Raw genomic sequence first — 72,089 nt, forward strand, 5'->3', positions numbered from 1 at the left:
AGAGCCCCCCCACCCCTAATCATATCCCTGCAGAGCACCCCCTCCCCTAATCATATACCCACAGAGCTCCCCCTCCCCTAATCATATACCCACAGAGCTCCCCCTCCCCTAATCATATCCCAGCAGTGCTCCCCCTCCCCTAATCATATCCCAGCACAGCCCCCCTCCCCTAATCATATCCCTGCAGAGCCCCCCCACCCCTAATCATATCCCTGCAGAGCACCCCCTCCCCTAATCATATCCCAGCAGTGCTCCCCCTCCCCTAATCATATCCCTGCAGAGCACCCCCTCCCCTAATCATATCCCTGCAGAACACCCCCTCCCCTAATCATATCCCAGCAGAGCACCCCCTCCCCTAATCATATCCCTGCAGAGCACCCCTCCCCTAATCATATCCCCGCAGAGCACCCCCTCCCCTAATCATATCCCTGCAGAGCACCCCCTCCCCTAATCATATCCTAGCAGAGCACCCCCTCCCCTAATCATATCCCAGCAGAGCACCCCCTCCCCTAATCATATCCCTGCAGAGCACCCCTCCCCTAATCATATCCCTGCAGAGCACCCCCTCCCCTAATCATATCCCTGCAGAGCACCCCTCCCCTAATCATATCCCCGCAGAGCACCCCCTCCCCTAATCATATCCCAGCAGTGCTCCCCCTCCCCTAATCATATCCCTGCAGAGCACCCCCTCCCCTAATCATATCCCAGCAGAGCACCCCCTCCCCTAATCATATCCCTTCAGAGCACCCCCTCCCCTAATCATATCCCAGCAGTGCTCCCCCACCCCTAATCATATCCCTGCAGAGCCCCCCACCCCTAATCATATCCCTGCAGAGCACCCCTCCCCTAATCATATCCCTGCAGAGCACCCCCTCCCCTAATCATATCCCAGCAGAGCACCCCCTCCCCTAATCATATCCCTGCAGAGCTCCCCCCTCCCCTAATCATATCCCTGCAGAGCTCCCCCCTCCCCTAATCATATCCCAGCAGAGCACCCCCTCCCCTAATCATATCCCCGCAGAGCCCCCCTCCCCTAATCATATACCCACAGAGCTCCCCCTCCCCTAATCATATCCCTGCAGAGCCCCCTCCCCTAATCATATCCCTGCAGAGCACCCCCTCCCCTAATCATATCCCAGCATCGCCCCCCTCCCCTAATCATATCCCAGCAGAGCACCCCCTCCCCTAATCATATCCCTGCAGAGCCCCCCTCCCCTAATCATATCCCTGCAGAGCCCCCCTCCCGTAATCATATCCCTGCAGAGCTCCCCCTCCCCTAATCAAATCCCAGCATAGCCCCCCTCCCCTAATCATATCCCTGCAGAGCTCCCCCTCCCCTAATCATATCCCAGCAGAGCACCCCTCCCCTAATCATATCCCTGCAGAGCACCCCCTCCCCTAATCATATCCCAGCAGAGCCCCCCTCCCCTAATCATATCCCAGCAGAGCCCCCCCCCTCCCCTAATCATATCCCAGCAGAGCCCCCCTCCCCTAATCATATCCCTGCAGAGCACCCCCTCCCCTAATCATATCCCTGCAGAGCCCCCTCCCCTAATCATATCCCTGCAGAGCACCCCCTCCCCTAATCATATCCCTGCAGAGCCCCCCTCCCCTAATCATATCCCAGAAGAGCCCCCCCTCCCCTAATCATATCTGTCCAGAGCACCCCCTCCCCTAATCATATCCCTGCAGAGCACCCCCTCCCCTAATCATATCCCAGCAGAGCCCCCCTCCCCTAATCATATCCCTGCAGAGCCCCCCTCCCCTAATCATATCCCAGCAGAGCCCCCCTCCCCTAATCATATCCCTGCAGAGCCCCCCTCCCCTAATCATATCCCAGCAGAGCCCCCCCTCCCCTAATCATATCTGTCCAGAGCACCCCCTCCCCTAATCATATCCCTGCAGAGCACCCCCTCCCCTAATCATATCCCCGCAGAGCCCCCCCTCCCCTAATCATATCCCCACAGAGCCCCCCTCCCCTAATCATATCCCCGCAGAGCCCCCCTCCCCTAATCATATCCCTGCAGAGCACCCCTCCCCTAATCATATCCCTGTAGAGCCCCCCCTCCCCTAATCATATCCCAGCAGAGCACCCCCTCCCCTAATCATATCTGTGCAGAGCACCCCCTCCCCAAATCATATCCCAGCAGAGCCCCCCTCCCCTAATCATATCCCAGCAGAGCCCCCCTCCCCTAATCATATCCCAGCAGAGCTCCCCCTCCCCTAATCATATCCCAGCAGAGCCCCCCTCCCCTAATCATATCCCTGCAGAGCACCCCCTCCCCCAATCATATCCCTGCAGAGCCCCCTCCCCTAATCATATCCCTGCAGAGCACCCCTCCCCTAATCATATCCCAGCAGAGCCCCCCTCCCCTAATCATATCCCTGCAGAGCCCCCCTCCCCTAATCATATCCCAGCAGAGCCCCCCCCTCCCCTAATCATATCCACGCAGAGCACCCCCTCCCCTAATCGTATCCCGCAGAGCCCCCCTCCCCTAATCATATCCCTGCATAGCCCCCCCTCCCCTAATCATATCCCTGCAGAGCACCCCCTCCCCTAATCATATCCCTGCAGAGCACCCCCTCCCCTAATCATATCCCCGCAGAGCCCCCCCTCCCCTAATCATATCCCAGCAGAGCACCCCCTCCCCTAATCATATCCCCGCAGAGCCCCCCTCCCCTAATCATATCCCTGCAGAGCACCCCTCCCCTAATCATATCCATGTAGAGCCCCCCTCCCCTAATCATATCCCCACAGAGCACCCCCTCCCCTAATCATATCCCTGTAGAGCCCCCCCTCCCCTAATCATATCCCAGCAGAGCACCCCCTCCCCTAATCATATCTGTGCAGAGCACCCCCTCCCCTAATCATATCCCTGCAGAGCCCCCTCCCCTAATCATATCCCTGCAGAGCACCCCCTCCCTTAATCATATCCCAGCAGAGCCCCCCTCCCCTAATCATATCCCCGCAGAGCACCCCCTCCCCTAATCATTTCCCAGCAGAGCACCCCCTCCCCTAATCATATCCCTGCAGAGCACCCCTCCCCTATTCATATCCCAGCAGAGCACCCCCTCCCCTAATCATATCCCAGCAGAGCCCCCCTCCCCTAATCATATCCCCGCAGAGCACCCCCTCCCCTAATCATTTCCCAGCAGAGCACCCCCTCCCCTAATCATATCCCTGCAGAGCACCCCTCCCCTATTCATATCCCAGCAGAGCACCCCCTCCCCTAATCATATCCCAGCAGAGCACCCCCTCCCCTAATCATATCCCTGTAGAGCCCCCCCTCCCCTAATCATATCCCTGCAGAGCACCCCCTCCCCTAATCATATCCCTGCAGAGCACCCCTCCCCTATTCATATCCCAGCAGAGCACCCCCTCCCCTAATCATATTCCAGCAGAGCACCCCTCCCCTATTAATATCCCAGCAGAGCACCCCCTCCCCTAATCATATCCCAGCAGAGCCCCCCTCCCCTAATCATATCCCCGCAGAGCACCCCCTCCCCTAATCATTTCCCAGCAGAGCACCCCCTCCCCTAATCATATCCCTGCAGAGCACCCCTCCCCTATTCATATCCCAGCAGAGCACCCCCTCCCCTAATCATATCCCAGCAGAGCACCCCCTCCCCTAATCATATCCCTGTAGAGCCCCCCCTCCCCTAATCATATCCCTGCAGAGCACCCCCTCCCCTAATCATATCTGTGCAGAGCACCCCCTCCCCTAATCATATCCCTGCAGAGCCCCCCCCTCCCCTAATCATATCCCCGCAGAGCCCCCCTCCCCTAATCATATCCCGCAGAGCACCCCTCCCCTAATCATATCCCTGCAGAGCCCCCCTCCCCTAATCATATCCCAGCAGAGCACCCCCTCCCCTAATCATATCCCCGCAGAGCCCCCCTCCCCTAATCATATCCCTGCAGAGCACCCCCTCCCCTAATCATATCCCAGCAGAGCACCCCCTCCCCTAATCATATCCCTGCAGAGCACCCCCTCCCCTAATCATATCCCTGCAGAGCACCCCTCCCCTAATCATATCCCTGCTGAGCACCCCCTCCCCTAATCATATCCCCGCAGAGCCCCCCTCCCCTAATCATATCCCTGCAGAGCACCCCCTCCCCTAATCATATCCCAGCAGAGCACCCCCTCCCCTAATCATATCCCTGCAGAGCACCCCCTCCCCTAATCATATCCCTGCAGAGCACCCCTCCCCTAATCATATCCCTGCAGAGCACCCCCTCCCCTAATCATATCCCTGCAGAGCACCCCTCCCCTAATCATATCCCTGCAGAGCACCCCCTCCCCTAATCATATCCCTGCAGAGCTCCCCCTCCCCTAATGATATCCCTGCAGAGCCCCCCTCCCCTAATCATATCCCCGCAGAGCACCCCCTCCCCTAATCATATCCCTGCAGAGCCCCCCTCCCCTAATCATATCCCTGCATAGCACCCCCTCCCCTAATCATATCCCTGCAGAGCCCCCCTCCCTTAATCATATCCCAGCAGAGCACCCCCTCCCTTAATCATATCCCTGCAGAGCACCCCCTCCCCTAATCATATCCCTGCAGAGCCCCCCTCCCCTAATCATATCCCTGCAGAGCCCCCCTCCCTTAATCATATCCCCGCAGAGCTCCCCCTCCCCTAATCATATCCCAGCATAGCACCCCCCCCAATCTTATCCGAGCATAGCCCCCCTCCCCTAATCATATCCCAGCAGAGCACCCCCTCCCTTAATCATATCCCTGCAGAGCACCCCCTCCCCTAATCATATCCCAGCAGTGCTCCCCCACCCCTAATCATATCCCTGCAGAGCCCCCCCACCCCTAATCATATCCCAGCAGAGCACCCCCTCCCCTAATCATATCCCTGCAGAGCCCCCCCACCCCTAATCATATCCCTGCAGAGCACCCCCTCCCCTAATCATATACCCACAGAGCTCCCCCTCCCCTAATCATATACCCACAGAGCTCCCCCTCCCCTAATCATATCCCAGCAGTGCTCCCCCTCCCCTAATCATATCCCAGCACAGCCCCCCTCCCCTAATCATATCCCTGCAGAGCCCCCCCACCCCTAATCATATCCCTGCAGAGCACCCCCTCCCCTAATCATATCCCAGCAGTGCTCCCCCTCCCCTAATCATATCCCTGCAGAGCACCCCCTCCCCTAATCATATCCCTGCAGAACACCCCCTCCCCTAATCATATCCCAGCAGAGCACCCCCTCCCCTAATCATATCCCTGCAGAGCACCCCTCCCCTAATCATATCCCCGCAGAGCACCCCCTCCCCTAATCATATCCCTGCAGAGCACCCCCTCCCCTAATCATATCCTAGCAGAGCACCCCCTCCCCTAATCATATCCCAGCAGAGCACCCCCTCCCCTAATCATATCCCTGCAGAGCACCCCTCCCCTAATCATATCCCTGCAGAGCACCCCCTCCCCTAATCATATCCCTGCAGAGCACCCCTCCCCTAATCATATCCCCGCAGAGCACCCCCTCCCCTAATCATATCCCAGCAGTGCTCCCCCTCCCCTAATCATATCCCTGCAGAGCACCCCCTCCCCTAATCATATCCCAGCAGAGCACCCCCTCCCCTAATCATATCCCTTCAGAGCACCCCCTCCCCTAATCATATCCCAGCAGTGCTCCCCCACCCCTAATCATATCCCTGCAGAGCCCCCCACCCCTAATCATATCCCTGCAGAGCACCCCTCCCCTAATCATATCCCTGCAGAGCACCCCCTCCCCTAATCATATCCCAGCAGAGCACCCCCTCCCCTAATCATATCCCTGCAGAGCTCCCCCCTCCCCTAATCATATCCCTGCAGAGCTCCCCCCTCCCCTAATCATATCCCAGCAGAGCACCCCCTCCCCTAATCATATCCCCGCAGAGCCCCCCTCCCCTAATCATATACCCACAGAGCTCCCCCTCCCCTAATCATATCCCTGCAGAGCCCCCTCCCCTAATCATATCCCTGCAGAGCACCCCCTCCCCTAATCATATCCCAGCATCGCCCCCCTCCCCTAATCATATCCCAGCAGAGCACCCCCTCCCCTAATCATATCCCTGCAGAGCCCCCCTCCCCTAATCATATCCCTGCAGAGCCCCCCTCCCGTAATCATATCCCTGCAGAGCTCCCCCTCCCCTAATCAAATCCCAGCATAGCCCCCCTCCCCTAATCATATCCCTGCAGAGCTCCCCCTCCCCTAATCATATCCCAGCAGAGCACCCCTCCCCTAATCATATCCCTGCAGAGCACCCCCTCCCCTAATCATATCCCAGCAGAGCCCCCCTCCCCTAATCATATCCCAGCAGAGCCCCCCCCCTCCCCTAATCATATCCCAGCAGAGCCCCCCTCCCCTAATCATATCCCTGCAGAGCACCCCCTCCCCTAATCATATCCCTGCAGAGCCCCCTCCCCTAATCATATCCCTGCAGAGCACCCCCTCCCCTAATCATATCCCTGCAGAGCCCCCCTCCCCTAATCATATCCCAGAAGAGCCCCCCCTCCCCTAATCATATCTGTCCAGAGCACCCCCTCCCCTAATCATATCCCTGCAGAGCACCCCCTCCCCTAATCATATCCCAGCAGAGCCCCCCTCCCCTAATCATATCCCTGCAGAGCCCCCCTCCCCTAATCATATCCCAGCAGAGCCCCCCTCCCCTAATCATATCCCTGCAGAGCCCCCCTCCCCTAATCATATCCCAGCAGAGCCCCCCCTCCCCTAATCATATCTGTCCAGAGCACCCCCTCCCCTAATCATATCCCTGCAGAGCACCCCCTCCCCTAATCATATCCCCGCAGAGCCCCCCCTCCCCTAATCATATCCCCACAGAGCCCCCCTCCCCTAATCATATCCCCGCAGAGCCCCCCTCCCCTAATCATATCCCTGCAGAGCACCCCTCCCCTAATCATATCCCTGTAGAGCCCCCCCTCCCCTAATCATATCCCAGCAGAGCACCCCCTCCCCTAATCATATCTGTGCAGAGCACCCCCTCCCCAAATCATATCCCAGCAGAGCCCCCCTCCCCTAATCATATCCCAGCAGAGCCCCCCTCCCCTAATCATATCCCAGCAGAGCTCCCCCTCCCCTAATCATATCCCAGCAGAGCCCCCCTCCCCTAATCATATCCCTGCAGAGCACCCCCTCCCCCAATCATATCCCTGCAGAGCCCCCTCCCCTAATCATATCCCTGCAGAGCACCCCTCCCCTAATCATATCCCAGCAGAGCCCCCCTCCCCTAATCATATCCCTGCAGAGCCCCCCTCCCCTAATCATATCCCAGCAGAGCCCCCCCCTCCCCTAATCATATCCACGCAGAGCACCCCCTCCCCTAATCGTATCCCGCAGAGCCCCCCTCCCCTAATCATATCCCTGCATAGCCCCCCCTCCCCTAATCATATCCCTGCAGAGCACCCCCTCCCCTAATCATATCCCTGCAGAGCACCCCCTCCCCTAATCATATCCCCGCAGAGCCCCCCCTCCCCTAATCATATCCCAGCAGAGCACCCCCTCCCCTAATCATATCCCCGCAGAGCCCCCCTCCCCTAATCATATCCCTGCAGAGCACCCCTCCCCTAATCATATCCATGTAGAGCCCCCCTCCCCTAATCATATCCCCACAGAGCACCCCCTCCCCTAATCATATCCCTGTAGAGCCCCCCCTCCCCTAATCATATCCCAGCAGAGCACCCCCTCCCCTAATCATATCTGTGCAGAGCACCCCCTCCCCTAATCATATCCCTGCAGAGCCCCCTCCCCTAATCATATCCCTGCAGAGCACCCCCTCCCTTAATCATATCCCAGCAGAGCCCCCCTCCCCTAATCATATCCCCGCAGAGCACCCCCTCCCCTAATCATTTCCCAGCAGAGCACCCCCTCCCCTAATCATATCCCTGCAGAGCACCCCTCCCCTATTCATATCCCAGCAGAGCACCCCCTCCCCTAATCATATCCCAGCAGAGCCCCCCTCCCCTAATCATATCCCCGCAGAGCACCCCCTCCCCTAATCATTTCCCAGCAGAGCACCCCCTCCCCTAATCATATCCCTGCAGAGCACCCCTCCCCTATTCATATCCCAGCAGAGCACCCCCTCCCCTAATCATATCCCAGCAGAGCACCCCCTCCCCTAATCATATCCCTGTAGAGCCCCCCCTCCCCTAATCATATCCCTGCAGAGCACCCCCTCCCCTAATCATATCCCTGCAGAGCACCCCTCCCCTATTCATATCCCAGCAGAGCACCCCCTCCCCTAATCATATTCCAGCAGAGCACCCCTCCCCTATTAATATCCCAGCAGAGCACCCCCTCCCCTAATCATATCCCAGCAGAGCCCCCCTCCCCTAATCATATCCCCGCAGAGCACCCCCTCCCCTAATCATTTCCCAGCAGAGCACCCCCTCCCCTAATCATATCCCTGCAGAGCACCCCTCCCCTATTCATATCCCAGCAGAGCACCCCCTCCCCTAATCATATCCCAGCAGAGCACCCCCTCCCCTAATCATATCCCTGTAGAGCCCCCCCTCCCCTAATCATATCCCTGCAGAGCACCCCCTCCCCTAATCATATCTGTGCAGAGCACCCCCTCCCCTAATCATATCCCTGCAGAGCCCCCCCCTCCCCTAATCATATCCCCGCAGAGCCCCCCTCCCCTAATCATATCCCGCAGAGCACCCCTCCCCTAATCATATCCCTGCAGAGCCCCCCTCCCCTAATCATATCCCAGCAGAGCACCCCCTCCCCTAATCATATCCCCGCAGAGCCCCCCTCCCCTAATCATATCCCTGCAGAGCACCCCCTCCCCTAATCATATCCCAGCAGAGCACCCCCTCCCCTAATCATATCCCTGCAGAGCACCCCCTCCCCTAATCATATCCCTGCAGAGCACCCCTCCCCTAATCATATCCCTGCTGAGCACCCCCTCCCCTAATCATATCCCCGCAGAGCCCCCCTCCCCTAATCATATCCCTGCAGAGCACCCCCTCCCCTAATCATATCCCAGCAGAGCACCCCCTCCCCTAATCATATCCCTGCAGAGCACCCCCTCCCCTAATCATATCCCTGCAGAGCACCCCTCCCCTAATCATATCCCTGCAGAGCACCCCCTCCCCTAATCATATCCCTGCAGAGCACCCCTCCCCTAATCATATCCCTGCAGAGCACCCCCTCCCCTAATCATATCCCTGCAGAGCTCCCCCTCCCCTAATGATATCCCTGCAGAGCCCCCCTCCCCTAATCATATCCCCGCAGAGCACCCCCTCCCCTAATCATATCCCTGCAGAGCCCCCCTCCCCTAATCATATCCCTGCATAGCACCCCCTCCCCTAATCATATCCCTGCAGAGCCCCCCTCCCTTAATCATATCCCAGCAGAGCACCCCCTCCCTTAATCATATCCCTGCAGAGCACCCCCTCCCCTAATCATATCCCTGCAGAGCCCCCCTCCCCTAATCATATCCCTGCAGAGCCCCCCTCCCTTAATCATATCCCCGCAGAGCTCCCCCTCCCCTAATCATATCCCAGCATAGCACCCCCCCCAATCTTATCCGAGCATAGCCCCCCTCCCCTAATCATATCCCAGCAGAGCACCCCCTCCCTTAATCATATCCCTGCAGAGCACCCCCTCCCCTAATCATATCCCTGCAGAGCCCCCCTCCCCTAATCATATCCCTGCAGAGCCCCCCTCCCTTAATCATATCCCCGCAGAGCTCCCCCTCCCCTAATCATATCCCAGCATAGCACCCCCCCCAATCATATCCCTGCAGAGCACCCCTCCCCTAATCATATCCCTGCAGAGCACCCCCTCCCCTAATCATATCCCAGCAGAGCCCCCCTCCCTTAATCATATCCCCGCAGAGCTCCCCCTCCCCTAATCATATCCCAGCATAGCACCCCCCCCAATCATATCCCAGCATAGCCCCCCTCCCCTAATCATATCCCTGCAGAGCCCCCCGTCCCTTAATCATATCCCCGCAGAGCACCCCCTCCCTTAATCATATCCCCGCAGAGCACCCCCTCCCTTAATCATATCCCTGCAGAGCACCCCCTCCCCTAATTATATCCCAGCAGAGCCCCCCCTCCCCTAATCATATCCCAGCAGAGCACCCCCTCCTCTAATCATATCCCTGCAGAGCAGGGATGGCCAACTACTGTCCTCAAGGTGAGGTTTTCAGGATATCCCTGCTTCAGCACAGGTGGTGCAATCTTCAATTGAGCCACCTGTGCTGAAGCAGGGATATCCTGAAATACCTGACCTGTTGGTAGCTCTCGAGGCCTGGCGTTGGCCAGCCCTGGCATAGATGAAAGAAACGCACAGCTTTTCTAGTTTTTATGAAGTTGCTGCATTTGGACTTCGGTTTGATCCTGGGCATAGATTCAACGCTGTGGAGCTTCTACTGGTTGCAAACTGGGCACAATACGGTTATGGTTGGTTAAAATAAAAGGGCCAAAGCGCCATAACCATACAGAAGCAAAGACAATGCACTCATGAGTGTATCTGCATGTTTTACCCACGTCCCTCGCTGTCGCACAGTGGTTAAGCTGCAGATGACGTTTCTGGGTAATGACATTCAGCTCATATTTACCAATCAATGCTATTCGATAAGGCACCTTGTGCCGCATTCACCGGAATATGCTGTAAGACGTCTTCCGGCAGCCGGTGTCACAGGATAGCACACTTTAGTGAATGTAGGCCGGAGCGGGTTCATTTTAAGCTGCCTAACCTTTATAAACATGGATGCTTCCCATGCGTTTTCACTTGCAGCAGTGTACCACCGCCTGTAGGAACATCGGACCTGCAGTGGGTTTTCGGGTTTGGTGGATTCCTTTAACCCGTTCCTCCTTGTGTAGCGCGGCAGGTCCGAACTCCGGGAAACATCTGTTTCACACTGATAGGAATGCAAAACATGACACACTCATTTGCATATTAATTCCCAGAAGCCTTGTGTGCAGTCTCATCACGGTACGACATTCGCAGAGCTGTCAACCTCAAAACAATGAAATCTGTAAGATTTAGGAATTCTGGACCAAAAAGTGTCATTTGTTTGAAAAGAACGTTCTTTTATCAGTGATCCTCCCGACGTGCATGAGATGTTTACATCAATGAGACGCAGAAAATCAGTGGGAGCCGAGATGACTACATTGGTGGTTGGGTTAAACTCCGTCACATACATAGCATGTGCTCCTGCTATATATAGCTAGTTGTAAATCGTTATTTTACAGTGAACCTACATTTCCCAGAACCTGATAATAAGACCGGGAAGCCGTGTTAGGCAGGCGGAGTCCTAACAAACCTTGTGGAGATGGTGTTGGGCACTGGTTTCTCATGGATATGGCCTACGCCGAGTTAACTGGGACACTTCCAGAGTTTGCCTCCCGGTGGGCGTCAGGCGGGGGGCTCTGTCTCCCACCATAGATTCTTTGACCTTCACTTCCCTTATTTAGTGCACTTTATTTTGTTTTACAGCACAATACAGGGAAAAGGGAGACCAAAAAGCGCACCAGCACAAACGGAGCAGGAAGAACCCAGGACAAAAAATGATTAAAAGGGCACTTTAATGTGACAAAAGACCCATCCAACGCGTTTCGAACGTCACAGCCCTACCAGGATGTGAGTACTTGTATATTTTTCAGGGGAACCTGCCAATGGGACTGATGGTGAGTGGGTTGCACCACACACCACCTGTCTTCAGGAGGATAGTACCCATTATATGACACTATAGGTACTATATCAATTGTTAGTACCCTGGTACAGTGGTCTGGCTTATTATCATTTTGAGATATACCTGCATTTGAGCGCTTCAGCTATTTTCCATATTACAGCACAATACAACCTGGTTTATGTTCAATTTTGTTTATACCAGTAGCTATTCTTTTTATTGGATGACGTTGTGTTAGCCGGCGGTCATCTACCAGTCAGGGTACAATACACTATATAGTACACGGATGCTCTCGGGGCCTGTGTGTGGGACTGTCAGTGTAGCAGTGTTTGTGGAAGGCGTGTGAACACACTCATGAGTTTTGTACCTGTACTATAACCTGTACAGAGGGGTTTTGTCACAGTTTATTTCCACATCATGACTTTAATATCTGCGGAACCGGAGAGATAAATGAATTAGTCAACCTGTCGGAGAGGATATATCACTCATTAACATATCCCCATCAAAAAGGAGGGACACCAGTCTTCAAGGTTTGGATGGTCCGACATCTTTATTGCCCTCCAATCAAATAAATATAATTATTTCCCTCCTCCCCCCAATAAAAGATAGATATCACGCAGCCCCCCCCAAATGAAATAAAACAAAGGCCAATGTAGAAAAAAACACACACACACATTGTAGGCAAACGGGAAAATGTAAAAAATTGGCATTTTACAGCAAAGATTATCACAGAGGGTGACAGCGAATGAAAACAAACAGACGGACGTGTTTAACTCCTTCATTACCAGTGTGAAACCTGCACAAGCGCCGCCTGGTTCAGAAAGCGTTAATAAAGCAGGCACAAGATAAGACATTAAAAGCTTGCATTGCAAGGCTCAGCCATATTGGTACATTGTATCCCAGCATGCATCATACTTTATTTCGGCTACGCAGTAGCCCTACTAAATAATATGCTACGGAGGAGGTTTCGCAGGCCCGGCACTTCTCTATGGGGCGCTCACTTCTGGGATAAACCGCTATCAGACAAAGCGTCCAAACAGGACAAGATTCCTCTCGGACGTTAACGGAGAATTTTAGCTGAAATGGCCGGACCGACCGCCTCGGCCAAGCAAGATTTAACCCCTTAATCTGATCTACCCTAAGCCTGAACCCAGACATACACACCTGATCTTACCCACGCCTCCCTGCCATCTCTTCCCCTGTAAATGGTGTTAAATGAAATGGTTAACACTGACTAACCTTAAAACATGCCCCACAAATCAAGCATCCCAAAATCCTGCACTCATGGCTACTGTCCCACAGTCACTTATACCACCCATTGTGGCCAAGCACACCCATCTACAGCACTTATTCCCTCACCTGCTCTCTCTGTATGTTTCCCCACAATCCTCTTAGATTGTAAGCTCTTTGGGGCAGGGATTTCCTTTCCTATTGTCTGATTTTGCTGCACTTATTGTATTATAATTCCCTGTACTGTATTCTTTGTGAAGCGCTGAGTATACTTTTGGCGCTATATAAATAAAGACATACAATACAATACAATGGGCAACAAGGACGTGTCAGGAGAAAGGGGACAGGTTAGCGCGTTCACGAGCTGTGCAGTCTCATCCCGCACGCTGATGTAGGGATCTATGACTCAGATACCAGACTCTCTCCTGTGCAGTTAGTGTAGTGACAGAAAGAGATTGACGTCCATTCAGTGAGATCTGCAGAGCATCTCCTCCCTTAATCATATCCCAGCAGAGCACCCCCTCCCTTTACCCTATCCCTGCAGAGCATCTCCTCCCTTAATCATATCCCTGCAGAGCACCCGCATTGTATTTTTCTCCATGCCAGAAACCTGCAGATCATTACTCCCTTAAGTCTTATTCCTGCCAGAGAGATCTGCAGATCATTGCTCCATTAATCCCTCCCCCTCCCTGGATCTCAGGAGACCACTCATGGTGATCCCACACGGACCTGGTAATAAAGGAACCAACAAGAGATCTGCAGCACGTTACGCCACCATGAATCCCTTCCCTGTTATAGTGACCTGCAGAGCATTGCTCCGTTTACGCCCTGCAGAGCATTACCACTCTCCTTGGCCGATAAATGTATCCCGTCTGCAAACGAGCCACAGAGCAGGGGAGCCTTGGAGCTGCAGCAAATGATGCTGCGGGGTCACGAGAGCCGTCAGGTTACGTGACCCGAGGCGTGACTTGACGCGTGTGACGTCACATGACCCCGCAGCGTCATTTGACACCGCGTTGCCATGGCAATGCGTGTGAATCTGGGTAAGTATAAAGTTGCAGGGGCCTCATGCAATTTCCACACCCCCCCCCCCGGCATTAATTTAAATGCCTTGGGGAAGAGCGCGGGGCCTCTGCAAACCGCCCGCGCCCCCCGGAAAAATCTCCCGCCCCCCAGTTTGCGCACCCCTGCCATAGAGAGAGAGACGGCCAATTGAAACCTTCCTCTTCCGATCATACATAATATAATCTAATTTATCTGTTTTATTCCGTATTACAAAATAAATAACATGCTTTGTTAAAAAGTTCTCTAACCTTTTCGCCCCCCCCCCCCCCCCGAGCTTTACAGACTAGGTGCACTGCGGGAGTAGGGTTATCACCAGAGAGTCACCTCCTAAAGGTGATGATAACCCTCCTCCTGCAATGCCTTATTGCCTTTATAGATACACGTGACATTATTAAAGCTTCAAATGTGCAGCGGAAGGGTTTGGTGACAGGTCCTATTGCAGGGGGGCTCATCTCCAGTCCTCTAGTCCCCCCCAACTGGTCAGCTTTTCAGGATATCCCTGCTTCAGCACAGGTGGCTCAATCAGAGGCTCAGATTGAGCCACTTGTGCTGAAGCTGGGATATCATGAAAATCTGTCCCGTGGGGAGGGGTGGGTTGAGGAATGGAGTTGAGTACCCCTGTCCTATTGAATGGATGCTGCAGAAAAGAGGTTAAAAAAATAACGTTTCTTTTTTTTGGGGGGGGGGGGGGGGGGAGAAACTCCAGGATGTCAAAATCCCTGGCGCCGTTTTCATTGCTGAGTTCCACCTTAGCAATGACTTAATCTGCGCTCAATCATTGGGAAGCAGCCGCGGGACTCCATTTTTATTTCCCCCACCCCCTTAAAAAAGCGAAACAAATAAAAGCGGGTAAGAAAATGCTGAGAGGACACAAGTCTCGCTTAAAAAAAAAAGCAGCAAACACCTGTTTGTTAATTGAGCATCGTGGATTGCACCTTTAACCCCTGCGCAGCTAGAGGAGCCCGGCGAAACGCGTCGTGTGTTACTGGCAGAGAAGGGGTTAAGGAAGACTCGGGCAGTACATTTTCGACGCAGTTGAATCGACGCCAGACCCTTTCACCTTGAGGCGAGGCAGGGGCGTCGACGTGAAAAGCAACTCAAACAGGGTCATTCCGGTGTCTGCAGCACTCGCGGAGGTGGAAGGGTTAAGGTGAGAGGATTCGGCTCGTCTGCGTCATTTTGACCCGTTAAAAGATTCCGCTCCCACTCCCCGGCAGCACCGACGTCGCCAGCCTCCTTCCTCTCCGCTCTCTCCCCCGCTGGAAAAGGAGAGGAGAAAGGACAGCGTTACCAGGACACCGGGCGATCTGCTTTATGGGCTCAGCAATGACTCGGGGACACGGGACTTTGGGACATTTGAACCTCAGTGAAATCTGAGTGTGACCTCTTGTCACGTGGGAAAAGTCACTTGATCTCTATGTTCTTTGGGGCAGGGATGTATTGAACGTATATGTACTAGTGCAGTGCACATTGTCAGTAACATGTATGGATGAAATTATTGTCACTTAACCGTTGGACTCTGTTCTGAGAATGGCACAAGAGTGATCAGGCTCATGGCCTGTGACGTTGTCTGCCACTGCTGTGGCTAAGGCAGTGACCTGTACTAAAAGGATTGACTTTATCTCCCTTCAGGGTTCTAGGTTTGGGATAATGAGATTATAACTGTGACCACATGGTCTTGGTCACAGTATGAAGCCGTATTATCAGCCTAACTCCACGTCATCACAACAATGTCATCCAGCCCTTAATCTGGACCCGGACCTGCACAATGGTATCCTGATGCAGAATCTCATTATAATATGTACTGGTGCCTGGCACTACCAGCCGTAAATAGAGAATCAAGAGGTGAACCCCAATAATAAAAAAAAAAATTATATTCAAAATCATGGAGAAAAAAAAAGAACAAAAGTTAAGTGAGAACCACCTATGCATTTCGTGCAAGCCCTTGATAAAGCGCTGATGTGCGGAATGCGTAGGTGGTTTTCACTTAACGTTGTTCTTTTTTTTTTTACTGTGATGAAAATAAATTCGTTTTTTTCAATTGGAGTTCACCTCTCGATCCTCAATTTTCGGCTGCTAGTGGCACGCACAAGTACATTTTCTTCCGTGTTCCAGTAACACGCGGATCCTGCACGCCAAGAAACTTCCAACGACACAGAACAGACAGCAGTGACTCGTGAGTATGTGAGTGTATTGTTTGTGGACATTCCACTTCGGACTGTTCTGCACTTACAGTATGTATGCATTCATTGAAGACATGTATGGCGCTGTCCCTGGTCCCCGTGTAAGATACCTTTCAATCGGAAGGTTCCAGGTTGGCGTTATCTTCCATTAGCAAGCCTGACCTTATACCCTTGATTACTGAAGCTACGAAGAACCTCCGGATTTAATCATCGGTATATTAAGTGCTATTTTGAGTGATGCTTTTCCCATTCTCGCAATACCTCTGAGCTCGACACATATATACATATATTATATTATGTGTCTGGTAACTCTTCCTATCCATATCCATCCCCAGTGTTCCAGGTCCACTTACCTGGGCTGCCCTGAGTCCCTGCCCAAAGCTCTGGCTATTCCTGCACTTGCACCCCAAGGCAGTTGTCTTTGCTTTCCGATGTTATTGCTAAATAGTCCGAGCTGAAAGAAAAACAAACGGTTATATAGGGCAGGGGAGTGCAAATTTTCCCCGCTACGCCCCCCCTGCCTGCGCTACCACCCTGCTCGCGCCCCCCCCCCTACCTTGTCTTCGACGTCAAATGACGCCGTGTGGTCACGTGACGTCACCTTTCCATGGTGACATCACGCGACCCCGTGGTGTCATTTGACGCCACGTTGCCAAGGCTACGCATCGCCGGAGACAAGGTAAGGGACGTTGCAGAGGCCTCTCGCGCTACCCCGTCATTTAATTTAAATGCCTTGGGAAAGAGCGCGGGGCCTGTGCAACCGCCCGCGTCACCCCTGAAAAATCTTGCATCCCCCCCAGTTTGCGTCCCCCTGATATAGAGTCCTTTTGTATCAGTGTATCCATGTTGCATCCCTCCAGCTTTGTGACCATGTTGAATATTTGCTGATGCAGACACAAGAAGAAGACAGTTTTGCTGCCGTGGGACTGGACGGTGCATATGGCTTTGTGTCTGTCGTATAATTTGCGGACATTACAATGTGCAACAGTAACCTGTGTTTCATTTAACCCATTTTCATTGTTGTCTGTACTCAATTTCCATCGATAGCCTAAAAACTTGTATACATGACTCTTCTGGGTTGTTGGCAGGTTAGACAACATGATGGTATTGTGGGTAAACTAAAAGCCGCACACCCCTCCCTCGTACAAAGTACAGCCGAGATGAAACACCCATGAATGTGTATGCATGTGTTCCACAGGTCAGAACACCTGCTGCATTCACCCTACTGTTCCATGGCAAACGGTGGTTACGTTGCAGACAAGGACGGGAAAGGAAGTTAAAAGTGACACCCCAACGTGGTCTTCAGTTTCATACACGTTATGTGACAAAACTCCTTCACCCTGCAGCATACAGCAGATAATAATGTCACTTGTGAGCACATTCACATGTCTCAGACAGGTCTGTAACCCGGCTTGTTACCATTATCTCGTACAGTGCTTCCACTGCAGCCAGGGATTCTGGGTAATGAAATGCAAATGAGCACACAGTGTCACCTTTTGCTTCAAATCCACTTTACCATGGACCCCTATAAACTTATGCCTGCCACATTACACAGCTTTTCAGCACAGTCTGGATTAAAGAAGTGCAGAGCCAGTAAACCCTGCTCACAGACAGCTATTTCAACCATTTGGGTCTCATCAGTGTGAGGCTGATTATACAAGCATTGCAATTTGAAGCTGGGATAGGTTTTAACCACACCTTACATCAGTGTTTCCCAACTCCAGTCCTCAGGGAACCCCAACAGGTCAAGTCTTAAGGATATCCCTGCTCCAGCACAGGTGGCCCAGTCAAAATGACTGAGCCACTGATTGACCCACCTGTGCTGGAGCAGGGATATCCTTAAGACCTGACCTGTTGGGATTCCCTGAGGACTGGAGTTGGGAAACACTGCCTTACATAATATACTGTAACTACCCAGAATCCTTATCTGCAGCTTAACCACTGTATGACATGTGACCATGGGGTGACTGAAGCAGGTTTAATCACCTGTGCAAATACTGTACATGGATGCTGTATTTTGGGTGGAAACTTGAATTTATTGTTGGGGCCAGTCTTTTTATAAACTTTTCCTGTACAGCCTGAAATATTGACAGCACACGGAAGGGGTTATCCTGTATAGTGCGTTAGTGCCAATAAGGAACTGACGCAGAAAAACTCCCATGTCAGCAGGAGTTTCAGTGCAGTTATGCCCGATCGGCACTAACACACTTTAGAGCAGGGGTCCCAAACTCAGTCCTCAAGGGCCTCAAACAGGCCAGCTTGTATGGATACCCCTGCTTCAGCACAGGTGGCTAAATCAGTTGCTGAAGCAGTGATATCCATACAACCTGGTCTGTTGGTGGCCCTTGAGGACTGAGTTTGACACCCCTGGTTTAGCGCAAACGCCCCAGAGACTATTAATGGCAAAGTATTTGTTGAATGTGGAACTTATACATCTGCATGTTCTTATTCCTGTAGACACTGTTCGCATGGAAACTTTGGCACAATAAAACATGATCATATACAGATTGCTTACTACTGACACTACGAACAACTGAATCATTCGGGAAATGATGGACTGATTTCTTTGTCTGCTACTGGGAATACTCTCTTGATGCTCTTAGGCCAAAGTCACATGTCATTGTCCCCCTCCTCCCCTCTCTCTCTGGTCGGTGGCCCTCCGCACTCACGCATTCTCCGGGGGCACCTCCTCTCCGGCCGCAGCGATCTTCCGATAACAATAAATCATCTCCACCACCAGCCAGATGGTGAGGACCACGATGAGGACGTACATCATGATCTCCGACACAATGGATGCAATGTCTCTGTTTTCTGGGTGTGGGGAAGAAGGAGGAGAGATCTGCATACTGTATTGGGGATGAGATGCAATATTACTTCAAGACATATCACCTGGGGTATGTCCAGGTACAGTAATGGGTACACGGTCGGTTAAACCCCAATGCTCTGCAACTAAAGGGTTAACAGAGTCTGAGATCCTGATATTCTAGTAGAGTTAATATACTGTATCTTTGAAATTAAAGAATGGGATGTGGAGGAATTAAAGATGGTAGAAAGTACTAGTGGTGACTTGTATTGTATTGTATTGTATGTCTTTATTTATATAGCGCCATTAATGTACATAGCACTTCACAGTAGTAAAGAAGACTTGTCTTCTCCCATCTAATATTCTTGATAGTATTCATCATTGTCAGCCAATAAAGAATCCATGTACCCAATGGGGGCAAGGTGTGAAATATGGAATCATTAGGAAGTCTTCTGACTGAAACTCCTGGGTTACTAAAAAGCTCAGAATCTGATTGGATAAGGAACGGATCATATAAAGATCTCAAACCTGGTGTCTTTGATAATCCAATATGGCATTTCATTACAAATCATTTGAAACTAAAAATGGTATTAATCTCCCTCAATCGAGACAGACATTTGGAAATGCCCCTGCTACGCATAACCTCCCTCTTGTGTTTACCAACACAGCAGATAATCACTGGATTTATTTCACAAGGCGTTATTTTCACATTCATGGACTTCAAATTAAGAATATATGTGATCAGAACAGTACAGTGATACCGCTGTAACTTACTGGTGAACCCCAAGTGTGGCGGACTCATAATTCCACATTTCCTTGGCATTATCATGTTTGAGATAACCCTTGGGGGGTATTTGTCTATCTGCAGATATAGAATAAGGTCCTTAGGCCCAGATCCACCAAACAGTGCTACGCTCCTGCACACCTTTCCATATGAATGGGAGCTGAGGCGTGCTAAAGCTTAGTACCCTTTTGAGAATCTGGGCAGTATTCCTTTGCAAGGAATGTATACACCATGTATCTATCTTGTTGAATCACATACAGTAAGTGGGTGTCGAGGATGATGGAGGATTAATTATAATTCATTGATTAAACCATATGGCATAACAACAGCAACAAAGAAAATCAATTAACAAATGGGTAGCAGACTTCTTTGCTTCCAGTGATAACACAACATATCCCGTTCGAAAGCAGAATATCACATACGATTCAATATCAGAGTATCCCATCAACGTATCACACACAACTAAACACCAACGTATCACACACAACTAAACACCAACGTATCACACACAACTAAACACCAACGTATCACACACAACTAAACACCAACTTATCACACACAACTAAACACCAATGTATCACACGCAACTAAACACCAACGTATCACACACAACTAAACACCAACATATCACACACAACTAAACACCAACTTATCACACACTACAACTAAACACCAACTTATCATACACTACAACTAAACACGAACTTATCACATACTACAACTAAACACCAACGTATCACACACAACTAAACACCAATTTATCACACACTACAACTAAACACCACAATGAGGCTGCAGAACAAAATGTTAAAAATCCCATTCCTCAAAATAAGGATTACAAATTTCCAAAAAAAGTCCATTGACTAGTGGATAGCCATTGAATACAGCAGATTGTCATCCTTGTAACTTTGGGTGACACACTTGTGGCTAAGTTTCTCATTTACCCAAAAGGCTCGATAAAATAAATGTACATTTTCAGTTGTCACCAACCAGATCCCATATCTGTTTACAAACACATTATTTGTTTTGTGGGGGTACAGAAAACAGATGATTGGAAAAACGACTCTAGTAAGACCCTTGCCTCTTTACTGTGTAAGTTCTGTCGTCACTCGCCTATAAATGGGTGTAGTCTCTTCCACCTTCTTCTCATACACACCACTGACATTCTCACCTGTGGGCACCACAGTCAGATGGACGAATTTGGTGACATTGATATTGTAGAAGTGGCTCTCAAACTGGAGCGTGCGGTTGACCCGGCACATGTACTCTCCATGGTGGCTGTAGGAGACGTTCGTGATGAAGATGGACATGTCCTGCAGGTCGTCTGTATGCTTGCTCCCATTCCATACCAACCGGTCCATAAAACGCTCATCCTTGACATTACCACGGGTATTTTGATATATATATATCTGGCAAACAGAGGGAAAGTATCATAGAGAGGTGGAAGGATCATTAGCAGGACCATAGCTGGATAATGATGATCATTATTACCATACACTTGCAGCCTACAATAATGTCCCCTTAAAGCAGGAGTGGCCAAGTCCAGTTTTCAAGGACCACCAGCCGGTCAGGTTTTCAGGATATCCCTGCTTCGGCACAGATGGCTCAGTCAGTAGCTCATTCTTTGACTGAGCCACATGTGCTGAAGCAGGGATATCCTGAAAACCTGACCGGCTGGTGGCCCTTGAGAACGGGATTTGGCCACCCCTGCCTTAAAGAGATTATATATTCAATAAAAACACATTTATTTGGTGGACTAATATTCCCACTGCCTTCGATCCCACAAAAAATAAGCAAGAGGGGAATCCTTCCATGCAGCATGAGTACTTGGGAAGGGTTGGATGATATTAGGGGTAGGCAGTAGGAATAGCATGTGAAATTATTTGGGGTCCCACAATGACATTTTTGGGTATCTGGTCTATATGCAAAAGAAGCATTGGAATTGAAAGTGTAATACTTGGGTGAGTGCTGCATATTGTAACATGTACCATGTTTTCAGTAGGGTGGTCTGACTCCAGAACACCCATATAACGCCATTGAGTCCAGGTTTTCAAACAGGGATTTGAGATTGCTGCTAACCGGGCATAATAATCCCCCTGTCACATGAGGGTTTTTAAAGGAGCAATTCATCCCATTTCAGTGGTTTTTCATAATTAACTTGTGGTTGTCTTTATGTCCTAAACAACTCAAAAGATATAGATTTACTGAGCTTTTTGGGGTATATAAAATGGCTGCCACATTACCTGCTATTTATTCATAAAAGGTCTATAAATACTTGTTGCAATAGATATAACAGAATATGCAGTAAAATACGCCGTAGTTTTGTTACGATCTTATAAGGAATTATTGCTGGCACCATCCCAACGCTGCAGGGATCAGAACGGAAAGGCAACGTGATTCTTAGGGGAATATTCGAGTAGCTATGAATTGTGCCAGTCTGTGTCAAAAGAGCCCTTTCTGATGGGACTGGCACATTTTGCTATTCTGTAAGCCCCAAAACGTGCAGAAAAGGCTTTTTTAGACATGGTTTCATTCCGGCTTAAAACGCGCATTTTTGGACTACTAGCTGAATTCTAGCAGCTCCGCTAGGTGCAAAATGCAAAAACGCTTCTAATAACTGGCATTGTTTTCTCTCGTCTCCTTCAGAGTGGCGAATTTGGTATTGCGAGTTCCACCCAGAGCCTGAAATATGGGTTTTTCTGAGGGAGAGCAACACCCATATCTCAGCAAAACCCACTAGTCAGACTGGGGATGGAGTAAGCATCATTCCTCTTCCAAAGTAAGTACAATCCCTGCAGTTTGTCACTTTTTACGGACGCGGTTTAACCCATGCGATTTGAATCACAGGATACAGATTTTTGGCTAGTTTTAATCCGCTATTTAAGGACCATGTGGAAGCGTGCGGTTTGGCAACGACTAACTCGTAGCTACTAGAACATCCCTCATAGACATTTTTAAAGATTGTGCAGAAAATGTTTTTATAACAATGAATGGCGTAACCAGAATGCGAGAGGAAAAGAAGGGTCATTTGAACCAAAGACTAATTGGGACATTAACTTTAAAGGTGTTTTACATAACAAATGGTAAATATTTCTATGAATGCTCTGATTATATGTACACCCAATATGCTCTGGCAGCTTTGAAAGCTTCAACTGAACGTGATCTCTTTAAAACGACAAATTGAAAGATCTCTTTCAATGCCAGAGGGACCAGTAATGAGGGATTCCTCAGCAGATTACCGAAATAAATCTACCAAACGCTTTTAAATAAACTTGTAGGGGTCGATGTACCAATCGTTTCAAGCACAAAAGGATGTTCCTATATATCAACCCAAACATGTATTTAGCACAGCACGGATGTTTCATTATATAGGATAACAAAATGTATTATTTCACAGTATGGCTATTATAAATGATATAGTACAGGTTCAACGTGCAGGGAAATAGTTTCAGGCGAGGAGAGTCCGGCATGTGCAGCCAACACACAACCAATTCCTCAAAGTGCAGGTCTCCTCTAGGACAGAGGTACAAAGTGCCGGTCTCCTGTAGGACAGAGGTACAAAGTGCCGGTCTCCTGTAGGACAGAGGTACAAAGTGCCGGTCTCCTGTAGGACAGAGGTACAAAGTACATCTCTACTCATAAGTTCATAATGCTATTCTTCATTTATTGTGATAGCCAGGAACAGAGGAGGAACGTTTCGGTCCCCGATGAAAGGTACATACGGGACCTGAAACTTTGTTCCTCCTTCTCTGTTCTTGTCTGTTACAATAAATGAGGAATTACATTGTGGACTTGTGAGTAGAGAGGTACTTTGTACCTCTGTCCTAGAGGAGACCTGCACTTTGAGGAATTTTTATTTTTTTTATTATAAATAATATTACACAAACAATTTATATTTACTAAAACAAGTAATAAATGACATTTACATTTAAATTGTATCAGTCAGGTATTTGACACAACGCTATTGGGGACATGTCGCGCCCATTCCAGCTCCCATTGACCTGAATGTACAGTAAGTAAATAATTGCAACATACCGGCACTTAATGCATGTGTCCCAATGTGTCAAACATCCTTTCAGACGCCAAAGTATGCGTCATATGTATGAAGTTATCATACACAATGATGCACCGTTGAGGAAGGTTGTGTGTATTTTAGTATATGCAACTGTAACACTCCTAGGTAAATCCCATATTTGAATCCTGTCTCAATCACCCCTTGATGTGTCTCTTAATTAAATTCAGATTTTACACTTAGGCAGGACAACACCCTGTTTAGAAAAACCATCTGTTTTAATGTGCCTCACACGTGCTAATTTAGTTGGCTGGGCTGAACTTAATTCAGTCAAGTGACTTCTTAGGCCCATATAACCACAGACATAGCAGCCCTTGCTGTCTGCAGCCCATGTTTGAAGTAGCCCATTTTAAGTAGCAAGCAAAGTGGAGTTTAAAAGGGAGTTCAGAAGGACTGGACAACACCTACTGGTCCTGATTCCTGATTTTGATCGACACTGGAAAGGAGGATATTATCTATCCCAGACTGAACATCTCAGCACTTCACTATTGCTGTGATGCTGCCTTTACTATTTATATTTGCTGTGACCTCACTTCTTTTCAAATTATGCACTTCTTTCTACCAGCCTCATTATGTATCCAACTCTATTCATATATCTCCATCTTCCCTTCCTTCACCACTTCTCAGATCACATGAACTCCTTTCTTACCTGCGCCCTACACAGCTATACCCCCTGCACTAAAACACACCCCTACAAATCATCCTCACACGTTCTCTTTCAATCCATGCTTCTCCTCCTTGCTTCTGGGGATATCTTACCCAATCCTGGTCCCTGCCTTATTTCTGTATGCTCTGGTCCCCGTCTTCCACATACAACTTCTATTCCCCCTGGTGTCAACCCCTCCAACCTCATACCCATCCCCTGCCACCCCCCTCCTCTCTCCCTTTCTCCTGTGCCCTTTGGAATGCTCGCTCCCTCTCTAACAAGTTCCTCTCTGTACATGACTTCTTTCTCTCTCACTCTCTGCTTCTCTTTGCTATAACTGAGACCTGGCTCACTCAGTCTGACTCTGCTCTGGAAGCTGCCCTCTCTTATGGTGGCCTTTCCTTCTCCCAGACGCCGCATCCTCTTCTCTTTTCTCTGAACACAGTTTCTCTATGTGACCAAATAACATCTTTTGGGTTTAATTATCACCTCTATGCTGACGACACACAAATGTACTTTTCAACACCCGACATTACACCTGCTATACAGAGCAAAGTTTCTGAATGTCTCTCTGCTATATCATCCTGGATGGCCCTCGGCCGCCTTAAACTCAACATGGCTAAAAAGAGCTCCTCATACTTCCTCCCAAACCTGGCCCTACTAACTCCTTCCACATTACTGTTGGAAATACGATCATTCACCCATTAGCCCAAGCACGCTGCCTAGGGGTCACATTCGACTTCTCTCTCACATTCTCCTCTCACATTCAAAACGTATTTAAAACCTGTTGCTTTTTACTCCGCAATATCACAAAGATGCGCCCTTTCCTCTGTTGCTCGACTGCTAAAACTCTGACACAGACCCTCATTCTCTCCCGTCTTGATTACTGTAACCTCCTGCTGTCCGGCCTTCCTGCCTCTCACCTGTCTCCCCTACAATCTATCCTAAACGCTGCTGCCAGAATCACTCTACTCTTTCCTAAATCTGTCTCAGCATCTCCCCTCATGAAATCACTCTCCTGGCTTTCTATCAAATCCCCCATTTTGCACTCAATTCTCCTCCTCACTTTTAAAGCTTTACACTCTTCTGCCCCTCCTTACATCTTAGCCCTAATTTCTCACTATGCCCCATCCGACTCTTGCGTTCCGCTCAAGGATGTCTTCTCTCTACCCCCTTTGTATCTAAAGCTCTCTCCCGCCTTAATCCTTTCTCACTGACTGCCCCACACCTCTGGAATGGCCTTCCTCTCAATACCCGACTAGCACCCTCTCTATCGACCTTTAAGACCCACCTCAAAACACACTTGCTTAAAGAAGCATATGCGTAGCTCCATGGCTAATACTATACACATGATACATAAAGCTTGGCCCCCTGCAGACGCACTTACCAGAACTCCCTCCTACTGTCTCTGTACGGTCTTCCTACCTACTAATTCGATTTTAAGCTCTTCGGAGCAGGGACTTATTTTCCTAAATGTTACTTTTTTTTCCAATCTTTTTTTCCTTTATTGGAGGCATATATAAAAATTACAAACAGTTGGTACAGTCGGGTCAAAACAAAGAACTTAGAAGTCATCGGCCTAAATGTTACTTTTATGTCTGAAGCACTTATTCCCATGATCTGTTATTTGTATTATTTGTTATTTATATGATTGTCACGTGTATTACTGCTGTGAAGCGCTATGTACATTAATGGCGCTATATAAATAAAGACATACATACATACATTTCTTTTTAGCACTAACGTTTTGACGCACAACATTTGAAAAATATAATCTTAGTACGTAAGTCTCCATACTGTCTGATGTTATTCAAGTGACACACTTAGACATGCCAGGATCTGTATCAATGGTCCTTATTCATGATGCTATGAAGCAATTTTCCCGTACTCCTGAAGAATTTAGTACATCATTTCAATGGAGATAAACTCTTCTCCAGCACTGGGAAGTGGGTTTGCAGCATATAAAATATGTTACAATGAGAGGTCCACTCTTGGAGATGACAGGTTCACCATGACTGTCATGATATGTCCAGTTTTAGAATATGTTACTGTATGTCAGAGAAAGACTTACCGGGTTGAATTCCTCATCCCCTTGCTCTTTAAAGAACCACTCGACAAAGGTGTCGGCCTTGGTCTCTCCCCGCTTCTTACACGAGATGCACTGGATCTTAAAGGTCTTACCCAACACAGCTTCTGTCTCTGATTCTACCTCCACACAGCCCGCCCAACATGAGGAAACTGGAAGGGGAGAGAAGGGGAGAACAAGTAAGAGTGTTATATATGAAGAAAGGTGATACCTTTTTATATATATATATATATATATATATATATATATATATATAAAAAGGTATCTCCTGATACTGAAGAACTCATTTATTCTGTACTATATATATATATATATATATATATATATATATATATATATATATACTGTATATACACACACACAAATATAATATATATATATTTATATATATATATTATATTTGTGTGTGTGTGTGTATATACAGTATATATATATATATATATATATATATATATATAGTGCAGAATAAATGAGTTCCTCAGTATCAGGAGATACCTTTTTTATTTGGACTAACAATTTATGTCATAGGACAAGCTTTCGCGAGTTTTCCTCTCTTCCTCATGTCAAGCAATACTGATATACAAAGGTTTCTGTGACTTAGACAGGGATTGGAAAAAAAGGTTTGGGAAACCACCCAACGAGACGAAACGCGTCAGGACGTCATCAAGCAGCGATGCTACGTCCCTATAGTGGGACAGGAACCAGGCCAGAACCTTGTCCCTGCTTCAACTGGCTGGTGGTGTGAGAAACTCATTGTGCATCAGACTGCCGGGACTCCGGAAACGGAGGGTCCAGTGTATACCATCGGCATTTCGGCTTTTATCACCATAAACGGACGGCTGATTTCATCTCCTGCACTACAAACACTACTGAGCGGGATTCGGTTAAAGTGTCCGTTCCAGCAGGCGGTGACATTGTGTTCACGATATGCTTTTACATATGATTTGTTTGTGAGTGATCCTTTTTCCACCCCCTCCCATATATATATAGAGAGAGAGTCTAGGAGCCCGGGACAAGTAGTAACATAACCCAACGGGACATGAAATCACAAAAACAAAAATACTGAAGACACGGCAATGTACAATAATACCAGATAGCACAAAGACTAGTTTAATGATAGAAACCTGGTGAGGGGAGTAAAGCACACCTGTAAGTTGGCCAAAAATACACATGAGTGTCCACTCATACCTAAACTGCACAATAAGGATAGAAAAGGCAGCAAACTTTGCTGGAAACAGAGCTGTGCAAAGATGTTACTATTTGTCCCGCGCTCCTAGACTCTCTTGTCTGCGGTCCCTAGTTAGGTAGTCACTTGTCTCCTCCCCCTTTTTTTATCCTTTCTCCCCTGATTTTATAGTGTTAATAAATTTTGGCTTACTTTTTGGATATACTTGTGTGCTCCTCTAAGGTTTCTTTTTTTGTTTTGTGTTCTTATGATTCTTTTCCTTGGCGCACGGCTGGCTTCCTATATGTAATTGGTATACATGCCAGCTTCATGAGCATCTGTTCATTATTTTAGGTGTGCCATGCGGTAGTCTGTGTGTCTATTATCACCCAGCACACAGCACTTCCACTGCAGCAAGGGATTCTGGGAAATAAGGTGGCACTGTGTGCTCATTTGCATGTCATTTCCCAGAATCCCTTGTTGCAGTGGAAGTGCTGTTGCTGGGTGATAATGGTGAAAGGCGGGGTTGCAGACCTGTCTGAGACATGCAAATGAGCTTACAGTAATATTTGCAGTTGCTATATACATATATACTAGCTGATATACCCAGCGTTGCCCGGGCCTGGAAGGGCAGGGGGCATGGAGTGGAAGGGGGGGGGGGGGCAAAGAGCAGGGAGGGGGGGAGCAAAGAGCAGGGAGGGGGGGCAAAGGGCAGGGAGGGGGGGGGCAAAGGGCAGGGGGGGCAAAGGGCAGGGAGGGGGAGGGCAAAGGGCAGGGAGGGGGAGGGCAAAGGGCAGGGAGGCGGGGGGGACTCAATCCCCCACACACGCACACACAATCCCCCTCCCACACAATCCCCCCCCCACACACACAATCCCCACACTCAATCCCCCCCCCACACACACACACAATCCCCCCCACACACAATCCCCCCACACACACACACTTCCCACACACACACACTCAATCCCCCCACCCCCCACACACACACTCAATCCCCCCACACACACACTCAATCACTCCCCCCCACACCACCACCACCACACACACACACTTAATCAGTCCACAATTTCACCTGGGGGGGCGACATGCTCCGATCCCCCAACCCCCCAAGCTGGGGGAAAACGGGAAGCAGACAGGAAGAGAAGGAGGGGCTGTCTGTGTGCAGAGAGAAGCCCCGCCCCCTCTGCAAGCACAGACATAGAAGCAGCAGCACGGATCTTCTGGCCCCGCCCCCTCTGCAAGACACAGACATAGAAGCAGCAGCACGGATCTTCTGGCCCCGCCCCCTCTGCAAGACACAGACATAGAAGCAGCAGCACGGATCTTCTGGCCCCGCCCCCTCTGCAAGACACAGACATAGAAGCAACAGCACGGATCTTCTGGCCCCGCCCCCTCTGCAAGACACAGACATAGAAGCAGCACGGATCTTCTGGCCCCGCCCCCTCTGCAAGACACAGACATAGAAGCAGCAGCACGGAGCTTCTGGCCCCGCCCCCTCTGCAAGACACAGACATAGAAGCAGCAGCACGGAGCTTCTGGCCCCGCCCCCTCTGCAAGACACAGACATAGAAGCAGCAGCACGGATCTTCTGGCCCCGCCCCCTCTGCAAGACACAGACATAGAAGCAGCAGCACGGAGCTTCTGGCCCCGCCCCCTCTGCAAGACACAGACATAGAAGCAGCAGCACGGAGCTTCTGGCCCCGCCCCCTCTGCAAGACACAGACATAGAAGCAGCAGCACGGAGCTTCTGGCCCCGCCCCCTCTGCAAGACACAGACATAGAAGCAGCAGCACGGAGCGCCCGTGCACACCTCTGGCCGCCCCCAGGTTTCCCTGCAAGCTGCTCGCGCCCCCCCTACATAATCGTGCGCCCCCCCAAGGGGGCGCGCCCCACATGTATGTAACACCCCCCCCTAGTGTGTGTGTGTGTGTGTGTGTGTGTGTGTGTGTGTGTGTGTGTGTGTGTGTGTGTGTGTGTGTGTGTGTGTGTGTGTGTGTGTGTGTGTGTGTGTGTGTGTGTGTGTGTGTGTGTGTGTGTGTGTGTGTTTTTGGCCCGTCACTCCGCCTCAGGCCAATGAGAGGTGTGCGGGGGCGGGCGGCCCAAGGGACCAATGAGATTTCCCCTATGGACACCGGACATCCAGACAGGCATACAGTGCTTTCACTAATATAGTATAAGATATATATAAATAAAGCCACATGTTACTTTTCGGTCCAATGAAGGGTGTCATAACACCTACTCCCTCCTTTGTTACTACATGGAAGAAAGGACCAACCCAGCGACCCGCCCTTCTTTGTACCTATGAGACAAATGATTGTTATAGGAACACCTCCTTGTGAGAGTTACTGTAAGTGCTGATGCAGCATCCCTGGCCTCAGGGCTTCTGAAAGTGCTGAGTAAATACAGAGCAGGCTTTTAGAGCAACTTTTGCTTGACTGATTATTTAGTACTTGTACAGTGTTCTTGTTAATGCACCAACTGAATGCTAGATCTTAACCCCTTGGGTTTCCTTGCTCCCTCTCCCTGCATACTGCAGCAGGAGAGATAGAGAGGGTCGGTGATGCCCGAGGCTCTTGGCACTTTCCGTTTTGTGGTTTGAGACACCAGGAGAGACAGAGAAAATCATTTCTAAGCCAAAAGGCCTATGTTTATTCCGCAGCCTTGTGCCTTCCGGCGCCAGCAGGGCACCTTACCGCCCAGTGACACGCATGCGCTGGAATGTGTCTCGTGGCAGAAAACTGCTTAGTAAACATGGCCCAAACAGTCCAGCAATGCAGAGTAATGAGTTGCTATCTGCTCTGGCAGGGAAAGGGTTAAAGGGTTGTATGTCTATGTAGCCCCCTGTAAACAGCCTGGGCTACTAAATCTTCCCACTACTGTGATAAGTCCTGCTAAAGACAGACGCCAGTAGTAATCATGGGTTTTCCCCCTTGCAAAGCCCTGCCTGCTTGATTAATACAAGCCTGTCTCTGCTGCGGTCTGTGCAGAGGGGAGGTCTTGTTGATGTCATAGGGGCGGGGCTGACCAAACTTAGTTGCGGTTCCTGTGTGCTCTGCAGTGCAGTTGTTCAGGAGAGACAGTGAGGAGAGAGTCAGGCTGTTCTGTCTGAGTCTGAGTGGAGAGAGGAGGTGTTGTTCTGGAGGTCAGAGGAGAGATTTATGCCTTGGAGGCTGCGAGTGTTGGAGTGTCTGCCGGAACCGACAGGCCAAGACAGAGAGAGAGTGTAGCTAGGTTCCTGAGGAGAAGGGCCTAGTGTTTAGAGGTGAATCCATGCCTCTCATCCTGCTTAGGGGGTGAGGGAAGAGCTAGCCCCACCCGTGGCGCCCTTGGTTGCGGGTGGAGGCAGGGAGAATTACACCCTTCAGTCCATCCTGTGGAGAACGACCTGGCGGGAGAGGAGGAGGAGGTGTACCGTGTACCTGTATTGCTGTGCTGCTACTACGTGCCTGCTAAAGAGAGTACAATAAAGACTCTGTTACTTTCATCTACTGTGCCGTGTGATTCTGGAGTATTCACCCCGGGACCAAGGGGGTTCTTCTATAAGGGTCTTGTAACAGGGGAGTAATCCCTGTTCAAGTAATGTGCCTTTAATCTAGCAGTGTGGTGGTTAACTGCTGGTAGTCAATTAATAAACACCACCTGCCTGATTTAGATTGCTTACAAAAGCCTGCCTGTTGAGACAGGAAGTGACTCCTTAGCTCACTTGTGAGCTGACCTTTGGAGACACAACAGTCTTGAGCCCTGCCAGAAGAAACAGCAGAGCTGCTTACAAGACACAGGGAAAACTACTAAACCTGAAGCTGACACACCCTGAATGAAGGGAGCTGAACCAGGAACTGAGAAGATTTTCCCTCCAAGAAACAGATAAGACTTTCATTCTTAAGAGACTTCTTATATCTACTTATTTCATGCTATGTGTTTGGGGCTGGGAGAAATGCTTGACTAAGGGAGATGTGAATTAATTGCATAGTGTTTCACTTGAAATACTCCCAAGTGAATAGAAGCTTTGTCCCCCCCCCCCCCCCCTGTGTTTGGATGGATTTCCTGATGAAAAGGAAAAGGCACAATAAAGCCTTATTATAATTTCACCTTATAAAAGTCTCCAATTGTGTACCTTTGTGAACGTCCGTCTACATATGGTGTCCGAAGTGAGATGAGAGGTGTCTTTGTAGTTAAAAAGGGCCGGAGATTTTTTATGTGAAATTTTTTTTATGCTTTTTACCTACAAACAAGTCTGAGCAACTTAGAAAAAAAAAACCTCTCATACAGCAGAGATCAGAGTTAAAGGGATACACACCACTGAAAACTTACAAAACCACAGATGGACTCTTTGCCCCAATCCCAAGAGGAGAGAGACTGCTTAAACAGCTAAAACCTTATTTGCCTATCACAAAGTGTAATATGGTCATTGAAATAGGGGTTTTGCCTTCCAGCAATAGTCAGGGTTCAAGAAGTGAGTCAGCCCTTAAAAAGGGATAGGTGTTTGTTGTTTTCAAAAGTTTCGCTGAAGCAGTGAATACAGATGGTGACCCACGAGTGGTACTGATTTTGCAAATAAAGGTTGCCACACCGCATAGGGCTACCAGCTGTGAATGGAGTATATGCAGAAAAGTGTGAAAATTGATACAAGACTGTGCTGAAGCAGGGGAATTTTTAGCAAACAAATGCTGGAGTGTAAAATTGCCTATAAGGGAAAAAGGGATTTCTGAACTGTGTAAAAGGTTTTTCAAAGCCAATTGCTGACTGTTGAGTCACCCTGTCGGGAATGAAAGAGATAGTCCACTGCAAAGAATTGTTTTTTTTCTGCAAGTAAAAAAAAGTCTGCCTATATATATCTTGGGAGCAAAAACAGACAACCAAAGGGTGAAGTGTGAATGCCATAATACCCAAAGATGAGACTGAAAATTACCGAACTCAGAAAGAAAACCAAATTCTGTTGCTGAAGCGGAGGGATTATACCTAGCAAGTAAATGGTGTAAAGCAAACAGAAGTTTTTTCCTAGCAACTACACATTCAGCATACCTAATGAGAGATTACACCTAGTAAGTAAATGGTGTAAAGCAAATAGACGTTTTTACCTAGCAACTCCACATCTTTTATACCTGATAAGAGAAAATGCATGCACAGCACTGCTGATATTGTAAAAAAAATTACACAAGAAAGAAAAGTCTACAGAGATGCCTGTGAGAGCTACGACCTCTACAAGCAAAATATGCCCACCTGTAGGACTACCACAATTGGGGGTTCTAGCAAATACAGTGGCAACAGCTGCAATAGCGCCTCCTGAGGTCAGGAAGAAAATTACACCTGATAGCCTAAAAATGGAGGACAAGATGCAGCGTTCCTGTAATGAACCCTACCCCACGGAAGAGTGGCCCTTCCAGTCCAATAAAGAGGAAGACATCTCTTACGGGGAACCCGAACCGAGTCACATCCACAAAACACCCCAAGAATGGTGGGGGTGCCTGAACTCGGCACGAACAGAAAAGACCGCCCTCTATGATAACGAATATGGTCGACAAGAGAAAGAGCGGGAGCAGCAGATCACCCAATATTTCTGTCAGCTAAAGCAACTGCAAGAAAAGCCTGGCGTATATAATGAAGCTGCTAAAGTATCAAATAAAGAAGGAGACCCCAGTATTCCTGATGGGACAGAGTCATCCAAAACAAAAAAGCGGAAAAAGAAAAGCGGTTCTTCACTTACCGTGGAAGGAACAGACACGTCCGCAGATCATGTGGAGGAAAAGGGGGGCCGAGTTGCCCTGCAGCCTAGAGAAAATGGAGAATTCGTCCCGCGGTTAACCGAATATCCAGAGGGCCCAAGGCAGAAGTCGTCTGTCCGGTGCCAACAGTGAGGAACCCTCAACCAACCATCCCAGGGAAGTGGAGCCGGAACCAGTGAGTGACGATCCCTTGACCAACCCTGAAGATGCCCTGAAAAATGTCAGGCATGACTGTGATATGCTCCGTGAACAATTGAAACAAAAGGAAGATGGTTACACAGAGCTACAGAAAAATAACGTGAGGCTACAAAAAGATGTGCTCACAATTTACTCTTTAGCCAGGACAGAATTGGACGATCTCAAGACTGAGCTAGATACTGCAAATGCTACTATTTCCGCCATGGATGAAAAGCAGAGCCAATCTGATAAAATGGTGGCTACGCTAAAGCGGAAGTATGAGGAGGCACTGAAGCAGATGACAGTCTTCCAGCAAGAGGTTCACACTCTTCGCATAGAGCTGAATGCCTCACAACAGGAGGTCAAAAGTGTCCAGACAGAGGTGGACGTATCTCAGAAAGAGGTTCAGACACTCCGCAGAGCACTGGATGCCTCACATCATGAGACCAACAGCTGCCGCACAGACCTGGAAGTTTCCAGAAAGGAACTACACAGTCTCACTGAGGAGCTGGACATTGCTAAAGAAACTATTGGTAATCTTGGTACAGTTCTCAAAGTCTCCCAGAAGGAGCTTCAGACCCTCAACCTAGAGAAGGATGTCTCACGCCAGGAGACTGTCAGTCTCAAAGCAGATGTGCGTAAATGGAAGGAGGACTGCAAAGAGGCCCTGAATAGTACAGAGACTGAAAAAGGAGAACATTTAAGATTACAAAGAAAAAACGTAAAACTCAAAGAAGAAAATTTTAATTTGACAAACAACGTCAAGGAAAAAAAATGAAAAGCTGCACGAGCTTAAAGAAATAAATAGACTTTTGGAAGGTGAGAAGTTTGAAGCAGAGCACCGACTGCAGAACCAACTGCAAGGTCTGCGTACGCACCTCGAGAAGGCAGTGGAGAAGCAGCGAACTCTGCAGGAAGACAATCTGCAGGCTGTTAAAGAAATTCAAGTGCTGCAGGAACGTCTGATGACCTAGTATGTCCCCGCAAAGCAGCATGAGAAACTGAAGGCTACCCTGAGCATCACCAAAGCAACGCTAAAAGCCAAGCTTAGAACCCAGGTGACGCGGCACAAAAGGGAGCACAAGAAGGTCCAGAAACTGAAACAAGTAACTGTGGCCCAAGCAAAGAAGTTCATAGTGCTTCACAATGCAATAAAAATGTGGAAGCAAGCTCAGAGAAAGCAAAGCATGCAGATAAATTCCCTGACAAGAGACTTGCAAGACGCACTCAAAAAACAGGGATCTCTCGCGAATGAGATTACAGTCCTACAAGGACAAGTATTGACCCTGACTAAGCGTCAGTATCCCACAGCCTCAAAAACCCATAAAGACAAGGGTACAGTGAGAGCTGGGAATACCGCTCATCTGAAAGACAAGGTTGCAAAATTTGAACCACCTAAACAAGCACTAGCAAAACCTTCAGCCACCCAGCAGGCAACAAAAGAAGGTACATGTGCTGAATTAAAACCAGAAGAATCCTTAGTTGATGAAGCTGAAACGATGTGACATTCTCTGGAAGTGGGTGTGGAATTGCAACTTAATCTCAAAGAGGCTGAACTAGCAACCCCATTGAGTGGGAAAAGGGCAGAGAGACAGCTTCAAGAGCGGAAAACTCAAAGGGCTGTTTTTAAACACTCTGCAACTGCTGCCATACAGTATGCCTACAATAAGACGAGCACCCGACGCGAGGGAAATCTCATGACCGCGCATGTAGAAAAAAGACTATACTTGGAAAAAGTCCTCCTCGAGCGACTGAGGGGTGCTGATCTCAAACACCTTCAGGAGGAGACACGAATAAACTGGAGAAAGGGCTCCAATCCCAGCAGGACTGAGGGTTCTCTTCCTCCATCCACTCTCATTCAAGTCACAGAGATATCTAGAATGAGAGTGGAAGGATGGGCTTTGGCCGTGGCAAGCCCGAGCTTCCCACAAACAGAGGAGGTATGTAACAGGGGAGTAATCCCTGTTCAAGTAATGTGCCTTTAATCTAGCAGTGTGGTGGTTAACTGCTGGTAGTCAATTAATAAACACCACCTGCCTGATTTAGATTGCTTACAAAAGCCTGCCTGTTGAGACAGGAAGTGACTCCTTAGCTCACTTGTGAGCTGACCTTTGGAGACACAACAGTCTTGAGCCCTGCCAGATGAAACAGCAGAGCTGCTTACAAGACACAGGGAAAACTACTAAACCTGAAGCTGACACACCCTGAATGAAGGGAGCTGAACCAAGAACTGAGAAGATTTTCCCTCCAAGAAACAGATAAGACTTTTATTCTTAAGAGACTTCTTATATCTGCTTATTTCATGCTATGTGTTTGGGGCTGGGAGAAATGCTTGACTAAGGGAGATGTGAATTAATTGCATAGTGTTTAACTTGAAATACTCCCAAGTGAATAGAAGCTTTGTCCCCCCCCCTGTGTTTGGATGGATTTCCTGATGAAAAGGAAAAGGCACAATAAAGCCTCATTATAATTTCACCTTATAAAAGTCTCCAATTGTGTACCTCTGTGAACGTCCGTCTACAGGTCTCTTCCCACATCCCTGGGAATTATAGGAGATGGAGGCGCTGCACCATTAAGACCACATGAAGGCCACTACCTCAGAAGCCGGATCCTGTCTCCCCCATAACATCGCGGGAAGCTCAGGCCCTCCTGTTCCAAACAGGTATGCACCACCCAACACCATGTAACTGCCCCTCACGCACCCTAGATACATCAGTTGAGTCTAGGGGGGGGGGGGTAATAAGGGTTACATCTATATAAATAAATAAGCAATTTTTAGTGTAATGCTACTTCAAGCATTCTACGGTGCCTCGGCCTATAAGGATCCACTGATTCCAGAGACAAAATGGCGGCCGGTGTCAGTCTTGATTCGGTGGCAAGTAGAACGTCGCAAAGTTTTTAGTTTTTGATATCAAAAAGCGGCATAAAAAAGCCACCCGTGCTGAAGCAGGGGTATCCTGAAAACCTGACCTGTTAGTGGCTCTGGAGGACTGGAGTTGGCTACTCCGAGTCAGAGACTTGCACTTTACGCACATTGGTAGCGTTATATAGGAATAGGTCATGTTATTTCTTATGCACCATAGCACTAATAATATATGTAGTATTGAATGTAGTATAATGATTCCAGCTCAATTAATTCCTGGTCTGAAAATTGCTTAATCCTACTGTATTTATATTTTACTGTATATTTTACACACAGCAGGTAATTATGTATATACAGGAGCTATTTACAAGCAATACTGTAATAAAGGGAAACTAATACAAAATTACAAATAGGAATAAGCACAGCAGATAGAGGAGTACACACTGAGTAACAGGAGCCTAGAAGAGATTAAAATCTTCACATCGTGCTAGATCAGAGTGCTTTTCAACTGGGGTTCCTAGGATCCCAAAAGAGTTCCCTACAATTTTAAGGTCATTTGAAAGTTGTACCAAATACAGAAGAATTTACAGTGCATCTAATCTCAGACGCGCTATTAGAGAGAGTTGGGTTCCGTACAATGCATCTGATCTCAGACACGATATTAGAGAGGGTTGGGGTTCCTTACAATGCATCTGATCTCAGACACGATATTAGAGAGGGTGGAGTTCCTTACAATGCATCTGATCTCAGACGTGCTATTAGAGAGGGTTGGGGTTCCTTACAATACATCTGATCTCTGACGCGCTATTAGAGAGGGTTGGGGCTCCTAACAATGCATCTGATCTCAGACACGATATTAGAGAGAGTTGGGGTTCCTTACAATGCATCTGATCTCAGACACGATATTAGAGAGGGTTGGGGTTCCTAACAATGTATCTGATCTCAGACGCGCTATTAGAGAGGGTTGGGGTTCCTTACAATGCATCTGATCTCAGACGCGCTATTAGAGAGGGTTGGGGTTCCTTACAATGCATCTGATCTCAGACGCGCTATTAGAGAGGGTTGGCATTTCACAATGTAATTTTAGTCTTCCTTAACCAAAAAAAAGGTCAAAAACCACTGCACTAGACCAGGGGTCGTGAAACCGCGGCTCGCGAGCCACTTGCGGCTCTTTGGGCACGTCCGTGCGGCTCTCCCCTCAGTATTTGAAATTGAGGGGCAGGCGCGATGCGGGAGCAAAATGGCGGCGATTCCCCAGCGGTCCCGGCGCGCGCATGCGCAGGTCCCCAAACATGGGACGGAGGGGGAAGTACAAGCTCTTCCTGCGGCGGCCCCTTCCCCCCCCCCTCTCCCAACGTGGGACGGTGGGGGAAGTACCAGCTAATCCTGCGGCTTGCTTCCCCTTGCTTCCCCCCGTGGCCAGCTTCCCGCGCTCCCCCCGCGCCAGATTCCCGCGCTCCCCCCAAGCCCACCTCCCGTGCCCCCCGAGCCCACCTCCCGCACCCCCAAGCCCACCTCCCCTCCCGGGCAGCTGCCGCAGGGATATCGGGGGCAGGAGGGGAAAGAGTCCGGCGGCAACCTGCACCCACCCGGTCAAGGTAAGTCACTGTCACCCACCCAGTCACTGTCACCCACCCAGTCACCCACCCAGTCACTGTCACCCACCCAGTCACCCACCCACCCAGTCACTGTCACCCACCCAGTCACTGTCACCCAGTCAGTCTCCCACCCACCCAGTCACTGTCACCCAGTCTGTCTCCCACCCACCCAGTCACTGTCACTGTCAGTCACTGTCTCCCACCCACCCAGTCACAGTCACCCACCCACCCAGTCACTCACTGTCAGTCACTGTCACCCACCCACCCAGTCACTCACTATCAGTCACTGTCTGTCACCCAAGTCACTGTCAGTCAAAGTCACTGTCAGTCACTGTCAACCACCCACCCAGTCACTCACTGTCAGTCACTGTCACCCACCCAGTCACTTACTGTCAGTCACTGTCTGTCACCCACCCAGTCACTGTCAGTCACCCACCCACTCAGTCACTGTCAGTCACCCACCCACCCAGTCACTGTCAGTCACCCACCCACCCAGTCACTGTCAGTCACTGTCAAGTCACTCACTCTCAATCACTGTCACCCAGTCAGTCTCCCACCCACCCAGTCACTGTCACCCAGTCTGTCTCCCACCCACCCAGTCACTGTCACTGTCAGTCACTGTCTCCCACCCACCCAGTCACTGTCACCCACCCAGTCACTGTCAGTCACTGTCACCCACCCAGTCACTCACTGTCAGTCACTGTCACCCACCCAGTCACTTACTGTCAGTCACTGTCTGTCACCCACCCAGTCACTGTCAGTCACCCACCCACCCAGTCACTGTCAGTCACCCAGCCATGGTCACTGTCAGTCACCCAGTCACTGTCAGTCACCCACCCACCCAGTCATTGTCAGTCAAAGGTCACTGTCAGTCACTGTCACCCACCCACCCAGTCACTGTCAGTCACTGTCACCCACCCACCCAGTCACTGTCAGTCACTGTCACCCACCCACCCAGTCACTGTCATTCACTGTCACCCACCCAGTCACTCACTGTCAGTCACTGTTACCCACCCACCCACCCAGTTACTGTCACTCACTGTCACCCACCCACCCAGTCAATGTCACTCACTGTCACCCACCCACCCAGTCACTGTCACTCACCCAGTCACTGTCACTCACTGTCACCCAGCCAGTCACTGTCACTCACTGTCACCCACCCACCCAGTCACTGTGAACCACCCAGTCACTGTCACTCACTGTCACCCACCCACCCAGTCACTGTCACTCACTGTCACTCACCCAGTCACTGTCACCCACCCAGTCACTGTCACTCACTGTCACTCACTGTCACTCACTGTCACTCACTGTCACCCAGTCACTGTCAGTCACTGTAAGTCACCCACCCACCCAGTCACTGTCAGTCACTGTCAGTCACTGTCACCCACCCATCAAGTCACTGTCAGTCACTGTCACCCACCCACCCAGTCACTGTCAGTCACTGTCTCCCACCCACCCAGTCACTGTCTCCCACCCACCCACCCAGTCACTGTCTAGGTCACTGTCTCCCGCACACCCACCCAGTCAATGTCAAAGTCACTGTCTCCCACCCACCCAGTAACTGTCTGAGTCACTGTCTAGTCACTGTCTCCTACCCACCCAGTCACTGTCTCCCACCCACCCAGTCACTGTCTCCCACTCACCCAGTCAGTGTCTCCCACCCACCCAGTCATTGTCTCCCACCCACCCAGTCAATGTCTCCCACCCAGTCACTGTCTCCCACCCACCCAGTCACTGTCTCCCACTCACCCAGTCACTGTCTCCCACCCACCCAGTCACTGTCTCCCACCCACCCAGACAATGTCTCCCACCCAGTCACTGTCTCCCAAACCCAGTCACTGTCTCCCACCCACCCACCAAGTCACTGTCTCCCACCCAGTCACTGTCTGAGGTCACTGTCTAAGTCACTGTCTCCCGCCCGAAGTCACTGTCAAGTCACTGTCTCCCACCCAGTCACTGTCTAGTCACTGTCTCCCACCCACCCACCCAGTCACTGTCGACCCACCCACCCAGTCACTGTCTCCCACCCATCCAGTCACTGTCTCCCACCCACCCAATCACTGTCTCCCACCCAAGTCACTGTCTCCCACCCACCCAGTCACTGTCTCCCACCCACCCACCCAGTCACTGTCTCCCAGCCACCCACCTACCCACCCAGTCACTGTCTCCCACCCAGTCACTGTCTCCCACCCACCCAGTCACTGTCTCCCACCCAGTCACTGTCTAAGTCACTGTCTCCCAGCCACCCACCCACCCACCCAGTCACTGTCTCCCACCCACCCACTCAGTCACTGTCTCCCACCCACCCAGTCACTGTCTCCCACCCAACCCAGTCACTGTCTATGTCACTGTCTAAGTCACTGTCTTCCACCCACCCACCCAACCAGTCACTGTCTCCCACCCACCCAGTCACTGTCTCACACCCACCCACCGTCACTGTCTCGCACCCAAAGTCACTGTGTACCAAGGTCACCCACCCAGTCACTGTCTCCCAAGTGTCACTGTTTTTCTGTATCACCATACAGAAACAGTACATACAGTATCACCATTTCTGTATTTTCTGTGCCAAGTCGGGTGGATAATATTTCGCTTAGTTTGCTTTATCGAAACAAAGTACCAGTAAAGTGTGAAAGTATAATTTTCTCTCTCCTCTGTTTTAATGTTGTATCTCTTCCTACAATGCCCTTCCGCTTTCTCATGAATGATTCATACATTTCTTATGATCAATAACAGATTCTTTTTATAAACTCAGTGTGTTTCATCCGTTGACCTTTTTTTTTCACACAGACAAGTGACGGACCGTTAGGAGTTGTTCATAAAACAGCGATTAATCTCGTCGGGGAACGATGAACCTATAACAGAGATTTCTCTGAGCTGTGGTGTTTCAAGTACCATGTAAAATGAGTGGTACCGGTCCCCCTATCTCACTCGAACAAATATATCTAGCTGTAATTTTGAGTTTGTAAATAAAATAGAAGTATTTTGTTACCATGGAGTAACTTCATATTTCCATTAAGGGGAAGGGACTTATTATGGCAGTGAAGTAGTGTTCTTATAAGAAGGATATTAATGTAAGGGGGATATGATTGAAATTCTTCCCGTAGGAAGGGGGCATGCTGGGAATGTGATGAGATGTTCTTACGAGGATAGTGTTCTCATAACAGGGATTCCTGCCATCTGAAGGGAGCATTAGAACTGTAAGACGGTAATTTAAAGAGGATGAGGTGGGGTCAATAATAATAAAGGGCTGTAGGATGTGTACACATAACAATACCACGTGTGAGCACATTCACATGTCTCAGGCAGGTCCACAAACCTGCCTGTCTCCATTAGCATATAATGCTTCCACTGCAGCCAGGGACTCTGGGTAATAACGTGCAAATGAGCACTAACAGTGTGTCACTTAACCACTTCTATTACATTTAAACATGGATCCCTACAAACATGTGCCTGCCACTTTATAATATCCAGAGGGGGGTGGAGGAAAGGGTAGTGGGTTGGGAGGGGTAGGGAAGGGACCTCTTGGTAGTAGTAAAGGTGCATATACGGATAAGTGGTAATATGTAAACAGGAAAAGGATCCCGCATTTATTGCACTCGATACTGGTATGAGTGTAGGATATATGGTGTGAAGTTAAAACTTAACCTTTACTCTAGTGTATATTAAAATCAAATTGGAATGGGGAATCAAAAGCAATTAAACACGAACAACAGGAACACTCATAAACTTTAAAAGAACACAAGGCCCTCTGCGTATATATATCCGCGTGTCTCGGAATACGATCTGACCTATGTCTGCAACGTAGCGATTTGCATTCTAGGAAACACGGGGCAAAGTGTTTGCCAGTGTGTTCATATCAGATAAACATTGTAGCTTAGAACTGGCAGCCGATCGCCGTCACTGCCAAACTGCTCATTAAATAACCACCACGCAGGGTATATTCCCGTCGTTATCTTACCATCAACTTGGCAATAATATTGATTAGCTGCCAATTCGAAGCTACAATGTTAATCCGATTTGAATACACAGGCAACAGTGATTATCTGATCTCAAATACATTGGCAACTATTTCACCTGTTTCCAATAATCAAAATTGCTACAGTACATTGTTGAGATAGGATCCGCTGTATTCCAAGATACACAGATACTGATATATATATATATATATATATATATATATATATATATATATATATATATATATGCATAGTGCCTTATTGTGTTCTTTTAAAGTTTATTAGAGTTCCCTTTGTTCATGTTTAATTGCTCTTGGTTCACCATTCCAAGTTTTAACTTCTACCCACACATCCTATACCCACACCAGTACCGAGGGCAATAAAGCAGGGATCCGGTTTCTCTTTCTCAACATGCCGGCCGTATTACATGGCTTTTTCAGCACAGCCCGGGTTAAAGACGTGCATGGCCAGTAACACCTACTCACACACAGCTGTAAGCAATCCTGTCAAATTAATGGGCACATACAGCTTTAAGATGTTTTGATATAGGATAATAACCCATATTTGCTGAGATGAGCTTTGCCACATGACACCTCCCACCAGAAAACCCCTTACCGACCATTCTCTTCAGTGGCGTATTTCTCGTTAGGCCCGAGCCCAGTGCGGCAAAATTTGGGGGCAGAAAAAATGTCCGCCCCATATACATTTGCTGCGCTCTCGGGCCTATCGGGCCTGATGGGAAAGCACTAACATGCAGCGGCTGCCTCCCACTTTCTCCTTTGGAATCGAAGTGTCAAATGACTACCGCAGACGTCACCGACGTGACGTCACCCGGCCTCTCTTTGCCATCACAACGTGGTGTCACCGCAACAAATTAACATAGCGTTACCATGGCAGCACAACGCCGTGCGACGTCACGTTGCTGACGTCCACGGCGTCATTTGCAGCTGTGATTCAGAAGGAGGAGGGTGGCAGCAAGGAGGCGGCGACACAGCCAACTGCCATGGGGAGGAGAATTTTCAAATCCGCCGCCGATTCTCTCACCAACTGGTAAAGGCCCAAAGCCTTTGTAGCAGCTACTCCTCCACTAGGACAAACAATATTGGCCATGTGACAACAGGAAATGATATTTTGGGGCTGTTTGGGCCACATTGAATAAATAGTGGCATTTGCATCTATAACTGCAGTTTTACCTTTCCCAGCTGCCGTTATTTTTTACTGAAGATATTAAGCCTAACTTTGACGTGAAACCACATCATTTGAAACTAATTACTCTGTGCAATCTGTGGCAACATAACCACTAGTGAGAGGCAACTCTCAATGTGTTACTTCCTAGCAAAGCATTTAATAAATGCATAAACTAACACTGGGATATAAATTAGCCCTGTGTTTATTCCTTGCAGGTAGAGGCAATGGCCCAGCAATGTGACAGCACTTTAATCCATCAAAGACCGCTGTATGCATCAAACTTTGCACCTGTAAAGTTTTAATTATCATTATACCGGGTAACACATTGCACTTCTAATGGTGAGAGGTTTTATTCCAAGAAATAGGGAGAAGGAGCGAGAAGGAGCGGCTCAGTGAGTAACGACACTGACTGGCACTGAGTGTGAAGCAGGGGAGTCTGGGTCAATTCCCGGTGTCAGCTCCTTGTGACCTTGGGCAAGTCACTTTATCTCCCTGTGCCTCCGGCACCAAAAACATAGATTGCAAGCTCCACAGGGCAGGGACTGTGTCTGCAAAATGCCTTTGTAATTTCAAATACTGTAACTTTCATCTCTCCATAGATGGCGAAAAGATATAATGTAATTAGATTATCTAGCAGAATATACAGGCACTCCTGGAGTTGCATGCACAATGTAACTAGGTTACCCAGCAGAATATACAGGCACTCCTGGAGGTGCGTGCACAATGTAACTAGGTTACCCAGCAGAATATACAGGTACTCCTGGGGGTGCGTGCTCAATGTAACTAGGATTACCCAGCAGAATATACAGGCACTCCTGGAGGTGCGTGCACAATGTAACTAGATTACCCAGCAGAATATACAGGCACTCCTGGAGGTGCGTGCTCAATGTAACTAGGATTGCCCAGCAGAATATACAGGCACTCCTGGAGGTGCGTGCTCAATGTAACTAGGATTGCCCAGCAGAATATACAGGCACTCCTGGAGGTTCGTGCTCAATGTAACTAGATTACCCAGCAGAATATACAGGCACTCCTGGAGGTGCGTGCTCAATGTAACTAGGATTTCCCAGCAGAATATACAGGCACTCCTGGAGGTGCGTGCTCAATGTAACTAGGATTTCCCAGCAGAATATACAGGCACTCCTGGAGGTGCGTGCTCAATGTAACTAGGATTGCCCAGCAGAATATACAGGCACTCCTGGGGGTGCGTGCCCAATGTAACTAGGATTACCCAGCAGAATATACAGGCACTCCTGGAGGTGCGTGCTCAATGTAACTAGGTTACCCAGCAGAATATACAGGCACTCCTGGAGGTTCGTGCTCAATGTAACTAGGATTGCCCAGCAGAATATACAGGCACTCCTGGAGGTGCGTGCTCAATGTAACTAGGTTGCCCAGCAGAATATACAGGCACTCCTGGAGGTGCGTCCTTGCTAGAGATGGACAAACTGCTTGAAATTCGATTCACAGTTTGTCAGCTGGAATTTCGGCAATTACTTTTATTGCTGTGGGGAAGAGCGCGGTGCCTCTGTAACCGCGATGCATAGCGCAGCACCGGCCCCTCCAGCCATTTGCCCAGTGTCCCGATGGCCTAATCCACCCCTTTAGTTTATCTACTAAAGTCTCCTGTTTGCTAAACTGGGGAAGAATCAGCGCAAGAACAGCACTATAGATCCTCAGGAAATGGCATCCCATTGAAAGCCATTGGATTTTCCCCCATGGTACAGATGTAGCCATCGTTATTGAAACCCGCGACGTGCTGCAGCGCGACCTACACAATGCGCCATTGGGTTGAATCAGCAGCGCGCAAGAAGGGGGCGGAGCAACCATGCTATTTCCCCAGCGGCAGCTCGCCACGGGTTGCAGTAACGTTGGCCACATCTGGAAATCTGGTGCCACCGATTCGTGTGGGTCCAGTTCTGAAACCGAGAAACGTTATTAAATAGCCCCTCTTACCGTAAATGAAAATTTGATATTAAAATCACATCCTTTTAAACCCTCACTCCTGCGGTTACCAAAATGGCCCCTGTCACAGGCCGAGACATTATGAACATCAGTGGCGGTTTGACGGCAGAGAGACGCGGAGCGCGGCGGCACACTGAGCAGAAACATTTACCTTGATTATTTGATTGATATTTAGAGCCTTCTCGATGTATTACGCATACACATTTATTACCTTTAAAAACATTCAGATTACAGTTTTATTCCTCGGTATTCGGCCGGCCTTTAAGGGACTGTTCTTTTATAGGGGAAGTTCTGGTGGGGGCACAGCAAGGAACCTCATCGAACACGTCTGCGCTTACATAATATATAATTAACGGAAGGTTTATCTTGCCACTTCCGGTTACTACTGGGGGAAGAAAATCAATGATTGGTGGGTCAGGATATAGGAAATTGTATTTTGTAATCCTGCTGTGTGTGTGTTATTGTCTGTATATAACATGTACGTTTGTGTGTCATGGTGTGTATATACACGTGTATGTGTGTATATAGACATCTATGTGTGTGCCATCGTGTGTATATAAACATGTATGTATATAAACGTGTATGTGTGTGTCATCGTGTGTACATAAACATGTACAGCTCAACCCTGTTATAGCTCAATCCGATACAACGCGGATCCGCTTATAACACGGTGTGAGCATGGCTCCAAATAAATTTGACGTAGGTTACCACACACACACAGACATACACAGTAATGTAATATTGCCCTAAAAATATTCATTTGATTGTATTCCTTCTACATAGATCACCCCCTCTACTTTGCCAAAATATATAAAAGACAATAAGTCCTTATCCAGCCCCCCCCCCCCCCCATATACAGTTTCCCCTCAGTCTAATCCCCCCCGACCCCTTGCATATAGCGCCTCCGCGATGGCTGACCTAGACCCCATGTCCGTGGTGTCGGATCCCCAGCACGCTGTGAAGCTGCCCCGGAGAGTCCGGCTTCTGCGACACGGTTCTAGTCCTGGAGGAGCAAGAGATCCCCGTGCATAAAAAGCATCCTAGCAGCAGCCAGTCCCTATATAAGGTGAGTAGTGCCCCCTCTCCCCCCTGTAAACGGCGATTTTTTTTCTCGTGATCTGCATAAACGCTACCGCATTCTGTGGACCCCAAGCACCGTGCTATAATGGGGTTCAGCTGTATTGTGTATATAAACATGTATGTGTTTGACATTGTGTATGTTTATTTAGCATGCCTTTGTGAATCATCGTGTGTATATAAACGTGCGTGTGTCATTGTGTGTATATAAACATGTGTGTGTGTCATTGTGTGTATATAAACATGTGTCTGTGTGTATATAAATGTGTGTGTGTGTCATTGTGTGTATATAAACATGTGTGTCATTGCGTGTATATAAACGTGTCTGTGTCATTGTGTGTATATAAATGGGTGTGTGTGTGTCAATGTGTATATATAACCTTGTGTGTATATAACATGTATGTATGTGTCTGCATGTGTCCTTTACGTCTCTTTCTTTGTGCTGTACATTTCTTTCACCCTCTCTCTCTCTTTATATCTCTTCCTCCTATTTCCTTTCTCTCTCCCTCATGCTCTCTCCATTGTATCCCTCGTGTTGTCCCATCTCTTCCTCCCCCTCCTCTCCTCACTCTGCAATGTGGTCTTCCTGTGTCAGGTCTCTCATATTCTCTCTCTGAGACAGAATGATCTGCTGAGATCAGCATCTCTCTCCCCTCCTCCCGAGTTCGGGATGTGCAGCTTATCTGCTACATGATATCGTATGGAGACCAGCACGCCCACGTTACAGTTTATGCATTTATTAATGTGGATCATATATATATATATATATATATATATACGGCTTGACAAATGCACTCGCCCACCCACTCGCGAGTCTTACCAGCCGCGGGGTGTGGCGGCGTGGTGCAGCGTCCCCCGGCATTCTCCTGCTTCTCCCTCTGCAACTTCCGTGTCTCCCCTGTAACTCCCGTAAACATGGCTGTGCGACGTCAAATGATGCCGTCAAGTTGCCATGATAAATTGACGCCGCATGACGTCACATAGCGTCCCGTTGTCATGGCAACACGGCACATTTATGGGAGGTAGGGGACGTTGTCATGGTAACACGGCACATTTATGGGAGTTAGGGAAGACACGAAAGTTGCAGGGGGAGAAGCAGGAGAGTGCTGGGAGACACCGCACCACGGGGCCGCACCCCGCCACCGGTAAGAATCGTGAGTGGGTAACGTGAGGGGGTGAGTCTTTTTGGGGGGAGTATGGGGGGGCAGTGACTTTTTTGGGGAGCGAGTGTTTCTTTTTAGAATTTGTCGAGCCCTGTATATATATATATATATATATATATATATATATATATATATATATATATATATATATATATAGCATCAAAACACAGAACCCCAGCAAGCTCTTTTTGGGAACCCCTGAGCCCCCACAAAATATATATATGTATATGTGTCAAAATGGAGTGCTATTGAGCGTGGCATATGTATACAACAGACGACAGAGAAGCCCAATGCTACATCCAACATGACAGAAACACACAGTAAAATACTTATATATTCTCTTGAAGTAGGGTCATTTAGTTTAACCCTTTGGCCAAAGCGTTGTAAGCAAACGCTTTGGCCAAAGGGTTAAACTAAATGACCCTACTTCAAGAGAATATATAAGTATTTCACTGTGTGTTTCTGTCATGTTGGATGTAGCATTGGGCTTCTCTGTCGTCTGTTGTATATATATAGCATCTCATGTTCTGTATCTAGAAGTTTCAATTATACAATCCGAATTTATGTCTTTTACGAGGAAACTACTGAAACGATGAGAAACTTATAAACGAACCTTCTGAATAATCAGCCAGTTACATCATCATGGGAAAACTGCGTCCCTCCTCTGTCATTTCTATGTGTCTTTTTATATTGCTATACAGGCATACCACGCATTAATGTACGCAATGGGACCGGAGCATGTATGTAAAGCGAAAATGTACTTAAAGTGAAGCACTACCTTTTTCCCACTTATCGATGCATGCTCTGTACTGCAATCATCATATATGTGCATAACTGATGTAAATAACGCATGTGTAACAGGCTCTATAGTCTCCACGCTTGCGCACACCTTCGGTACAGGTAGGGAGCTGGTATTGCTGTTCAGGATGTGCTGACAGGCGCATGCGTGAGCTGCCGTTTGCCTATTGGGCGATATGTACTTACTCGCGAGTGTACTTAAAGTGAGTGTCCTTAAAGCGGGGTATGCCTATATTATCTCTCCAGCTATCTATTTGTCATATCTATATATCATATGTATCTATTGTGACGGTAGGGGTAAATGTAACTACTTTTAATAAAGATCAAGCCTGCCATTATCCCTACCCGTCAGTAATACATCTGTATTATGTTTGTATATATCTGTATTGTAAGCCTGCTTCCTGCACTTCAGGAACCAGGGGTTAATGTTATGTTCAGCTGGAATGTTGCAGAGTGCTCTGTGATCTTTCCAAGTAACTCTTTGCATGTAACTTTGTTTGTTGTTGCATTTCCCCCCACCAATCAGGGGCTGGGTCATATTGCAAACACCTGGGGGGAGGAAGACCCCCGAGCTAGATTAGATAAGATCAGTTCAGTTTTAATTGTGAGATAAGAGTTCTTTAGCAGAGACAGCTGGAAAGAAGCTGGGAGTAACTGGGAGCTGTAGAGGGCAGGAAGAAAGAACAGGGGAAATCTCTTTAGGGAGCTCCCTGCACCCATGTCTATAAGGTAACCCTAGCTTCCCAGTTGTAAGTGTGTGTGTGTTGATTTACTGTAAATCGTTGTGGATAATTATTTTTCCAATAAATACATTTTATAAACGCTGTGTTTCTGTCTGGCGAATTTATCCCTGGTGTGCTAGTCCTGGTCTCCAGTGACATCTATCATCTATGTATCTCTACCTATCGATTTATCATACCTACTGTCTCGATTTATCATATCTATCCGTCGATTTATCATATGTATCTATCTACCATCTATATCTATCTATATATATATTTATCATATCTATCTAGGGATCATCTACGTCTAGCTATCATCTATCTTTCATTATCTGTCTATCTAGCTCTATCTATCTATATACCAAATAAGTAAACATGGGAAGGATGCTGATCCAGGGAGTAATCTGATTGCCAATATTTGGAGTCAGGAAGGAATTTATGTTCCCCATTAGGCCTCGTTCAGGGTGCTGGCTTCGGAGGGAGGGCGTGCTGACGTGCGTGCGGCCGTCCGACACAATGTATTTAAAGGGAATTGCGGTTGTCAGGGTAGCAGCTGCCCTGTCTCCGAAGCACGGAGTTGACGCTGGCTACAGTTTCAATAACAACCCAGGTTGTTTTTTTGAAGCTACAGCAGCGTCACTGGGACCTCGGCAGCCAATGAAATCATTGTTGAGAATGATTTCAAGACAGCAACACCGATCCCTAAGCTGCTGTCTGTAGCCCCGCCTCCTGCCCGCCTCCTCAACTCCTGAAAAAGTCTGCTGGGGAGGATGTACACACATCGCCCAGCAGACTGCCGCTCGCACACGCGAACGCCCGCCCTCCAACTCCTGCCTCTGGCACCCTGAACGAGGCCTTATGATGGGCACTTCTCACTGCTGCTCTGTCCGCTCCACAACAGTTGTCACTATTTGATTGCTGGGTGATATGCAGACTGTGAGAATTATAACTGACCCGACGTGAACATTGCTTCCAAGACAAGCTCAGCCTGCCCGGGGTTCACTTGTCTTGTTCTTTAGCTCAATACAGCTTCTGCTCAAAAAAAATCCAAATGTAAATACACTGACACTGTTTTGTTATAACCTGGAACAATAGTTAATAAACATGTTTCAGGAGAAATGTTAAAAAGGACTTTTTGCTGAAAGTGTAGTGATTGCAGGGAACGTCCTCTCAGTATAGGCAATGTGATCAAATACCTTAAAAATCATGAAAAAATAAATAAATCCTAGAATAGTCACAAGAATGAAAGACAGAGAAGTAGAATGAAATCGCTGCTTTGCATAGGGAAAGCGGGCAGTCTATATGCATGTACAGTATGTCATATAGGGGCCGGGCCAATGAACTAAGGGCTAAGCACCTAAAACGTCTTTGTGGTGCAAAACTGGAGCACAGAAATCTAATTTTAAATGGTGTGCGCCTATGTAATACCCACATTTCTCACTCTGCGACAGGCAAACCAAGCATCTGCAAAACTAAATGTAACGGTTTTTGTTTTAATATGTGCAGCCTTTGATTACCTTTAATGAAAACAAATTACCTAAGCTGCTGATCGATTTGGTTCTCCTGTGATCGATCAGCAAAGATCCTGCTTCCCAGGGTTCACTAAATGGCTGACGTTCAGTTTCAAATCAATCCTTCAGTCAGTGTAACTCAGCAGCTACAATGTATTCTTATATTACCAAGGTAACATTATTATTGTTGCAGTTTGCAGCTCAAACTGCTGGGAATATTGGCAACAAACGACCACAACCAGGAAAGTGTTGCAAAGATCTTGCACTGCTGGGGAGGTGGCTAAACCTGCTATAGAAATCAAAGGCTGCTCAGTATATTAAAACTCATAAAAAATGGCTAAAGAGTTGAATTAAAAAAAAAACATGCAGTAAGTATTATCTAATACTTCAGAACTGAACGTAGGATATTGCTTGGATTGCTCCATTAAAATAATACTTGTTGTTTTCAGCGCACAGGAAGGGACGACACAGCATACAGATGGTAATAGTTTGTACTAAAAAGTATGTTTCTGTTCACCTAAACAAAGGAGAAAGTGCACAAATTGTCCCCCAAGTTCAACTAGGGGTAAACGCTAAAAATCCTTTTAATACTGTCAGCGCAGAATAAGGCGCAATGCAGCAGGACAGAAAGGGGTTTGCCGCAGCTCAGAGGTTTCATTATATTGGCTACAAAATGTATTATTTCCAAAGTATGGCTATTATAAATCACATTACACTAATAATTGCTATTTTTTTAACGCTAATTCTACATGTAAAAATACTCAGAATTCTGTTTTCATTTCAATTGTATCAATCAGATATTCAACTTGAAACAATGCATCAAAAATCATTTCAAACAGCAATTTAAGGAGCCCTGTTTCTGGCTTTTACCAGGTTTTAATTGCCCTGAATCCCGGGTAGAATTGTGCTTCATTCATTTAGCCCGTTAGGCTCCTTCACACGTTTCACTGACTTTAGGCCCCAGGACAGTAAGAAATATTATATATTTAGTATTACAGTAGGTACCTGCTTAAATTGCTTTTTCTTTGACAGGATTTGCAGACGAGAATCATTTTTTATTAAAAGATGCAACTAAAAGGGTTAAGGAGAGAACCCGGCAAACTCATTGCTACGAGACAACGACGGCGATTCTTAATGATACCGTAGAGGTTAATTGGGTGTTTGGGAGCCGCGGCTGAATGAGACGAGAGAGAAGTGGGGATTGACGCGAGAGACTATGAACTATATCAGGGGGGCACAAGATTTTCTCCCTGCACCCCCCTGCCTGCTCCTTTACCCTGCTCGCGCCCTACCACCCCTGCTCGGCTCCGGCGTCAAATGACGAGGCGGGGTCATGCGATGTCATGTTGACATGGCAACGTGATGTCGCATGACCACTTTGGCGCCGGGTTACCATGGCAACACATTGCCGAAGACCATGTAGGAGAAGTTACAGAGGCCTCGCGCAGTCCCCTGGCATTTAATTTAGAGCACAGGACCTCTGTAACCGCCGCGCCCACTCCAGTTTGCGCACCCCTGTACTATATAACAACTGTAAATGTGGGTTTGGACTGTGGTGAAACTATTTCATACCGTGACTATCTTTGAGCTGCAATCAAAATGTTATTGGTGCCCTTATCCCCCCCCCCCCCCAATACCCCCTTTCCTTCTGTACCCACGTAACCACCCACCACATGCCCTCTTTTTTTTATATGCTACACACACACACACACATATATATATATATATATATATATATATATATATATATATATACACACATACATCCACACACATATATATACAAATAAAAAATATTGTTTAAATAAAAACTAAACGGCTCTTTTGTTATTAAGACTTCAGATCAACATGTTGAATTTCACTAATAGGACAAAAATGTATGGGGTAAGTGGCCCCAATTAACCAGTGCTACAGAGCATATGTGACCCACAATAATTGTAAAATAATGTTTTTAACTGCGTTTTAAACCGGATCACTTGGTGTGGTATTGCATGCTTGAGGCTATATGCATTGAACCCCTATATGGCACCAGGTATAACAGAGATGTGCGGAGTTGTAAGTGGGGAGTGTTTAAACCCCCCCCTTGACCTCTGCAGTTTCCCTGAATTGAATAATCTTGTATGCCTGGGGTGGCTCTCATTTAAGCAGCAGGTTTACTCACATGTGGTGTGAACGCCGGTTCTGTGTGCTCCATAGCTGACAAGGAATGCAGAGAGAGTGTACCTGTTCCGGTTTGGAAGAGGTGTTTCAGCGGGCATCACGAGGCAGGAAAAACGTAGCAAATGCTGGACTGTGCTGTAAAGTGTTCCTTTATTGAAGCATAGTTAAAAAGAGGGGGGAAAAAGGATGCCCCTGCACCTCTAACGCTTGGGTGAAACGCGTTAGAGGTGCAGGGGCATCCTTTTTCCCCCCTCTTTTTAACTATGCTTCAATAAAGGAACACTTTACAGCACAGTCCAGCATTTGCTACGTTTTTCCTGCCTCGTGGTGCCCGCTGAAACACCTCTTCCAAACCGGAACAGGTACACTCTCTCTGAATTTCACCGAGTCGGGAGCAGTGCAGGGTTCGTGCATTTGTTTTCCGTAAATGTCAGGCCAATCTTTTTCCTAGCTGCATACTCCATAAAGGTATTGAATGATAGCGTTACTGAAACACCCCGTTACAGGGGTGGGTCTGCGCTCACCTGCTCCTGTTTTATTACATTGTATTACTTTTTATCAATGACATTTGGACGCACCAACATCTTTTCAATTATAATCTTAGGACATAGTACATGGCCAAGGAGGGTAAGAAAGCTGCAAAATGCGTCAGACGGAGGAGGGAAAAAGAAGCAAAGACACTTGGAACAATGTACAAGAGAAAGACAAGAGGTACAAGGAAAGAGACGCTAAAAAGGAGAGAGAGAGAGTCGGTGCAAAAGCAACGTTCAGATTGATACGGGCGGTTCTAACTATCGCATCAAGAATCTCTTCCCTTATCTCCTCCGTTGTGGCTCCGTAACCGAACTTGCATATCAGCAAAACAATGTTAAAACCATAAAACATGAGGCAACACAGCTCACTCTCCTGCCTGGAAATGACGCCCACGCCACATAGCAGCGCGTGATCACTGGCTTTGAATGGGCGCACCTGTTTGTGGAGATTGATAGAGAAGGGAAGAGAGGGGACGCAACGGGGTTGGAATGAAGGGAGAAAAAGGGGAAGCACAAGCTGGGAGTTAGCAGAGGGTTTGCTAGTAAACTTTAGTCCCTCAGCCTGTATTGCTCTGTATATAAAATATAGTACTTGGAAATATTCAATATTGTTTACAGGCGGTCCTCGGTTATCCAAGGGAATCCGTTCTGGAAGTAGCGTTGGATAGTGAAACCGCTGTAAAGTGAGTCCCATGTTAATCGGTGGCGGTGAGCGTCGGATAACGCATTCAGGCGTCGGATAACGCATTCAGGCGTCGGAAAACGGCCCTCAGGGTTGCATTGTAAAGCGTTGGATATGCCATCCATTGTAAAGTGAAACGTTGGATAGCGAGGACTACCTGTACTTTATTTTTTTATGTTCACCATAGAAATTATGTCAATTCCTCGTAGGAAGTGGAAAGTGTTTTTTTTTTTTAGGTTAGAGTGTCACAGATTGCAGTGCAATCTATTTTAATAAACACGAAGCACACATTTTCGATTGGTATAGCCTCTTAAAAAGTATTTGTTATATTTTCTGACGCACTATGGTGTTTGCCGGGTGTTTAAAATGGCTCCTATTTTGACTCAGACATTTCTTTGCAATCTAGGGTCATGAATGAGGTGTGCTTTTTGTTGTTTGGTTTTTTTTTAACAAGAAGTTATTTAAGAATTGACTATAATTAGTAAGCATACAATACATAGGCAAGCTGAAAAAGTCAACATTAGCATATACGAAGTGGATTTATTTGGGCAAAAAGGCCAAATTGGCGATACCTGCCATTAAAGATGGTGCCTGGCCGGAGTGCGTCTCGCAGAGCTTTACATAGATTGGAATTTTTATTGGGGCAGGGACTGAGTCTCTCACTCCGTGGCCACATTAGTGGGGATCCATTTGAGCATGTTGTTTCTCTCTCCCCCCCCCCAAAAACAATTTGTATTTATTTATTAAATTGTGCTATATGGGGTGGAGTGCAGAAATAAGACAAATAAAGGGAGGGGGGGGGGGGGGGTTGGAAAAGAAATAATGTAGGCGGGTAGGAGGAGACGACGGTAATTACATTTAAATATTTAAATATACAAATCTATAAACTCCGGGCGCTTGTGAGTATTTTAAAGTGGATTAGGAGTTCTCACTTTCTGATCATAAAGATCCTGAGAAAACGAAATCTGCAATATTTCCGAAAGTCCCCAAAATAAACGCAATCTTAGGGGTGACATTTTATACCCGAGTAAAAGTTTGAGGCACTTTGCCCCTTTTGTGCAATTTTTTCTAACCTTGTAAATATCCAGAATTCCCCAATTTTCAACAATTATCCACAAATGTTCCACTCAAGTGACAACATGTTCTGCTGCAGAAGTAAGTGATAATATCACAGTGACGCCGTACAAAATAGTAACAACTTTAACATGTACTGATTGACAGGTAAGAAAGTCCCTACCCAAGCAGCGTATACTCTGCTCCTGCCTAGAGTCATCACTGGGGAGTGAGAGGAAGGGACTCACCTGCCACCAGACAAAGCAGCAACTTCACCAGGAAATCCATGTTGGTGTCTCCTCTGTATCTCCCCATCCCAGGCCTTCTTCTGTGTGGCCAGAGGAGCACAAACGTCTGCTTCTTGGGACAATCTGCGGTGATTCCACTCTCCCCTCCTGCCCTACTTTGTTTTAGTCTTTTAACTCACTTTATCTCTCTTCTCCCTTTCTCTCACACTTTTACTTGTTTTCTCTCTTTCTCTATCTCCTCCTCTCGTTTATGAGCTACATTGGCCCAAACCGTACCTTCCCTTTCTTCTCCTCCACTTCTTATTCTCCCTCTCACTGATAATCTTGTTTTGGACTTTTATACTTCTTCCTATCTCTACTCTTTACTTCTCTTTCTATATCCCAAATTACCTGTGTTGCCCCCCTACACACTTCCCGTTTTCTCTCTCCCCCTCTTTTCTGTCCCCCTCTCCAGTTCCTTTCTTGCTTCTTCTTCTCTTTCTCCCCCCCCCCCCCTATCCTTATCCCTCTTCTAGAAGTTGTTACACGATCCCCTTGCTGACCCTTCAAGGGGTGCTAATTTTAGATCGGGGGCAGAATCAGACACCCCCACCCGCCCCTTCTATGAAAGTTAGACTTGGTCTGGCTGACAGAGTATCCTAGCCTGCCGGACTTGGCAACGAGGTTAATGCAGGGGTTGGGGGGGTCTTCTTTGTGGGGGAGAGAGGGACCGCACAGACTGGTGCCAGAATTCCTGCATGGAGAAGAAAAGGAGAGGTGCAGGATTTGAGAAACTTGTGAAAAAGGACACTGCAGGAGTTAGGTAACCATAATGTAGGCTGTGATGACATGCTGTAAATAATATGTTGCATAGACGTGTACAATCACTGTGCAGTCACAATGCTAAGGACATCTTGCACATTTCGTCTGTTCGTAGGGATGGCAACTGGCAGGTTTTATTAGATAGTAACCTAACTCCTGATGTGCGTTATATGGGTAAGAGATTTTAGCAACTAATAGATGAATACAAACTGGACACACTTTGGTATACCATCATGGTGCACAACCCTAAAGCCATTAGCTATAGCACCAACCTTTACACTAACCGAGATTTAACAGCAGCTTTTATCCTTAGCCATGACCCAACCATCACTCGAACCCCAGTGAAACCTTTAACCCTAGCCAAACACTTGCATTGGAGCAGTCTGCAATGTAACCGAGGGTTAACCCAGCACAAACCTTTAACACACACTAGCATCTTCCCCTGCACTGATCGTCACCTAAAGCTAGTCCTACACCTAGCTACATCTGTATTTAAATATATGTTTATCTGCATAGTGCCAACAAGGTACCCAGTGATTTGCAGAAGAGCCCGTGGGATACAGTATATTATAATACAATATGTGCGCATGATAGGACATTGAACCTCGGCCCTCAGGGATTACTGGCAGAAATCACTGGAAATTAGCTGGATGTTTCAACCTTTGCCATATTTTATTTTTTAACAATCTTGCAGAGTGATTAGCAGCAGTTTATATTCCTGACTCTTAGTTTGATAAACACAACTTAAGCCTGTTACACTGGAAGCGTCATTATCATTATTATAATAACATTGGGACAATGAATGATGACAGTTCTGAGACATTATTACTGAGGGCGGCCTGTGCGCCTGTGTGCCTGTGTCTCCTGTGTGCCTGTGTCTCCTGTGTGCCTGTGTGCCTGTGTCTCCTGTGTGCCTGTGTCGCCTGTGTGCCTGTGTGCCTGTGTGCCTGTGTCTCCTGTGTGGCCTGTGTGCCTGTCTCCTGTGTGCCTGTCTCCTGTGTGCCTGTGTGCCTGTGTGCCTGTGTGCCTGTGTCTCCTGTGTGCCTGTGTCGCCTGTGTGCCTGTCTCCTGTGTGCCTGTCTCCTGTGTGCCTGTGTCTCCTGTGTGCCTGTGTCGCCTGTGTGCCTGTCTCCTGTGTCCCTGTGTGCCTGTCTCCTGTGTGCCTGTGTGCCTGTGTGCCTGTGTGCCTGTGTCTCCTGTGTGCCTGTGTCTCCTGTGTCTCCTGTGTGCCTGTGTCTCCTGCGTGCCTGTGTGCCTGTGTCGCCTGTGTCTCCTGCGTGCCTGTGTCTCCTGTGTGCCTGTCTCCTGTGTGCCTGTGTGCCTGTGTCTCCTGTGTGCCTGTGTCGCCTGTGTGCCTGTCTCCTGTGTGCCTGTCTCCTGTGTGCCTGTGTGCCTGTGTCTCCTGTGTGCCTGTGTCGCCTGTGTGCCTGTCTCCTGTGTGCCTGTGTGCCTGTCTCCTGTGTGCCTGTGTCTCCTGTGTGCCTGTGTCGCCTGTGTGCCTGTCTCCTGTGTCCCTGTGTGCCTGTCTCCTGTGTGCCTGTGTGCCTGTGTCTCCTGTGTGCCTGTGTCTCCTGTGTGCCTGTGTCTCCTGCGTGCCTGTGTGCCTGTGTCGCCTGTGTCTCCTGCGTGCCTGTGTCTCCTGTGTGCCTGTGTCTCCTGTGTGCCTGTGTCTCCCGCGTGCCTGTGTCTCCTGTGTGCCTGTCTCCTGTGTGCCTGTCTCTCCTGTGTGCCTGTGTCTCCTGTGTGCCTGTGTCTCCTGTGTGCCTGTCTCCTGTGTGCCTGTGTCTCCTGTGTGCCTGTGTCTCCTGTGTGCCTGTGTCTCCTGTGTGCCTGTGTCTCCTGTCCCCTCTCTGTTACATTGTATTTATTTATCCCCCTCTTTATGTCCTTTGTTATTCCCTCATCTCTTTCTTTCTGTCTCTCGCTCTCTGTCTCGCTCTCTCTCTCTCTCTCTCTCTCTCTCTCTCTCTCTCTCTCTCTCTCTCTCTCTCTCTCTCTCTCTCTCTCTCTCTCTCTCTGACTCCTTCTCTTCCTCTGGGGGTAATTCAAGTAATTATGACACAATCCTTAATCATCCATTCCTTAATGAATTTGAATATTAATTAATATCAGTTTGACAGATCACAGTTCCCTGACACGTTACAGTCACAGTGCAGAATCTGCAGCACGCAGCCCTGTCTGTAGTGAACCCACCTCTCCCGCTATCTCTGGGGCACGCACCTCTCCCGCTATCTCTGGGGCACGCACCTCTCCCGCTATCTCTGGGGCACGCACCTCTCCCACTATCTCTGGGGAACCCACCTCTGCTCCACTCTGACTGTCAGCTCTTGGGACAGGCAAATCTCCCATTGGACCCTGTGGCAGTAATGTATTATATTAATATATATTATATATGTTCCCCACTGTACTCCCTGCTTGTCTTCCTTTGTAAAGCAGTTATACCTTATGCATCCTATGCGCAGAAATTCAGAGCTAAGCATACTGTACTGTCATCTATATTATTAATCTATACAGTACATACATATAAATATAGAGATGTAGCAGAAGATTATATATATATATATATATATATATATATATATATATATATATATATTTATTAAGGTTATGGTGGGTAAAAAATACAGTAATATTTACAGTTGCTATATATATATATATATATATATATATATATAGATACATAAATATATAATCATTTAAAAGGCAGCAACATATTCTGCAGGGCAGTATAACATAGGTGGGAGGCATAACATTCACAATACCCAGTTAACACAAACATACTGATACACACACGTACATGTATGTATGTATGTGTATATATATATGTGTATATATATGTTAATATATATTTATATATATATACACACACACACACACACACAGTGTCACACATACACACACACACAGTGTCACACATACACACACACACACACACACACAGTGTCACACACACACACACACAGTATCTCACACACACACATAATATACATCGCAGACCCCTCTGGTAACAAAGATGCATGTGCACATATGTTTGTATTTATAGAGTATATAATAATACAAATAGTAATAATAATAATAATAATAATAATTAAATACACTAAATCCTCAATCTGGGACTATCACTAGTGACCCGAAATCGGCCTTTAAAACTCAAACTCAGTGAACGGCCAGTGCTGGAATCCCATCACTTTATACTGGGATCCCATCACTTTATACTGGGATCCCATCACTTTATACTGGGATCCCATCACTTTATACTGGGATCCCATCACTTTATACTGGGATCCCATCACTTTATACTGGGATATAACTGCTGCTTTCATCAGCTTTCTTTAAACCCCGCACAGAAACTCCCGTTTTCCAGACACTTTATAGCGTAAAGTGAACACTGCAGTAACTAAGCAGATTACTTCCTAACCTGAGCTGAATACCGCAGTGATCCAGCCACTTTATACACTGTGCTGAGAGCTGCAGTAATCCAGCCACTGTTACACTAAATGTTTATACTAAACTGACCACTGCTATGACCAGGTCACACTTCCCCTACAATGACTCTTGCTGGGACCTGCTCACTTTAATGATAAAATAACCTGGTCACTTCCACTATACACTGCTGTCGTGACCTTGTTATTTCCACTATAACTTCACCTGGGGACCTCCTCTATAAACTGAATGCTTCTATGTCCTGGTCACTTTCATTATGAAATGAATGCTGCTGTGAGTCACCCCATACCCTGGGCCTGATTAATGGGCAGGGAAACTAGAAACATGGCTCAGGCCCACTGGGACAGGGGAGCCCCCAAAATGCAGGTCTGAGGCAGGAAGAGGAGCTGTGTGGCACTGTACATGTGTGGGACTCTTTCTATATGCTCGTCTGTGTGTGTGTCTGTCTTTCTCTGTGTAGCCTCTTGGTACGTGTAGCTGTAATAGGCCCCCCCCCAAGCTGGTGCATCACCTAGGAAGTGAAACCGTCACCCGACTCTGCTAATACTCTATACCAAGCACTTCTGTAATGTGGTTATCACCTTCAGCACAATACGCCCATTAGTATACCTCCTCTCAGCATGAGGTCCATGCTCCTTCTGCTGCTACCTGTCTCTCCTCTCCCCACGTCCATGTCTCTCCTCTCCCCACGTCCACGTCTCTCTGTCTCACTCTGATCCTCTCCACTCCCCCCTTGTCTCTTCCCTGGTAGTCTCTCTGCCTCACTTTCCACCTCTCTCCCTGGACCCCTTCGGTCTCTCTCCCTTCTCTGCGGTCACTTCCTCCACTCTTGACCCTCCATCCCCCCTGTCTCTGCAGTGTCACATCCTCCCTCTCCCCTCCTGTAACATCCTCTCCAGTGGGATGCAGCAGAGTACACACACAGAGAGAAGATAGGGTATATTACTGTTGTGGAGGACAGGTGCTGCTCTCGCCTTGTTGTCGTCCTCTCCGATCCTTCGCTGCTGGCCTCTGTACACTGCTGGGGTAATGATGCTGGGAGCTCCCAGGTGCAGGAGGCTGGCAGAGAGATACCCAGGGCAGGTAACCGTCTCTTGCTGAGGGATTTCCTTGCCCTGATCTGTCCACACAACGCAATGCGGTGTATCCCTGCTGTTTCCCTGGGAGACAGCAGCTCTGGATGTGTCTGTCTCCCTTTCCCTCTATCTAGTCCTCCTAGCTGCCCTGTTCTCTCTCTCCCATCCCCCTTCTTATTCGCCTCTTTCGCCTTCGCCTCGACCACTCTCTCTGGTCCTCTCTCCCTTTCTGTCTCTCCTCCCTCCCCACCCCCCTTGTCACTTTCTCTCTCCTCTTCCTTGCTTTTTCTCTGTCATCTCTTCCTTCCCCTGACTGTGCTCCCTCTCCCCCCCCCCCCCCTCTCTTTTACTCTCACTGCTGCATTGATGAGAGAGTGCGAGGAGTGAAGGAGGGGACTGGGTGATGGATGATGGGATTACCAGTTTCACCATTAGCATACTGTACTTCCCAGAGGGGGAAGGGAGAGCAGGAAAGATGCGCGGCAGCAGCAGTGCTAAACTCCCCTTACATACGCTGCACTGGCACATCTCCCATGGATGTGTCTTGCAGATCAGGTGCTAATAATCTCCTCTAAATCTCTCGTGTATACTATACATATACAGAGAGGCAGGTGCATGTGTACATAGCTAATAGCAATGCTGGCCTTTGAATCCTTACACACACAGCACTGCACAAACCCTTATAGTATGGTGAGTATACGTGCATAACTACTTACTCACGCACTGCACTGATAAACGCTCTGTGTATACAGTATGTAGAGCAGGTGCAGTGTGAGCAGGGTCAGTGCTAACCTCCCCATACACACACTGCAAAGCTACTGTATCCGCCACATGCTGTATACATATAGATGATGCAGTGTGAGCAGGGTCAGTGCTAACCTCCCCATACACACACTGCAATGCTACTGTATCCGCCACATGCTGTATACATAAAGATGATGCAGTGTGAGCAGGGTCAGTGCTAACCTCCCCATACACACACTGCAATGCTACTGTATCCGCCACATGCTGTATACATAAAGATGATGCAGTGTGAGCAGGGTCAGTGCTAACCTCCCCATACACACACTGCAAAGCTACTGTATCCGCCACATGCTGTATACATAAAGATGATGCAGTGTGAGCAGGGTCAGTGCTAACCTCCCCATACACACACTGCAAAGCTACTGTATCCGTCACATGCTGTATACATATAGATGGTGCAGTGTGAGCAGTGGCTCTCCTCCCCACACACTGCACTGCTGCTGTATCTCCTCCATATATACATACAGATGGTGCAGTGCGAGCAGTGGCTCTCCTCCCCACACACTGCACTGCTGCTGTATCTCCTCCATATATACATACAGATGGTGCAGTGCGAGCAGTGGCTCTCCTCCCCACACACTGCACTGCTGCTGTATCTCCTCCATATATACATACAGATGGTGCAGTGCGAGCAGTGGCTCTCCTCCCCACACACTGCACTGCTGCTGTATCTCCTCCATATATACATACAGATGGTGCAGTGCGAGCAGTGGCTCTCCTCCCCACACACTGCACTGCTGCTGTATCTCCTCCATATATACATACAGATGGTGCAGTGCGAGCAGTGGCTCTCCTCCCCACACACTGCACTGCTGCTGTATCTCCTCCATATATACATATAGATGGTGCAGTGCGAGCAGTGGCTCTCCTCCTCACACACTGCACTGCTGCTGTATCTCCTCCATATATACATATAGATGGTGCAGTGCGAGCAGTGGCTCTCCTCCCCACACACTGCACTGCTGCTGTATCTCCTCCATATATACATATAGATGGTGCAGTGCGAGCAGTGGCTCTCCTCCCCACACACTGCACTGCTGCTGTATCTCCTCCATATATACATATAGATGGTGCAGTGCGAGCAGTGGCTCTCCTCCCCACACACTGCACTGCTGCTGTATCTCCTCCATATATACATATAGATGGTGCAGTGCGAGCAGTGGCTCTCCTCCCCACACACTGCACTGCTGCTGTATCTCCTCCATATATACATATAGATGGTGCAGTGCGAGCAGTGGCTCTCCTCCCCACACACTGCACTGCTGCTGTATCTCCTCCATATATACATATAGATGGTGCAGTGCGAGCAGTGGCTCTCCTCCCCACACACTGCACTGCTGCTGTATCTCCTCCATATATACATATACATGGTGCAGTGCGAGCAGTGGCTCTCCTCCCCACACACTGCACTGCTGCTGTATCTCCTCCATATATACATATAGATGGTGCTAGAGTTGTGCAAATGTTTTTGTTTGCTTTGCAAAAAAAAATTTTTCATACATTTGGGGTTTTTGCAAAATTAGTCACAAGAATGTTGACACCTCAATTTCCCTCCAGGATTTTTGTACAAATGGCAGTACAGGGAGGGCAGTGGGGCAGTAAATGGCAGTACAGAGAGGGCAGTGTGGGGCAGTAAATGGCAGTACAGAGAGGGCCGTGTGGGGCAGTAAATGGCAGTACAGAGAGGGCCGTGTGGGGCAGTAAATGGCAGTACAGAGAGGGCCGTGTGGGGCAGTAAATGGCAGTACAGAGAGGGCCGTGTGGGGCAGTAAATGGCAGTACAGAGAGGGCAGTGTGGGGCAGTAAATGGCAGTACAGAGAGGGCCGTGTGGGGCAGAAAAAGGCAGTACAGAGAGGGCCATGTGGGGCAGTAAATGGCAGTACAGAGAGGGCCGTGTGGGCCAGTAAATGGCAGTACAGGGAGGGCAGTGGGGCAGTAAATGGCAGTACAGGGAGGGCAGTGGGGCAGTAAATGGCAGTACAGAGAGGGCAGTGTGGGGCAGTGTGGGGCAGTAAATGGCAGTACAGAGAAGGCCGTGTGGGGCAGTAAATGGCAGTACAGAGAGGGCCGTGTGGGGCAGTAAATGGCAGTACAGGGAGGGCAGTGGGGCAGTAAATGGCAGTACAGGGAGGGCAGTGGGGCAGTAAATGGCAGTACAGAGAGGGCAGTGTGGGGCAGTAAATGGCAGTACAGAGAGGGCAGTGTGGGGCAGTAAATGGCAGTACAGAGAGGGCAGTGTGGGGCAGTAAATGGCAGTACAGGGAGGGCCGTGTGGGGCAGTAAATGGCAGTACAGAGAGGGCCGTGTGGGGCAGTAAATGGCAGTACAGGGAGGGCCGTGTGGGGCAGTAAATGGCAGTACAGAGAGGGCAGTGGGGGGCAGTAAATGGCAGTACAGAGAGGGCCGTGTGGGGCAGTAAATGGCAGTACAGAGAGGGCCGTGTGGGGCAGTAAATGGCAGTACAGAGAGGGCCGTGTGGGGCAGTAAATGGCAGTACAGAGAGGGCCGTGTGGGGCAGTAAATGGCAGTACAGAGAGGGCCGTGTGGGGCAGTAAATGGCAGTAAAGAGAGGGCCGTGTGGGGCAGTAAATGGCAGTACAGAGAGGGCAGTGTGGGGTAGTAAATGGCAGTACAGAGAAGGCCGTGTGGGGCAGTAAATGGCAGTACAGGGAGGGCCGTGTGGGGCAGTAAATGGCAGTACAGAGAGGGCCGTGTGGGGCAGTAAATGGCAGTACAGAGAGGGCCGTGTGGGGCAGTAAATGGCAGTACAGAGAGGGCAGTGTGGGGCAGTAAATGGCAGTACAGAGAGGGCAGTGTGGGGCAGTAAATGGCAGTACAGAGAGGGCCGTGTGAGGCAGTAAATGGCAGTACAGAGAGGGCCGTGTGAGGCAGTAAATGGCAGTACAGAGAGGGCAGTGGGGGGCAGTAAATGGCAGTACAGAGAGGGCCGTGTGGGGCAGTAAATGGCAGTACAGAGAGGGCCGTGTGAGGCAGTAAATGGCAGTACAGAGAGGGCAGTGTGGGGCAGTAAATGGCAGTACAGAGAGGGCCGTGTGGGGCAGTAAATGGCAGTACAGAGAGGGCAGTGGGGGGCAGTAAATGGCAGTACAGAGAGGGCAGTGTGGGGCAGTAAATGGCAGTACAGAGAGGGCCGTGTGAGGCAGTAAATGGCAGTACAGAGAGGGCAGTGGGGGGCAGTAAATGGCAGTACAGAGAGGGCCGTGTGGGGCAGTAAATGGCAGTACAGGGAGGGCCATGTGGAGCAGTAAATGGCCGTACAGAGAGGGCCGTGTGGGGCAGTAAATGGCAGTACAGGGAGGGCCGTGTGGGGCAGTAAATGGCAGTACAGGGAGGGCCATGTGGGGCAGTAAATGGCCGTACAGAGAGGGCCGTGTGGGGCAGTAAATGGCAGTACAGGGAGGGCCGTGGGGCAGTAAATGGCAGTACAGGGAGGGCCGTGTGGGGCAGTAAATGGCAGTACAGGGAGGGCCGTGGGGCGTTGCACAGACACGGGGAATTCTCGGCTAATTCCTTCTGCGGAGCTCGCAGGTTTTTGTAAACATGTTCATGGAACAAAGAGGCAAATTTCGCCTGGTCCGCAAACTTCAGTGAAACTTTTGCACATCTCCAGATGATGCAGTGTGAGCAGTGGCACTGCTAACCTCCCCATATACACACCGCACTGGTATATATATATATATATATATATATATATATATATATATACATTGTCATGGAACAGGTATACCCCTGTCTGCACTTCTGTTTCACCCCCCCCCCCCCCCTTTCCTCGCAGCCCTGCTTGTCAGCTTATTAGTGCAGCTGTATGTGTTTGGTTCTGAACACAAACACAGTGCTTGTGTGATAAACACAGTGCCATTTCCCCTCTCCCAGCAGCTTGCTGTATTAAAGATGCAACATTATTGCTACATGTTGTAGCTCCCCCAGACACTCCTGTGAGTTGCCATAGCAGCCCCAGCCTTTCTCTCAAATGGGCTAATCTGCTTTCTCCCCCTCTGCTCTGCTCACAGATGGTCTGTCCCCAGACTATTTTACTACCCAGCATACATTGCCATTTCCTTTCCACCATTCCTCTGGACTCGTGAGTACCTCGCTGTAACCCCAGTAATGGTGCTGCAGGATTATCTTTTCACCTCCCTTTACTACTAAGCACACACAGAGATTTAGACCTACACCTCTACACAAGAGACTGTATTTACCTGCTTTCTCCAAAATAAAATAAGAAAAGAAACAGACCTTGTCGTGCTTGGAAAAGAGGGCGAGTTGACACTATCTGAGCTAAGTCATCACCACGTGACCCTCTGGCTTCCAGAATATACATACAGTCATGTGAAAAAGAAAGTACACCCTCTTTGAATTCCATGGTTTTACATATCAGGACATAATAACAATCCTTTGTTCCTTAGCAGGTCTTAAAATTAGGTAAATAATACCTCAGATGAACAACAACACATGACATATTACACCGTGTCATGATTTATTTAACAAAAATAAAGCCAAAATGGAGAAGCTATGTGTGAAAAACTAAGTACACCCTTACTGTTTCCATTGGAATTAAGATGCTAAGTAGCAGACAGGTGCTGCTAATCAAATGCTCTTGATTAATTGGTCATCAGCAAGTGTGACCACCTCTATAAAAGCCGAAGTTTTAGCAGTTTGCTGGTCTGGAGTATTCAGGTGTGTTAACACAATGCCAAGGAGGAAAGACATCAGCAATTGTTGCTGCCCATCAATCTGGGAAGGGTTATAAGGCCATTTCCAAACAATTTAAAGTCCATCATTCTACAGTGAGAAAGATTATTCAAAAGTGGAAAACATTCAAGACAATTGACAATCTTCCCAGGAGTGGACGTCCCAGCAAATTCACCTCAAGGTCAGAGAAATTGCAAAATACCCAAGAGTTACATCTCAGAATCTACAGGCCTCAGTTAGCATGTTAAATGTTAAAGTTCATGACAGTACAATTAGAAAAAGACTGAACAAGTATGGTTTGTTTGGAAGGGTTGCCAGGAGAAAGCCTCTTCTCTCTAAAAAGAACATGGCAGCATGGCTTAGGTTTGCATAGTTGCATCTGAACAAACCACAAGACTTCTGGAACAATGTCCTTTGGACAGACAAGATCAAAGTGGAGATGTTTGTCCATAATGCACAACGCCATGTTTGGCGAAAACCAAACACAGCATATCAGCACAAATACCTCATACCAATGGTCAAGCACGGTGGTGGAGGGGTGATGATTTGGGCTTGTTTTGTAGCCACAGGACCTGGGAACCTTGCAGTCATTGAGTCGACCATGAACTCCTCTGTATACCAAAGTATTCTAGAGTCAAATGTCAGGCCATCTGTCCAACAGCTAAAGCTTGGCCGAAATTGGGTCATGCAATAGGACAATGATCCCAAGCACACCAGCAAATCTACAACAGAATGGCTGAAAAAGGAAATAATCAAGGTGTTGCAATGGCCCAGTCAAAGTCCAGACCTCAACCCGATTGAAATGCTGTGGCACGACCTAAAGAGAGATGTGCATAAACAAATGCCCACAAACCTCAATGAACTGAAGTAACGTTGTAAAGAAGAGTGGGCCAAAATTCCTCCACAACGATGTGAGAGACTGATAAAGTCATACAGAAAACGATTACTTCAAGTTATTGCTGCTAAAGGTGGTTCTACAAGCTATGGAAGCAGTAAGGGGTACTTAGTTTTTCACACATAGCTTCTCCATTTTGGCTTTATTTCTGCTAAATAAATCCTGACACGGTGTAATATGTCATGCGTTGTTGTTCATCCGAGGTTGTATTTACCTAATTGTAAGACCTGCTAAGGAACAGATGATTGTTATTATGTCCTGATATGTAAAACCTTAGAATTCAAAGAGGGTGTACTTTCTTTTTCACACTACTGTATACAGTATGTATATCTATCTATTTATACTGTATTTATATTATATACTGTATGTAGATGGTGCAGAGTGAACAGTGGTAGTGCTAAGTTCCCCATACAAACACTGCATTGCTATATCCTTCAGATATACCAATTCTCTTCAGCTTGTTATACAAAAATAATTAACTCTCCTTTGAACATGCGGGTGCAGGTTCGAGCTACAGTTAGAACCAGGTTTTATTACCGAAGGATACTCCCGAGGACTGCGTCCATTTCTGTTGATGCCTGACCTGGAATCATTTGTCCACGCCTTTGTGTCAACATGATCGGACTACAAATAAGCCCTCTATGCAGGAATGCCTCTTGTGCTGATTAGGAGGCAACAGCTAGTGCAGAACACAGGTACTTGCATGCTTTGGCGGATTTGGTACTTTTGAGCATATTACACAAGCTCTCCACAATCTGCACTTTCTTCCTGTTACCTTCCGTATTTAGTTCAACATTGCCCGTATGACGTATAAAGCATTGCACGGTTTGGGCCCTGAGTACTTGCCCCACCGCCTTACTCCCCAATCAGCTAATATATACTGTATACGCTGAGGTCAGAAGGATCGGCCCGACTGTTTTCCCCAAGGATTTACCATCTAACATTGGGAGGTTGACCTTTTTGAGTGTAGCCCCTAGGATTTGGAACTCCTTACCACCGGAGGTCTGGAAAGCACTGGGTTTGGCTCACTTTAGAGCCCAGTCCAAGACTCACTTGTACTGTCTAGCCTTCCCCTAATTGTGTTATTCTTTTTTCTACTATGTATATTTTCGCTCTGTTTTAATTATTTCTCTAACCTGGTGTAAGGTTCCGGCGATGCCTCCTTCGATGAGAGCGAGTTCCCGGATCTGATCTGTGCAATCTGTGAAGGCCATTAAATAAAGATATGATGATGATGAGGTACCTTTAAACACATTAACTTCCCCTCCATTATACACCTGGCCCCTAACCAGAGGGGGCACTCATTCTTATTCTGTGAAGGGGGCAAGAGGTCAGTGGCACTGGACCTGCTCCTAAGTGCCAGGGCAAACCTTCAGGGTATCTCTTCAATGTCCCCATAATCCCTTTCAGGGCGTTCCTCAGGATGGGAAAGGCAGCCTCAACCATCTTATTTACTCTTTTCTTTAGTTTCTGTCCTGACCCTTCTAACTGGGTCAATATCCAACATAAAACTCCACTGGAGCACAGGAACTTTAACATAGAATTTAGAACTCAGTAACTCAAGACGGACCTCAGCCAGGGCTGCAGACAGATTTCCCGGGGCCAGGACTAGAGTTACAACCAGGGCCCCCGGTGTGTGTCCCCCTGTGTTGGTCGGTCTTGCAAGCCCCCCATTTCACACCTCGTGAGCCCCCTCTATTTCCATCTCTTTTCCCATGTATTTCTCTACCCTCCGTCTCACTCCTTCTCTTCCTCATTCACCCCCTCTCCCCGCCTCTCCAATAACCCCACTCTCACTCAGACCTTCCCCCCCCCGCCTTGCATGTATTTCTCTCCCTTCCGTCTCACACCCTCTCTCCCCCTCCCCCTCCAATAACCCCACTTTCACTCAGTCCTTCCCCCCTACTCGCATGTATTTCTCTCCCCTCTACTATCTAAAGTGGACTCTACAATGTACTGTTGAAAAATGTTTGCCACTACTGTGGAATAAACTCAAACCATCTCTTACTGCAAGTCTATAGGTGTAAATTTGCAACGTTGTGACTGCTTGATGAGGTCATCGATGACCTCACAATGGTGTGGTCAGCTGCCTATTAGAGAGGATTGGGGTTACTTACAATGCATCTGACCTCAGATACGTTATTAGAGAGGGTTGGGGTTCCGCAGATTTACACAATATAATTATAGGAACCGTAACAACAACAATAAAAAGGTTGGAAACCGCTGTATTGAACACTGCTCAGAAAAGTGATTGTTACTTTTTCTGCCTCCGGAGGCGATTGTAGAACTGTTGCCACCGCTGTTAACTGATATAATTGTTGCCTCTTCTCTAACCACCTTTTATGACTTTGTAGGCAAGATAATTGGGCTAGAACAGGAGTGGCCAACTTCAGTCTTCAAAAGCCACCAACGGGTCAGGTTTTCAGGATATCTCTTCATCAACACCAAGCAGGGATATCCTGAAAACCTGACCTGTTGGTGACCCTGGAGAACTGGAGTTGGCCACTCATGGGCTATATATAATGTCAGCGGTCACATGGCATGACCACACATGTGTTTGGACAAAAAACAGGACTGTCCCGGCTAATAACTTTCAGTTTGTATATTAAAGTAAAACAGCAGTTTATAGAAACCTGTTCTAAACTGACACAGTAACGTGGTAAATAAGGGGTAGCAGGACAGGACGATTTGTAACCTGATAGTTTGTTATAATCACCATGTTGGAATTGAACTCACGTTTGGTAGGTTTCAGCTCACCAGCCTTAAGAATGATTATAAGGATGACCAGGGAGGAAAACCCCCTGAAAACAAGCAGATGTTTACTAGTGCAGAGACTGTGAGACCAGGAGGGATTCGGAGACACTGGAAGAAACCCCGGGAAGGGGTGGGGGTGGGGGGAATACTTAACAGTGAAGTCACCGGTTTTAAATCTCCCTCGAGAAGAAACAAAATGGCCTACAAATTGTGCAGGTCTCGCGGGCCGATAGGAAGCTGCAACGTCATCTGTTCTTATCTCTACATTCTATCAGTCAGCAGCTAGGCCTGGCCAAGGGGTTAATAGGACATTAAAAAACCCACAAAGAAATGTTTTAAGACAAATTGTAACCACATTAACCCCTGCAGTACCAGATTGCTTAAAATATTTAATATCTCATGATATTATGGTAACAGAAGTCAGCGGTGAAAGAGAAGGACAGTGACTGATTGGGTGGTGTAGTAACAATGTGCAGATCTCACAGAAGACTTGTGCAGACATTAAAGATAGGCCAGCAAATCTTTCTTGGTTCTTCTGCTTGCTGCTCGGTAGAATCTGTGTGGATAGACATGGGGGCTCAACTCCACAGTCCTCAAGACCCCTAAAAAAGATCAGGTTGTAAGGATATCCCAGCTTCAGCACAGATGGCTCAATCAGGGGTTCAGGTTTCGACTGCACCACCTGGTATCTGGAAGCTGCCATATCCTTAAAATGTGTCCTGTTGGGGGTCTTAGAGGACTGGAGTTGAGCCATCCTGCAATAACATTACAGAAAAGGAAAAAAATGATGTCAGAAACATCTGATACCTTGAGAAAGTCCTGAGGGATGAAACGCGTTGGTGCGTGGTCCTATACTATTGCCAAGCTGATCATTAAAAGTTAATATATATTTTTTCCATGTCTGGAGTTGCCCTTATTTTTGCATTTTTGGATGCTGTGAGCTGTGCTCCTCTTTTCTTCAACCTGTCAGAAACTGACATTTAATATATGAGCAACAGTGAAGTGCCACGGCTTTGGGCCACGCCTTGCCACGCCTAAATGTCCATATTAAGGCATATACTAAGTTGGATTTGGGACATGAGGTCACCCAAGGTCCTTATGCCACTTACTTGCCACACCCACATGTCCATGATAGGGCATCACAAATTGGGGTTTAGGCAATGAGGTCACCTGATCTCATAATGCCAATGTATATATAACCTGGCTGTTGGTGCCCTCAAGTCAGAAGTCCCCTGCTACAAGACTGGTAACATCAAGAAAATGGCCTAAAGTACCAGGAGGCAAGAGGCCCACGGCACAGAAGCAGATCAGCCGCAGGAGCCATAGAAGAAGGATACATGTCAGCAGAACAGGTACCAATCTATTTAATATTATTATCTCACCCAATACCAACATAATCCCCCTGTAAGCTCGGGCATAAATAGTAGCTATTTTGCCAGCGCCATTTTTCCAAAGCCTTGTTGCTTTGTTAAGACTTCTCTTTGGGACTCGCTAATTTTCAGTGAGTTTCACTTTTGAAAAACAGCCCTTCACTCATCAGTTCTCAGACATCAAGGGAGTCTCAATTATTGAAGGCAACACTCCCATTGAAATGCCATTTTGTGTTAAGAACCCCCTAATATTACTTGCTGTGATGATTGTAACCAATGAGAATAAGCTCTGCCCAGCGCTTGCTTATGATATACATACAGTAAATCAGTGGTTTTCTCATTATCTCTGTAGTTGACGTAATAATACGGTGTTGGAATGGTCCTGCACAGAATAGGTACCAATCTATTTAATACCATTATCTCACCCAATACTAACTTAATTCCCCCCCCCCCCCTCCTCTAAGCTTGGGCATAAATAGTAGCAATTTTGCCAGCCTTTTAGCCCCAAAGTAAATTTTTCCAAAGCTTTGTTGCTTTGCTAAGACTGCTCTTTAGATCTCGCTAATTTTCAGTGAGTCTCACTTATTGAAACCCTTCACTCATCAGTGCTCTTAGGCATGAATGGTTTCAATCATTGAAGGCAACACTTCCATTGAAATGTCATTTTCATATTCAGAGCCCCCGAGTATTACTTGCTGTGATTGGCCCAGCTCTTGCTTATGGTATAAATCTGTTCTTCTCATTTATCTCCGTAGGACGTAGGCACATGCGCCATTAATACAGTGTTGGAATGGATGTTGACGCCTTGAACTGCAGCCAAAGAACTTGGAATGAAACCCTAACATCAAAAGGGAGAAGAGGCAGATAGGAGGCTTCGTACCTGAACGCTGATAGGAGGCTTCGCACCCGAACGCTGATAGGAGGCTTCGCACCCGAACGCTGATAGGAGGCTTCGCACCCGAACGCTGATAGGAGGCTTCGCACCTGAACGCTGATAGGAGGCTTCGCACCTGAACGCTGATAGGAGGCTTCGCACCTGAACGCTGATAGGAGGCGTCGTACCTGAACGCTGATAGGAGGCTTCGCACCTGAACGCTGATAGGAGGCTTCGTACCCGAAC

General features: G+C 47.9%; 1 protein-coding gene across 1 annotated transcript; it reads right to left on the reverse strand.

Annotated features, from left to right (window-relative positions):
- Nucleotides 1-14,635: 14,635 nt before the first annotated feature.
- On the reverse strand, nucleotides 14,636-55,575 carry SCN1B (sodium voltage-gated channel beta subunit 1). The gene is made up of 6 exons (XM_075606176.1): nucleotides 55,112-55,575; nucleotides 26,512-26,678; nucleotides 20,894-21,131; nucleotides 18,805-18,946; nucleotides 16,489-16,589; nucleotides 14,636-15,211 (listed from the first exon to the last, which is right to left on the reverse strand). The coding sequence occupies exons 1-5, from the start codon at nucleotides 55,176-55,178 to the stop codon at nucleotides 16,523-16,525; spliced, it is 681 nt and encodes a 226-aa protein (XP_075462291.1). The 5' UTR covers nucleotides 55,179-55,575; the 3' UTR covers nucleotides 14,636-15,211; nucleotides 16,489-16,522.
- Between the last annotated feature and the right edge of the window lie 16,514 nt (nucleotides 55,576-72,089).

Source organism: Ascaphus truei, chromosome 6 (genome assembly GCF_040206685.1).
Source record: "Ascaphus truei isolate aAscTru1 chromosome 6, aAscTru1.hap1, whole genome shotgun sequence".
Lineage (NCBI taxonomy): Eukaryota > Metazoa > Chordata > Amphibia > Anura > Ascaphidae > Ascaphus > Ascaphus truei.

Bases quoted from the DNA above. Each gene is read 5' to 3' on its own strand.
- SCN1B (XM_075606176.1), bottom strand. From the start codon at position 55,178: ATGGGGAGATACAGAGGAGACACCAACATGGATTTCCTGGTGAAGTTG. The intron at 26,679-55,111 runs GTGAGTCCCTTC...CTCCCCTTCCAG, and splicing joins GCTGCTTTGTCTGGTGGCAG to TTTCCTCATGTTGGGCGGGC. The intron at 21,132-26,511 runs GTAAGTCTTTCT...TCTGTTTGCCAG, and splicing joins GGGATGAGGAATTCAACCCG to ATATATATATATCAAAATAC.